The 72,089-nt window shown below is 48.0% G+C and overlaps 1 protein-coding gene across 1 annotated transcript; it reads left to right on the forward strand.

Annotated features, from left to right (window-relative positions):
• The first annotated feature begins 23,907 nt into the window (after positions 1 to 23,907).
• Positions 23,908 to 50,890, forward strand: LOC144823797 (uncharacterized). Its single transcript, XM_078682638.1, is given in 3 exon segments — positions 23,908 to 23,973; positions 42,372 to 45,423; positions 45,425 to 50,890. Coding segments are annotated over 2 exon segments (2,445 nt in total). The 5' UTR covers positions 23,908 to 23,973; positions 42,372 to 43,086; the 3' UTR covers positions 45,533 to 50,890.
• Positions 50,891 to 72,089: the final 21,199 nt, after the last annotated feature.

The raw sequence follows: 72,089 nt of genomic DNA on the forward strand, positions 1-72,089 counted from the left end.
GCCCCAATGAAGCCTCCATTCCGGTAATGGCGCCCATGACATCCCGCAACGAGAGCTCTTCCTCAATCGATGAGTCCTCCGGCATTGTCGTCGAGGGTTTAGATGCTGCGCCCGGCGATCCTTTAGTAAGGGTGTACCGGTCCATAATGTTCGTTTGCAAAGCACTCCCTCGAGCGCCCGGTTTGGTCTTGCGCCTCTCACTCTCTGGCTTGGTGGCCATCTTAGATCCTGGACCCTTGAGGGTCGCCTGTTGTCGGGTGAAAATGGTTACTGCGGTGGCAAAGGCAGGACCAAAAGGGCGAAGGTGGTGCCAGTCTCAGAACTGGAAGCCACGACAGATCGGCATCAGAAGCGGAGAGACCAAAAGTATAGGCACGTCTGGCTTTCTGCGTAGCTGACAAAGTCAGGCTGGTCTCTGGACAGGAATCGAAACCAAAAGCGTTTGCCAAGCCCATGCGAGTCCAGCAATCCGTTGTTGCTCACTTACTGAACGGCCGGCCAGACAAGATAGCTCGGGGCGTCACCTCGGAGCAGGCCAGAAAACTGCGGCGATCTGTAGCTCTGGACCCCGAAGTCCAAATAAGTTGTTTGGAACAGATAAATGATCAGTAGAACTTCGCCAATAAACACCCGTCGTCCAAACCAGGATAAAGTACAGGATAGTCGGTGGAGGTGGCGAGGGTCCGGGAGCCCTGTGCTCACGCGACCATCTTGGGTGCGCGCGAAGCTCCTCCCCCTGTTCACACTCTTGAACAGGGATTGCTGCAGCCTCTGGCACATAACCAAAACCGCTGTTTCTCGGCTCAGCATGATTGAGAAAAACTGTTTTAAGATTTCCCATTCATTTAATTCGTAGATCTAGGGCTGGTGCAGCCTTGTACTCATTTGTTTTTGCCTTAGTACATCGGGTAGTACCGCCCATGACGGCGTGACAGGGGTAGTACGGTTGATACTTCATCTTATTCCTAGATCTAGGGCTGGTGCAGGCCGGTACTCATTTGTTCTTGCCTTAGTATATTGGGTAGTACCGCCCATGATGGCGTTCCATGGGTAGTACGGTTGATACTTCATCTCATTCCTAGATCTAGGGAGGGTGCAGCCTTGTTCTCATTTGTACTTGCCTTAGTACATCGGGTAGTACCGCCCATGACGGCGTGCCATGGGTAGTACGGTTGATACTTCATCTCATTCCTAGATCTGGGGCTGGTGCAGCCTTGTACTCATTTGTTTTTGCCTTAGTACATCGGGTAGTACCGCCCATGACGGCGTGACAGGGGTAGTACGGTTGATACTTCATCTTATTCCTAGATCTAGGGCTGGTGCCTTAGCAGTTTCATCAGCGAATGCATTTCCACGACCAACATCATCAGTCACTTTCTTGTGTGCACTACATTTCACGATCGCTACTTTCAGGGGCAACGTCAGTGATTCAAGAAGCTCATTCACCAACTGACCATGCTGAATCTTGGCTCCATGCGAAGTCAGGAACCCACGTTCTCTCCACAATCGTCCAAAACTGTGAGCCACTCCAAAAGCATACTGGCTGTCGGTATAGACAGTCACTTTCATTCCTTTAGATAACACACATGCTCTCGTCAGTGCCACGAGTTCAGCGGCTTGAGCTGAACCATGTGGTATTCGCGCAGTTTCAATGATTGTGTGCAAAGTTGTGACAGCATATGCTGTAGTCACGTTACCATTTGGGAGTTTAAAGCAGGAACCATCCACCCACAATGTACCATCACATTCAGCAAGAGGAGTGTCGAATAAATCAACTCTCCCTTTCGTCTCTTCCTCTGTTCTGAGGAAACAATTGTGCTGTTCTGAAGCGTCCGATTCCTCTGTAATTGGTAACAATGTGGCTATGTTCAAGGTACTGCACCTTTTTATGTGCACATGGCTTGCTAGTAGCGTCAATTCATAACTGGACAGTCGAGCACTAGTTAAGTGCTGTGTCTTGGTCCTATTTAACAACGTGTCTACTGCATGCGGGACCATCACGATTAGTGTATTATTCATTACTAGACCTGCAGACTGTCGAATAGAAACAGCTGCTGCTGCTGTGGCCCTTAAACAACTTGGCAATGCTCGTGCTACCGGATCCAAAGTTGACGAAAAATAGGCGCATGGCCGCTGTCTATCTCCGTATAACTGAGTCAGCACAGACAATGCACAGCCCTCCTTCTCGTGGACGTATAATGTGAAAGGCTTACTGTAGTTGGGGTTGCCTAACACAGGGGCCGAACATAATGCTGTGCGTAATTCGAGAAAACTTTTCTGACACTCATCAGACCAAGGAATGGGATTGGGTGTATTTGTACACGTTAGTGCCAATAAGGGTTTGGCTAATAACGAAAAATTTGGAATCCACTGTCTACAGTACGATGTGATGCCCAAGAAAGCGCGTACTTCTCTCTGCGTTCTTGGCACATTCAATTTCGCTATTGCCTGAATTCTTTCTGGGGTCAGTTTCCTTCCCTCCTTCGATAAGAGATGACCTAAGTAGGTCACTTCTTGTCGGCAATATTGAAGCTTGGAAAGTGACACCTTGTGATGCAGATCACATAGATGACGCAGTAATGTCAACGTGGCCATTTTACATATTTTCTCAGTATCCGCAGCGATGAGCAAATCGTCCACGTACTGTACGAGAGTGGCACCTTTGGGCAAAACCATTGTGTCAAGCTGGTATTTCAGAGCTTGACTATATATTGAGGGGCTTTCACAGTAGCCTTGAGGAGCGCGTTTAAAGCGGAAACTGCGACCTCCTAAACTAAAGGAAAAAATATCCCTGCTTTCCTCAGCAATCGGGATACTGAAGAAAGCATTCTTCAGATCAATCACCGAAAACCAGGATGCAGATGCTGGAATCATAGTCAATAATGTTGTAATGTCGGGGACAACTGGGAATTGTGGCACCACTATCTTATTTACTTCCCTAAGATCAATCACAAATCTATACACAGGTGGCTGAGAAGGGTCAGTTCGTTTTAAAACAGGCAGAACAGGACTATTGCAAACATTGCCTCGTGTTTCTTCAATTACGTCTTTTTCAATCAACTCGCAAACAATCGCTAGCAAAGCTTTTTCGCCCTCATTGGATATCCTGTATTGGGGAATTCGTGGCATTTTGACATTCGGCTTCAATGTTACAACATACGGTGGAATTTCTAAAAGACCTACATCATTCGGACCAGTAGCCCAAAGAATATCTGGTAGAAGTGCCAATTCTGCTGGAAGTGTATTTCTCGACAAATACATGGGAGAAACCACTTTCTTACCTAAAGTAAGTTGTACTCCTGAGGGAGAACAGTACAAAGTCGCATACAATCTTTTTAGCAAATCCAATCCTAGCAAATTTTCACCACAACCTGTTGTCAAAATAAGGGGTGCTTCGAACTCACAAGGACCAACAGAAAGAGATAAAGGGTCAGAAATTGGATTTCTAACCGGGGCGCCAGAAAAACCTACGGAAACGTTCATTTCGCCAGACAAAGGTGCGCCAGGGAGTTTGGAGTGCATAATAGAACTCTTTGTAGCACCAGTATCCAACAGAAAAGGTTCTGACACACCCGATGTAATCACCTCAACGTAAGGTCCACTCTGATCTACTGGAACTGAAACAACTCCCTCTCCTTGTCTTAGGCTGTCCTAGCAATCATTACTCTCCCACTGCTCATTTTCTGTGTAATACTCGTCAACGTAGTATTGAGCTGTCCTGTCAGATACGTTATTTTGCTGGTCAAACCTGTTCATAGAGTTTTGTGGTGGAAGGGGACGTGTGTCCTGAGGGGCGTTTCCACGCCCTCTACCTCTAGGCGCTTGCTGACTACCACGACCTCTTACGCCAGAAATTCCATTTGCACGTTGTGGTAGGGCAGGACAGTCATATTTGTAATGACCCTCTTGTTTGCAGTATAGACACTGGTTGGGACCTACGGGGTTTTGATTGTAATCGAATCTTTGCAAGTTTCTCTGAGGCTGCTGAAAAGTGTTCTGGTAATGATTCGGACCATTATTATTTTTATTACCACCACCACGTGGCGGATAGGCTTGCTGTAGCAAAACCTTCATTTTGAGTTCTCTAGTTTTCTTCTCTACTTTATCTTTCTCATCTTTGTCTCTATTCTCGTAGTACTGTGCGGTAGCTAATATCTGGGCTGAAGATGAGACTGCCCAAGAACTTTCCGAATCTTTTAATTTCCTACACAAATCTGGAAGTAGATTGTGCACAAATTTATCGACAAACAATCTCTGACCACCTTCTGTGGTCATATCTTGACCGCTATGGTCAATGAATGTTTCTTCAAATCTGGTGAAGAAATCTGACACAGTTTCTTCTTTCTTTTGCTTGCATGCAGATAACTTATCCCAATTTACGCGTATTGCAGGCATTATCGTTTTCATGTAATCTACTATTCTACCAGGTAGTTCCGCTATCAAAGGCTCAGGCTTGGCACCACCAACTTGTCGTGCGTCTGCAGTAGTAATATTAGCCCACGTGTCACCTAATTCCTGGTCATGATCTACATGACGAATTTTTCCCCATAACGGCTGTGGAACAACGTTCCCGAATAACATATCGATATCGGCCAAATTCATTATACATGACCCAGCAGTTTGCGACAATTCTTTATAGTACCCTGCAGGATTTTTACGCGGATCTGGTAGTGTTTGTTTGAGTGCTAAAACTTCAGCTCGCTTCCATGGGACATGTACCCATACGCGGTGAAAGTGCGGCAGGACAGGTGGGACAGCTGTCGCGTCACCCTCTCACCATTGTGGGGGAACTTCTCTCATAGGGTATTGTCGTGCCTTTTTTCTACCAGATGCACTAGATTCCGGTGGTGACCCAGAACTGCTTCCCTTACTTCGATATGAAAATAGCATCTCAACTGCTTTTTCCACATCGGGACCTACAATCATACCCTCTCCAAATTTAAATCGTACACGACACATCTCTTGTGGGATGCATTCTTGATCATTGTCTTCTAAATCTTCGCCAAGCAAGACGCACATCTGTTCGAACACATATCTCTGTGTCGCTGCTTCCCATTGGTGGAAGACTTCCATGACAGACTGTACATCATATTTTGCAGTGTCCAGGACCCATTTCCGAGCTAAACTATTCAGGGAATCTCTCTCTTGATAATCAGGCAGTTGACTTCGCAACTGTCTTCTTCCTATGTTAGGGGTCGTAGCAGGCGACCCAAAAAGAGGTAAAAGAAGATTAGTAACAGTGCTGGCCATTTTCTGCCGAATGGAAGGTGAAACTGAAGGACAAGCAGATGAAAAAACGGGGTGAGGTAAGGCGGGGGTAGAGATGGCAGAAGAGGTATCAGGAATAATGGATGTGGTACTAGGCAAAATCATAGAGGGGGCATTAGGAGATGTAGAAAACACTGTAGGCAAAATCGTAGAAAACACAGGTGAAACAGAAGTGGTCGGTGGGCCTGGAGGAGGCTGCACCGAAGAAGTAGGAGCCAGCTGAAGAGCAGCTGGTGGGTGCTGTGGAAGAGCCAGAGGCGCAGCTTGTGCAACTAAAGGTTGCGGGGGTGCTGTGGCATTCTGCGCATAGGGGGGTGGTGAAGTTAATAATTGCGACATTAATTGGTCTTTTTCACGCTCTTTTGCTGTCCCTTGCTGAAGAGACGGCAAAACTGGATAACATTTATCTATTGCCATTTTACGTTGCCTGTGCAACTGCTCATTTATCTGCTCTTCCTCATTATCTTTAAACTGCACGGCAGCTTGCATTACTGAAAGTCCCCCTTCTCTCTTATTTTTCTTAGCTAATTTAATTTCTTTTTGTTTGGCTTCTTTGCGCCATAAGCGGAAAGAGTCAAACATCGCCGGCCGGGCTTTCTTTTTGAAGAGTTTAACTTCAAGGTTGTCTAAGATTTCAGAATCAAAACTACCATATTGGGGCCATTTTAAAACACCATCTTTCCTAGTGTATTTAATCCATACCTCGTTGTAAACGATGGGGCCTACCCCATGTTTAGCGTATAGCTCGTAAGTCGGAGTTCCAACTGGAGGAACCGGACATGAGTCCTCCAATCGGGAGTCCCTATTGTTACTACCAAGACAAAACCAATTCCCGAGTCTAAGACTAGGCATCCTCGCTCTCTAGTCTAGTTCCAAAACTTCAAAGGATTTATCGATTACGATATTTCTCGTGAAAACACGAGTCCTTCGGTTATGGTGCTTGCAAGAACCAATAAAAACCTTATGTATCTCCAAGATACCACAAAGTGAGTCCAACTAAGGACTGGGAGACGCTCCACTTATACTTAACTGAAAATATCGATGGCTTCACCAGAAGACTCGTCTCAGCGTTTCGCTCTACCGAAAATTTCAAGGGTCCAACATCAGGGCGATAGCCAGGGCAGCAGTCCTTGTAGCCGTCGGGAAGCGGGGAACCTCGCAGTAAAGACCTTCGGACCACGTCGACATGCAGGGGTCGATGAGGTGGTGGGCCCTCCTCCGGAATTTTCACACGAAGCTCCTCACGATCTTCAGGCTGATTGATACCACTGGAATCGCCCCAAACGCTGGGCGCCAAATGAGGTACTGGGTTTTTAAGGACCGGTACAGAACCGGTAACCCAGCGGTGCCAGGGGATCAACACCCAGAGACCTCGGGTTCTCCTGAGTCAGACCTACAGAAACTTCAGAGTCTTCCAGGTGAAGTCAAAGATTAGTTTATTGGCTGCAACCAAGGTGACAGGGTCCTCGAAGTACAATTCGAGTATATTCAGGAGACTGCACACTTTCACGAAGTTAGGCTTCTCTTCTTATACATAATATTCAGCCTTGGGCAAAACATTCCTTGGATTCGTGGTATTTCATTTATGGTTACTGATTACAAAAGAAAAGCAGAGTCATGATGACATGCACATATTTCACGTCGTGCTGCCCATAACAAATCATCCGGCAAGGCCCAACATTTCATCAGATATCGCTGGACCCCTAATAAAAAACGGTCACCTCCCCATCATAAAGCAGGTGAAGAAAAGGAGTGGAGAAAGATGTGAGCGAGATATGGCAGGTGTGCGCGCTGAAATGGTTTTATGGCTGGTTGAGCCTAGATGCTATCTTGCTCGGCCACTGGGAGGGAACTGACCTAACGAGTTTGGCCTGGGGCAATGGTTCTAACTTGTACTGGGGTCAGGGAGAAGTCGATTAAGGAGTATGTGTCCTTGTGGAATCAAATTCAACTGGATTAAGGCCTATGTAAAGGGCAACATGCAGCTAAGGGTTTAGAAGGTAAATGACGATTTCGAGGTGAAATCGTCACTCAAATATGCCGAAAATACATGTACTTGATGTACTCGTCATTCTCGGTCTTTTGATACCAAATTCGTCCTATTTCGACGAAGTTTTTATTCTCGAGTCCAGAACTATTATGGATCCAGATTTTTCAGAACCACATAACATAAGGACCCGTCTGATCTACCGGAACTTCAACTGATTCCTTACCCCATCCTACGCAATCCTATGCATGAGCAGAATCGTACAGATTAGAAGGGACATAATCAGACACCTGACACTGGCCTCGGCGATCAAAGGTATTCTGCCTTTGTTGCGTACGGGGATCTGCATTAGACCTGGGACGATCATTTGCAGCACCACGTGGCGCTGAGTAACTCGAGCTAGGCCCTCCTTGGCCTCGCCCCCGAGCCTCCCGCTGTGCTCGGAGCGCCAAACAATCTCGTGCCCAGTGACCGATCTGTTTGCAATATGCACATTGATTCGGAGCTAGATCCATGTAACCAAGAGAAGCATTTGAAGTTGCTCGTCTATTGCTATCGTAACTCCTATCAGAGCCCCTACCGTAACTTCTGACAGGCGAGCCATACACCTGAGCTAACATGACCTTCGTCTTTAAGTCTTTCGACTTCTTGTCCTCCGTCCCCTTCGCCTCAGTCTCCTGGCGCTCATAATACTGAGCCATCGTCAACACAGAGGCCGGAGAGGACGTAGTCCAAGAACTCTCGCTAGCTTTTAATCGACTCGCTATACTAGGCAACAAGTTCGAAACATACTTATCTACAAACAAGTGTCTGCCAGTATCGTCAGTAAGAGACTGACCACTAAAATCATGGAAGCTTTCCTCGAAACGAGTAAAGAAATCAGAAACTGATTCGTCTAATTTTTGCTTGCACGATGCTAAAACAGTCCAATCAATCTTTTTGGGGGGAATAATCGTTTTAAGTTTAATCAAAATGGCTGCAGGAAGATCTAGTATCAGCCTATGTGGTTTTTGGGCGGGCTCTCTTTCCGTATCTATGCGCTCTATTTCTTTCCATTCAGCTCCAAAAACAGCGCGATCATCAATTTTACGGACGGTCCTCCACATATCTGGGGGTAAAATAAGACCGAAAAACAGATCTATATCACATAAAGTCATAATACAAGAATTTAGGGCACCCTCGACTTCTTCATAAAAGGCGGCTGGATTTTTACGTGGGTCGGGTAACGCATTCTTAAGCGCCATCACATCCGCTCTATTCCAGGGAGTGTAAACCCAATTATAAATAAAATAACCCTTCGCATCAGTAGATGTTTTATCATCACTATCACCCGCCCCTTTAGGAGGAACATACAAAGGCGCGGCTTCCCGCATGGGTTTCATGACAACCGGTATCATCTTATCTGTCACGAAGATAGGGCTTTGTGCCACTCCGGACGAGCCAGTCTGTGGAGCGGCATCCGCAGCCTTTCTCTGGTCCCTCAGTTGCTTCGCCTCATCCCGCAATTTAACCAGCCGTCTAATGAAATCGGGTGCCTGGGAAAAAACAAAAAGACCATCACTTGTTTGCTTATGATCAGCTGCAATATCAGCAGGTTCTAACACATCGGAATATTTCCGATACAATTCAACAATTTCATCAGCAAATGCTGCAGTGAAGTAGAGCTGCTCTTTCTCCGTCCAGCTCTGTATTTTAGCTAGAAGATCGGCAGCAGAATCTGTGCTACGCAATGCTTTACGAGCAGCCTGTCTGATTTCTGCCGCTCGGTCCGCAGGCAATCGGGATCGAGGGTCCCGCGTTTTCTGCCGTTCTGAGTCGGAGTCTTCATCACACCTGGCCGGAGCAGTCGGAGCGGGGTATGGAGGCGGAGGTCGATCTAATAATAAAAAATCATCTTGTGGTTTATTAAGGACAGGATAGAGAGGCTGTCGGACTGGATATTGGCCAGATATCTGTAACCTACGCTCTTTGTCCTCTCGTTCCTGGATTTCTTTCGCTTCCTTTTTACGTAATTCCAGCGCTTTCTCATACACAGTCTTTCGTTGCTCTTTCTCAATCAACGCTTGCTCACGCTTCTCCTGCTGTCGTACTTCTTTCTCCCACATTCGCAAACACTCAAACATATCACGTCTAGATTTTCGCTCAAACAAACATAGTTCCACATATTCAACCTTTCGCGCATCAAACGACCCATACAAAGGCCAACGTAACTCAGGATCCTTTTTAGTGTACTTGTGCCACAATGCGCTGTACATTATGGCAGAAGGACCAAACTTCACATACATATCTCGATTAGGAGTCCCCTCGGGGGGAGCCGGCTGCGATTCCTCAAGTCGTAAACTGGCACCACCAAACAAGCAGCACATCTTTCGAAGTGCGCGACAAACAGGCATTGCTTCAGAGATAGTGCAAAATATACGCTACCATATATAAAAGAGCGCTTAAGGTACTGTCCTAGCACAACGCGCTATACAAAGAACAAAGGGCGGAGAAAACTCCGTGCATTCGCCTGCCTATATGAGTTGCAACACATATATACCAAATCACAATCAAAATCAAATCCAAAATCAAAGTAGACAAGTCTATCCAAATCCAAACACAATGCTCGGGGCAAGCGTTCCTAAAACTGCCTTGCCAAACAGGAGCCTCTGATTGCCAGAACCTACTACAGGCGGCAAGTGCCGCAAGCGACTCTTACCAGTCGTAGGCTGTCCAGATTCCAACTGCCAAGTTCAAAATTCGACCAAACGGTCACTGCACGGCTGACCAGCAGAAGAGGTCTCAGTCGAGGACCGGCGCCACCTGGATGGTCGGATCGGAAAGCAGGGAAGAACACTTCGGATACCAAGACAGGGTCTCATCTGGTAGCGATCGCGACCTCAGCGGAGTTCCGAACCTTCGTCACGACCAATCCTTCGGGCATCCGAGTCGCCGATGAGCCCCACGTACCGGGCGCCAATTTGTCGTGCAGGCCTCAGCCTGGCCCGCTAGTGCTAGGGGTTCGCCCTTCTGCGCACGAAGTCCTTAGACCCAAAGGAAAAGTTGGCACGGAAACTGGAATTGCAAAACACAGAGTTTATTACACCTCATGAGATGGTGCTAAAGTTCAGACAGTACCCTTCGGCACTATGAGAAGTAGCACAAAGGGCTACTGGCCACATGGCCTATTTATACCCACACAGGGGCTCAAAAAGAGGCGGTACAACGCACAAGAGCACATTTTATGTCCATACAAGGCAATATCGAGAAGCAGAACCAATATGTGGGAGGAGTTATCAATCAGGGGTCTCGGCTAACACATTCCACTCTAGGGCTAACATTTAACAGATGTGGACCCTAACGGTCAGCGGCAAACACAGAGATGCTATTATTAGGCTGTTGCTGGGCAGATTCAAGAGGTCGTAAGCAGAGAGGTAGGACAACGCACGTGGCCGCCACGAGGCAATATGTGGCAGACAAAATGGCCGCTATACATACAAAATGGATGCCACTTAAATGTCAAGATAACAGACGGAATTCGATGTCTTTCGCTAACGCTCAACTCAATCGCCGTTATAATACAACAGTGCCATGGGTAGTACGGTTGATACTTCATCTCATTCCTAGATCTAGGGCTGGTGCAGCCTTGTACTCATTTGTTCTTGCCTTAGTACATCGGGTAGTAACGCCCATGACAGCGTACCATGGGTAGTATGGTTGATACTCGTTTTCATTCCTAGATCTGGGGCTGGTGCAGCCTTGTACTCATTTGTACTTTCCTTAGATCATCAGGTAGTACCGCCAATGAGGGCGTGCCTTGCGTAGCAGTATAGATACTTTTCCAGGTGTTGCACGCCCCTGAAGATGGCACCATTCCAAGGGGACGTCTCATCGCCCCCAATGCTGCTCCTCTGGTTGGTGTTGCAAGCGATCCAGAAGACAGTTTTGTTACTTTTTACGGGCACTTTTCCCGTAGTGGCGCTTATAGTCCGTGGACAGATGTCTTCTATGGAACCCTGTGTCTGTGGTACAGGTCCGACTCGACCCGCTCTGCCTGCTTTGTTCTGCAATACATACTGTCTGAGCCACCTATACAGGATACTGTGTGTACTGTGTGTGTGTCCCCTGGGTCGTGATATACTTGGGGCTGAGTCGGAATGGCTGTATCTTTGTAGGAGTGGAAAGCCCAGTACCGGCATCTATAGGATCAAAGTTCACCCATGAATAAAACATTTCAAAGGCATACACTGCATGTGCATGTACAACAAAGGTTACTGCCCCCCGTGCTCAGGGTTGGCTCTGTCTTCACAATGTTGTGTAACTTCTGCCCTGTAATTGACTCCTATCAAACCAGGAGCTCCATGTTTAACCCCTTGGCTGTGGGGTGTTTTCCCCTGCTGTGCGGGTGTGAGGGGGGCCGCGCGTGGCGCCGCTGTGCTGTTGACGAGCTGAGCTTGTCATGAGGCACAGCGGAGCTGCCCTCGTGACGAGCTGAGCTCGTCACACCACACCCATTTTTAGAACGTTCAGCACAGCAGGGAAATTATCCCCGAGCTCAGTTTGTCATGAAGGTAGCTCAACCGTCCCTCATGACGAGCTGAGCTCATCACTAGCACACAAGGGGTTAAAGAACCATTTCAACTAATGAAAGATCCAAGGTGCAAATACCACAGATTTGTTTGGATTAGTAGTTTTGTGCTGAAAAAGTCCCCTAATGTTCATCTCTAGAAAAAAAATCTACCTGAAATGTTTGCTGACTGCTCACATTGACCCCTTAAATGCTGGCCCTTTCTCCCGCCCTCACTCACGTGTTGAGCATTTTCTTTTACGTATTTTGGGTAGTTTGTGCTTAGGGTACATAACTTTTTTCCACAAAATGTACACATGGCAAATTTGGCACCCTCTTATTTCTAACATCCTGGCGATTGTAAAGGTACCCAGGGTTTTTGGATTCCCCTGGAGGGGTCCCAGAAAATAGGCTCCTGAGAACTGTTTTTTTCCCTATAAATGTCATCATCCAACATTTGCTGTGCTAAGGACACCATCTTCCCAGCTTGTAAGGACAAAAACACATTTTTTATAACAGTTTTATCCCATTTTGCCTATTTTTGTGCTCTCAACTTTCCTTCAGTTTTTGGTGTAATCCACTGTGAAACCCCGGGGGGATCCAGGAAAGCTGCAGATTTCTGAAAGTAGACAAAACTCAGAATTAAGAAAGGGGTCATATGTGTACATCCCTCAAGATTTTCCCAAAGATGCGGACTGTTGAAATAACGAAATATTGAAAATGAGTAGGACAAAAATGCCATTTGTGACAACATTTTCATCTGTGAATTTCTGTCACAATGGGCAATTTACAAAACTGTTATTTGTACATCTCTCAATTTGAGGGTGCCCATACTAGAATATGATTCAGAGGACGAGTCTGGCTGGGGTGTTCCGGTTGGTCTGGAGGTTGTGTAGCAAGGTTTTGTTGATTCCGGCATCGAGGGCGTTGGCGTAGTCCAGTCTGCTAGTTATGAGTTATGTTATGTTATGTTATATGGATATTTATTGCGCGCACAGCTACTCGTGAGTATCCTGGCGCGAAGCATAACCACAGAGAAGTCGAGAGCTGAACAGCAGAACATAACAACTTTAATAGGCTACATTAAAAAGATGAGTCTTAAGGAGCTTCTTAAAGCAGCCAAGGTCTCTGGTGTCCCTGAGAGTAAATGGGAGGGAATTCCAGAGGGCAGCGGTTTTGACCGAAAAGGATTGACCGCCCAATGTGGTTCGCCGGAAGCGGGGGACTACCATCCGGCGTTGGGAGGCCGACCTAAGGTGGCGACTTGGGACATGAAAAGTCACTCTTTTCCTGAGATAGGCAGGGCCAGTATCATGAAGGGCTCGATGCGTGAGTACCAGGGCCTTGAATTGAACTCTTTGGGCCACCGGCAGCCAGTGAAGATTGGCCAATTGCGATCTTATGCTATTTCGTCTAGAGATCCCCAGCAAGAGTCTCGCAGCCGCATTCTGGATAAGCTGCAATTTATTTACCAGAAAGGAGGGGGAACCCAGATACAAAGCATTAGCATAATCCAGGCGGGACAGTATGAGGGCTCTAGCGACCGTTTCTTTAGCTGGCTGGGGTAAAAGAGGGAAGAATCTACTCAGAGATCTGAGGGTCCCGAAGCAGGCACCCGTCAGACGCTTGATCTGCTCTGCGAACCTCAGATCTTCGTTGAACCAAATGCCCAGGTTCTTAGCAGGGCCACCTTCAGAGAGGGGACGGGGAAAATCAGGGGGCCAAACCGATTCAGTGAATTGGCTTGGAAATTGACCGTATAGTAAAATCTCTGATTTTCCCTCATTACATTTGAGTTTGGCATGAGCTAACCAGGTGAAGACGGCTGCCAGGCATTTTTGTGCTGCTTCTGTTTCTAGTGTCGAGTTGCCCCATGTGAACAGGAGCTGGGTGTCATCAGCGTAGGCCATAATTTTTGCACCCAGCTCCTCGGCCAGGTAGATCAGCGGGGTCATAGAGATGTTAAAAAGAAGCGGGCTCAATGTAGAGCCCTGTGGGACCCCGGTCTGAACAAGCCTGGCCGAAGAAGAGTACGGGGGCATCCAGACTTGCTGATAGCGGGAGTCCAGAAAAGACTCCAACCAGGACCACACAGCCCCCGTGATGCCAATCTCAGAGAGGCGAGCCAGGAGGAGTTGGTGAGGAACCGTATCAAAGGCGGCAGAGAGGTCCAATAAGATTAGCACCGCTCTGCCACCCTTGTCTGTGCACTCCTTAATGGCTTCCACCAAGGCTGTCTCAGTGCTGAAGGAGGCCCTGAAGCCCGACTGGGCTGGATGAAGTGCACCAGACTCCTCTACCAAGGCGCTCAGCTGCCGGAAAACAACCTTTTCGCAGACTTTCGCCAGTGCCGGGAGCAAGGAGATGGGGCGGTAGTTGGCTGCAGTAGCGGGGTCTGCCGAGGGTTTCTTCAGGAGAGGCAAGAGTTTAGCTTGCTTCCACTGCTTAGGTACCACTGCCGATTGTAAAGACCAATTGATCAAAGTAGTGACCTCAAACCCTACACAGTCTGCTACTCCCGCCAGAACTCTTGCCGGACATGGGTCCGAGGGGGAGCCTGATTTTAAAGATTTCAGAAGTGTTAGGATGTCCAATTGATCTACCATAGTGAATTTGGCAAGGCAGCTACTAGCAGGGGCACTAGATGCCGGCTCCAAGGGGAGTGAGGCAGCGTTACTCAAAGCTAATCCCTCTTCAATAAGCCTGATTTTATTGATAAAGAAGGAAGAAAGCTCCTCACACCATTCGGCAGAAACCGGGATCCTTTTATGCTCCGCTATAGGTGATAGAAAGCTTTGAACAATAGCAAAGATTTCCTTGTCCTTATTATCCGCTTTTAAGATCCTAGCCACAAAGTAGGCACCTTTCGCAGTCTTGACTGCAGTGTAGTACTCTCTTTGGGCTGCACGGAGGTCTGCTTTAGTTTACGGGGAGTATGCAACCCTCCAGAGCCGCTCAAATTTTTTGCAGGACCTTTTTTGTTCTTTTAATGCTGGCGTATACCAAGGTTGGGAAGGTAACACGCGTCGAGAAATATTCCGAGCCGGTTCGGAAATGGACTCAACCCCCCGACTGACCCAGATGTTAAAGAGATCCACTTGGCTCTCTAGGTTGGTGGTCCGGACCATTTGGGAGTGCGTGAGGGCTTCCACCAGTCCAGGAATATTAATTTTTCGTGCTAAGGGGCCTGACTGGGGGGGAAGGTGGTGGAATGGCAGTGCCACATGCCAGGAGAAAATAATGACGGCATGGTCGGACCAGGTAACTGGCTGGGGATCATTGAGGGCCAAGGCAAAGTTGGAGCAAACCAAGTCCAACACATGTCCTTGAGAGTGCGTTGGTTTCGCAACCCACTGAGTTAGGTGCGTTATGGCCAAAAGGTCTTGAAGACCCAATGAGTCCGAAGAGCTAATGGAATCTAAATGAATGTTAAAGTCTCCCAAAAGGAGAAACTTTGGGAAACGTAATGCACGGTCCGTCAAAGTATCTCCCAAGGAGTTCAGGAAGGAGCCAATCGGCCCCGGCGGTCTGTAGATCAAGGTCCCTCCCAGGGTAAAATGGGGAGAGAGAGTAAAGGAGAAGTCAAGGGCTTCACCATCCAGCACGCTCAGAGATTTGTCACAGGAGAAAGCCCATGTTTCTCTGAATATAACAGCAGTGCCGCCCCCTCTACCTGAGGAGCGATCTGCTCTAGCCAGGCGATAACCACTTGGGACTGCCAGTTCAACTACTGGGGCACATGAATCGCTTAGCCACGTTTCTGTGACGAACAGAATGTCTAGATTATTGTCTCTAATGAGCTCGAATACATTCTCAGCATGTTTCACCATAGAACGGGCATTGATGAGAGCTGCCTTGATTGGATGCTCACTCTGGTTTTTGGAAGATGAGTGTGATAGGCGTGAGGGAAGGTGAAAATTACAGACCTTGCAATCCCATATCGTGTCGGAGCTCGGCAAGCACCTCTGCAGCCCCGAATGAGAGCCAGGGTTCAGGGAGATCAAGGTGTCACGACTGTAAAACAGGGGACTCAAGATGTCTGAAGGTGGCAGGGCAGCCGGACCGGCACTGGGCACGGTCCAGGCGCGGACGGGCGCAGACGGGCTTACCTTAGGCGCACCTTCGGCGCGCATTCGGCGCGCCCGCTGCGCCCGCCCGCTGCGCCCCCACCAGCACATGAGGATAACTAGGGAAAATAAGGGTAGCGGGAGGCGCGAGCACCTGTCTCCGCCCTCCGGCTTGCTGGAATGTCCCTGATTGGTCCGCCTACCTCCCCATGAGCTCTCCACTCAATCGGCACCCAGCCGTGGTGGAACGAAGCTCGGGATTCGGCGACCAAAGTATGTGGTGAATCAGAGGAGCAGCCTAACTCGCTGACTTCCTCGTGGATGTGAGCCAGTAAGCAGCGTGTGAGACAAGAAACACAATAATAATCTAAAAATAGGAGGAGCAGCCTAACTCGCTGCAGTCCTCTGTGCAAAGAATAAAATTGTGCAAACAAGCAATAGTAGGTTAAAAATCTTGTCACGCTACAAACATATACATCAAGTTTTAAAAATAGGCTGGAAAAGCTTGCGCTCGCACAGTGGCAGCAGCGACTTCAGAGTGGTAGGCTGCGCACTAAGTGATGATGGCTTGAAATAGCGGGAGGCGCGGGCACCTGTCTCCGCCCTCCGGCTTGCTGGAGTGCATGGGTGACGGTCTTTCTGCATTCTGTGAGGATCCACTTTAAGGTCTTGCAGAGGATGAGGAGGGAGTTGAAGCAGGTGGAGGCGACAGCGTTGATCTGGCAGGTCAAGGTTTGATGTCTATGACGATCCTGAGCTTCTTGGCATGGGTGGTGAGGGTAGATGTTCGTCCTAGGTTTAGTAGCCGTCAGTGTTTTAGACAGTTGATCTTCATCCAGTGGGCAATTCCAGTCACACAGGAATACAACTTTATCCGGGTACTGGGCGTCTTGGCCATGAAAGACAGTTCTGTGTCAGTGTAGGAGAGGACGTTGCTGTTATGAGAGTGAATGATTCTAGCTAGAGGGATCATGTATGCGTTAAAGAGGGTCGGGCTCCGGGAAGATCTGCGTGGAACTAAGCAGACAAGGTCACTGGCATGCAACGTGTACGGTGTCAGGATGACTGACTTGGTTCTTCCAGTCAGGAAGAAGCAGATCCATCGGAGTGCATCTCATTGGATTCTGATCTCCTGGAGGCTTTGGATAAGGATGGGGTGGGAGACTGTCTCAAACTCTACAGAGAGGACCAGGAGAATGAGATCACCATGTCTCTTCTATCCAGAGTCATGCGGATGTCATCCATGGCGGGGATGTGGACAGTTTCCAAGCTGTGGTTAGGGCTCAAACCAGACTGAGTGGTTTTGAGGAGCTGGTGGTCCTTGAGGTATTCAACAAAGTGTCTGTTGACCATTTTCTCCAGGACGTAAACCAGGAATGGTAGCAGGGAGATCAGCCTGTGGTTGACGAGCGTTTATGGGTTTGAGGGGGTTTCTTCAGCAGTGGGAGGACAGTGGTGTCTTTTTCTCAATCAGTTCTTCCTCGGGGTATGTAGTAAGATCGAGAGATACACCCCAGGTGCCACCAACTCTGAATGCTGTATTAGCACAGAGTATTAGAGTGGCCAGGCAAGGGAAAGGGGTTTAGGGGATAGGAACTGCGAGGAGCGAGATTTCAAAAAAAGCATTCATAATATTCAGGTGGAACCTAAGTTTTGAGTTCCCCATAAAACTTCCCACGCTTTCGAAGGATTTGTTTTTTTTACCCTGATTGGTGAACTTAGAACTCTCTCGCTCTCTAGTCTGCTTTTTTAGGTCTCTCCCTCGAGACCTATTGTTGTTGAGATGCCTCTCAAGGGAGACAGACCGGGGCACGCGCAGCGATTCGGGTCTGTGGACGCGCACGTCCAGCCCGGCGCCGTGCACATCTCCTGTCCCATCTGTTGATACGTGGAGCCGGCTATCCGATAGCTTCCACCTTCCCTACAAGAATTCCCCTGTTCACACGCACACACACCGGTGCTGGGGGCGCTTACTTGAGCATGGCCTCTTCTTTCTCCTCCTCCTGCCGGTCCATGACTGCCATGATGATGCTGCGCTCCTCTTCCGTCAGGTAGCTCAGGTCAGGGATCTCGGGGCCGGGCGTGGGCCCTGCACCAGGGGGGCCCCTAGGGACGAAGACATACTGAGCGCGGCTGCCTCCGCCATCCCCCGGTGGGAGTTCTGCTCAGGACGCTGGGCTCCCACTGTGTGGCGTCTCTGCCGGGCTGCCTGTCGCCCCTACGCTCATACTGGCCCGCCAAGCACAGCCTTTCAATGGGATCCACCAGCAGCAGCGTTCCATCCACCCGCCCCGCCGGCTCTGAATCGAGCCCGAGCACGCGCCTTCACCGCGCGTGCCAGTTGACAGAGAGCGCGCGCGCCGTGTAAGGCAGCCACGGAACGCTAGTTTCAGGCTTGTATTTCGTTATTCGTGCCATCTCTTCATTTGCCCTCTCCTCTTTCCCAGAACCCGAGGCCATTTCCTACTAAAATGCCAGTAAGTGGAAATGTAGCTCCGTTTATGTTTACTTACGGCTTTTTGAATGTCAGTCCTAGCAGCTTGTCAAGCACTTCCCCTGAAGCTGCAATAGCTCAGTGAGTTAAACTCTCACTTTTGTGGTCCACTCCCCAATACATTATGAAAACAAATACCAGCATGACAAAGCTAGCATTTCCCCGTTTGTGGTTAGTATACTGAGTGTCATCAAATTGAATAATAGTAAAACCGATTGGTTATAGTGCCTAGAAACGGCATTATTAGATATGTAGAGCTACATAAAAGGAAATTATCCTACAGAATCAAATGAATACTACATCTTGTCTCGGTGCCGTGCCGCGTCAGCTGACAGACCGATAAAAAGTGAACTGTTGGGATAGGTCATTATGCAGATAGCGCGATATCTCTGTCAGCAGATGAGACTCCCTTTTGTGGGCACGCGGAGGGACCTGCTCCGAGGACGCCATATAATGCCCGCCAACGATACGGCCAGATATTGATCAGCGAGGTGATAAGCAAGGATGAGAAAGGCAGAGACGGCATTATTATCCGTGGCCAGGTTTAACGGATTATCTCTGCGCACACAGAGCTCTTCCCCGGCGGACACACATGGCGTATTAATGATGTCTCTGTGTTGTCATGATTGCCTTTCCTGTTCAGGGCCAAATGCCATTTTCGAGATCCCTGTGTTTCTTGGCAACTGCTGCATTCAGTGACAATATACAGATGCTAATGCCTCCGCCATCACGAGAAGTCCCGGCCGGAAATTATGTCTGCGTGTCAATCAGAATATCCGCGCGGCCACTCACGCCCCAGCTAGCCCCTTGAGAGGTAGTCGGGCACATGGGCGAGCAGCTGGTTGGCCACCATGCATCAGTGAGGCTTTACGTAGCACGCAAAGCCGCTGCCACCTCTGAGGAAATCAATACTCATTACAGAGGAATGGGGTCTGCCCTTTGGGGCCCCCACATGGCAGCAGTCGGACTGCGGGTAGGGCTCATGTTGGCCTGGGACTCCCAATGCGTGTGGGAGGGGGGAGAGCCGGTAGCACCGTGGCACACCCACCCTCTCTCCCTAGGGTTTCATGAAGCTAGTGGGGGTTCCACTGTTTGGGGCGCACGCTTAGGGGGCATGATCGTTTCACTGCCCAGTTAGCGCGGGGTAGCAATTGGCTCCCTAGGGGAAGAGGCCATAGGGGGCATCACAGGGGTCCGTTTGGGAGGGCACTAGAACTTTGTTGTTGTTGTTGACTTTGTTTCCTTTTGTTACGTTTATTTTTTTTCTTTAATGTCGCTACTGAGCCTTTGGCGGCAAAACTCTGTCAACGACACAACCATCGCTCCCTCATCTACCCGGCCAGGCAGCTGCTCGTCTCGCTTTATGCAGAAGACATTGCGTTGTACATTTAAAAAGCCCCAAGACAATCTGATGTCCAGGGATAAGAGGATGTGAGGCCTGTCCAGGGGTCAGAGGAGGTGAGGCCTGTCCAGGGGGGCAGAGGAGGAGAGGCCTGTCCAGGAGGCAGAGGAGGTGAGGCCTGTCCAGGGGTGCAGAGGAGGAGAGGCCTGTCCATAGGAGGAGAGGAGGAGAGGCCTGTCCAGGGGGCAGATAAGGAATTCCTGTCCAGGAGTGCAAAGGAGGTGAGGCCTGTCCAGGGGGCAGAGGAGGTGAGGCCTGTCCAGAGGAGGAGAGGAGGAGAGGCCTGTCCAGGGGGCAGATAAGGAATTCCTGTCCAGGAGTGCAGAGGAGGTGAGGCCTGTCTAGGGGGCAGAGGAGGTGAGGCCTGTCTAGGGGGCAGAGGAGGTGAGGCCTGTCTAGGGGGCAGAGGAGGTGAGGCCTGTCCAGGGGTGCAGAGGAGGAGAGGCCTGTCCAGGGGGCAGAGTAGGGGATGTCTGTCCAGGGGGGCAGAGGAGGAGAGACCTGTCCAGGGGTGCAGGGGAGGCGAGACCTGCCCAGGGGTACAGAGGAGGTGAGGCCTGTCCAGGGTAGCAGAGGAGGAGAGGCCTGTCCAGGGGTGCAGAGGAGGAGAGGCCGGTCCAGGGGGTCAGACGAGGAGAGGCCCGTCCACGAGTGCAGAAGAGGAGATGCCTGTCCAGTGGGTCAGACGAGGAGAGGCCTGTCCAGAGGAGCTGAGGCCTGTCCAGGGGTGCTGAGGAGGAGAGGCCTGTCCAGGGCTGCGTGGGATGTTAGGCCTGTCCAGGGGTGCAGAGGAGGTGAGGCCTGTCCAGGAATGCAGAGGAGGTGAGGCCTGTCCAGGGGTTCAGAGGAGAGGAGGCCTGTCCAGGGGAGCAGTGTCTTTCTTCAGGGCCTGTGCATAGCGCCCCGAGACTCAGGGCGGAGTCAGAGGCGCTGGATGGGGTGGAATGAACTCTGGGCTCCTCTGTCCTTAATGAGAATCCTTCACTGAGAGGCCTGTCCAGGGGTGCAGTGGAGGTGAGGCCTGTCCAGGGGTGCAGAGAAGGTGAGGCCTGTCCAGGGGTGCAGAAGAGGTGAGGCCAGGCCAGGGGGCAGAGGAGGCGAGGCCTGTCCAGGGGTTCAGCGGAAGCGAGGCCTGTCAAGGGGTGCAGAGCAGGTGAGGCCTGTCTAGGGGTGCAGAGGAGGAGAGGCCTGTCCAGGGGTGCAGAGCAGGTGAGGCCTGTCTATGGGTGCATGGGAGGTGAGCCTGTCCAAGGGTGCAGAGGAGGTGAGTCCTGTCCAGGGGATGCAGAGGAGGTGAGGCCTTTTCAGGGGGTGCAGAGGAGTTGAGGCCTGTTGTCAAGGGTTGTGTTTACTGACATTGCAGACACTCCTAGGAGCAGAGCGATGAATTTTTCAAATTCCACCCCTGGTTTTCCCACAGCCACCAACTAAAGAGCTAACTAGTGGCCGTGCGAACCCAGCCGGGGGAAAGGGTAATGGGACAGAGAAGAGACTGCCTGACCTTCTGGCTCTTCCACCCTACTTCTTCCTTTCTGCCTTACTCTGTTTTATTCCTTTCTTGCTCCCTCTCTATCTTTAAGCATGAGTGGAACACGCTGTAAAAGAAAAGAATACCATTACTAATTTCCTTCAATTCCTTCTCCACTTTCTTTCTCTCTCTCTCTATTTCCTTATCCAGAGTGCCTATGGCTTTTGCTCCTCTTCTATTCTACAATATAAGTATTTTATTCTTTGGTAACCTGCATTATAAACAACATTTTAGCACCCTTTAACTCTGTGAGTTCATTTATTCTTTTTCACTCCTTCGTTCAGTCACTCTCTGCCTTACTTTCTTATCTTCTGAATTTCTCTTACTTCTCCCTTAGAAACCTTCTGGAGCTTCCGAAGTCAACCAAGCGATGAAGAAATCAGGAACTGAAGTATTCAATGGGCAAGTATTAATTATTCTCCTTATATATATTTTTTATTTACTTTAAATTGGTATTTCTCTCTAGTTCTAAATTGCCTAACTAACCGATGCACCGAAGCGCTCTAACCTGCGCCTAAGCCTGGCACAAAACTGCACTTTTTCTATCTAACTAGACTACAGAAAATCTGTTGGTGAGTGCGTGGATCTAAAAACAACCGGCGCACTTCACAACCTGTCTAGACCTCGTGCCTGTGTCCAGTACAACAGGACTAGACCAGCAACTTCCACCGTGGTCTTCCCTGTTGGTAGTATAGGGGAGAATGCCCGGTTCCGCAGTATAATCACCCGCGACCTTTTGCGAGCGGGTGATCTTTGCAATGCCGGTTCAATGGCAGATACTGCGGGACAAAGAAGAGCTTTGATTCCTTTCAGGAATTATCTTTTGATCTCTGTTAGATCTGGGGGTCTCTGGTTGGCACAGGTAGGTACTTGTGACAAGCAGGGACCCTCTCCTCTAGTCAGGACAAGGGGATTACACTCCTAAAATAACCCCTGCTCACCCTCTAGGTAGTTTGGGACGAGCAGCCAAGGTTTATTTCAGAGGCATTGTAAGTTAAGCAGTTGTGACCACATACAGTAACCCAGTGACAACAATACAAATGGACACCACACAGGATTTATATGAAAAAAAGTAGACTTTATATAGAGTTACTACAAGACCATAAACTACAAAAATACACACTATGATTACTTTAACATGGTAGATTTAAGCTTAGTTTCGTTCAGTTCTTAGATGCGACACTCTGCGTCAATGTACCTTAGGTTGCGTTGCGCTTCCACGACAAGCAATGTCGCAGCGATGGGAAATGCGGCAAAGTTCAGGTGCAAAGAAATAAAGACGTGAAGATCTTCCAGATGCGGCACACTTCTCGGTGATGCAAGAAGATCTCGGTTCGATGCGTGGACTACAGCGGCAACATCCAAGAAGCGACGGCTGCAGCTCCAGCGGTGACGCTCTTCACCCACGATGCGTGGAGCTTCCACACGATGTGACAACTACAGCACCAAGATGCGAAGGCAGCAGCTCTGACCGTGGCGCGCTTCTCGGTGATGCGAGTTGCTCTTGGTCGGTGCAGAGCAATGCGACTGTTCCAGCGGCGACACCCTCCTTCAGAGTTGCGACGGCAGGCACAGCGACGGCGACATGCTCCGACCTTGTTGCGAGATTCTTCTCCTGATGCGGTGCAAAGCGACAACTACAGCGGAGACACCCTCCTTCGGAGTTGCGACGGCAGGCACAGCAACTGCGACACGCTTCTTCTTGTTGAGTCGCGCTTCCAACTCCTTGCGACATGCAGTTCCTCAGAAGGCCCAACACAGCAGCAGGCACTTCCACAAGAACTCTGGGGAGCTGGGGGTGAAGTCTGTTGTCCCTGAGACTTCAGCAGGAGGCAAGCTCTTTTCCAAGCCCTTGGAGATCCTTCACAAGTTGAAAGCAAAGTACACAAAGTTCCTTTCTCCTTCCTTTGGCAGTACGGCAACCACTGCAGGCCAATCCCCCAAGCAGCACTTCAGCTTGGGGATAGTCTGTCCTCAGTTTCTTCAGGTTCCTCTCCTCAGTAAAGGTTTCTTCTTGTAGTCCAAAGTGATCTAATTTCATAGGATCAGGGTCCCAATATTTATACCCCAAAATCCTTTGTTCTCTGAGGGGAGAGGGGCCTTTGCCCAGTCCAAACCAGTTCTGCAACACTCTGTTTACCAGACTTCTCCTTTCCTTTCACAGTGCAGGGCATGTACATCAGACGCCCCACAGGAGGTGGAGCCAGCATTGTGGAAGACAAGTACAGTCCTGGAGCACTTTGTTTACAGGACTCCTTCTCTTCTTTCAGTGTGCAGGGCACAGACATCAGCTGCTCCCCAGGAGGTGGAGCCAGCATTGTGGAAGACAAGTACAGTCCTGGAGCACTTTGTTTACAGGACTCCTTCTCTTCTTTCAGTGTGCAGGGCACAGACATCAGCTGCTCCCCAGGAGGTGGAGCCAGCATTGTGGAAGGCAGGTACAGCCCTATTCAGAGTTTAGGTGCAACTCCTCCCTCCCATCTAGATGCAGATCTCTCTATTCTCTATTTTAGCACCCTTTAACTCTGTGAGTTCATTTATTCTTTTTCACTAATTCGTTCATTCACTCTCTACCTTACTTTCTTATCTTCTGAATTCTTCTTACTTCTCCCTTAGAAACCTTCCGGAGCCTCCGCCGTCAACCAAGCAACAAAGAAATCAGGAACTGAAGTATTCATTGGGTAAGTATTAATTCTTCTCTTTATATTTCTTTTGTCCTATTTACTTTAAATTGTTATTTCTCTCTAGTTCTAAATTACCGAACTAACTAACCGACGCACCGAAGTGCTCTAACCTGCACCTAAGCCTGGCACAAAATTGCACTATTTCTATCTAACTAGACTACAGAGAAAACGTGACTAATCTCTGAAAATCCGTTGGTGAAGTGCCTTGGTTCTGTTCTAAAATCAAACGGTGCACTTCACAGCTGGTCTAGACCTCACGCCTGTGTCTTGGAACTCAGGACTAAACCGGCAAATTCCACCACTGTCCTCCCTGTTGGTAGAACAGGGGAGAATGCCCTGTTCTGTGCTATAATCACCCGCGACCTTTTGCGAGCAGGTGATCTTTGCAATGCCGGTTCAATGGCAGATACTGCGAGACAAAGAAGAGCTTTGATTCCTTTTTCCTGCACCCTGACACCTGTCCAGGGGGTGCAGAAGAGGTGAGGCGTGTACTGTGCTGAGGAGGTGAGACCTGTTCAGGGGATGCAGAGGAGTTGAGGCCTGTCCTGGGCCGGGGTGCCGTGGAGGTGCGCCTATCCAGGAGGTCTATGCCGAGGCATTGAAGGGCGGTGTGTCGCTGGCATCTATAACTGATGCAGTTATATCAGTGCCCCCTAAGCCTGGAAAAGACCCTGTAAGTGCATGTGAAAAACAAGGGCCCCCTGAATAAAGGTAACGATTCCTAGGACAGGGAAATAAACACATTTTGCACATTTGTTAAAGACCCTGTAAGTGTACATCTTATCGCCCTCTGCCACTGCGTAACAGTGATAATAAATTCCTGCCTCAGGTGATGCGACTCGGCTATCCCTCCTACTAGAGAAAATAGTCTCCCCTGTCCAGTTGGGATTTGTCCCACATAAATCCACAGCGGTTCATCTACGGACAGTATTCGCAGTATTCGCAGTGCTGCACCAGGTAAACCCAAACATGAAGTCAGCTGATGCCGATAAGGCGTTTGACTCCCTGGAGTAGCCTTTTATGATCGAGACGTTTAGGCGGATTGATATGTCAGGGAGTTTGACACCCTGCCTATGACATGCGTTTACATAAAAGGGCTCAACTCAGACGCCATTCAGATCGCCTGCGGCACTGGGCTTAGTGTTATCATTTCTGATGTCTTTGTCTCAAAGTGGAGGGTCGCTAATTTGAATCCTGGTTGGTGCACTAGGGAATAGTGACTTGTATATTTTTACAGTGCTGTGACGTCTGCCCATGAGAGACAGCCCTTTGAATAGGAAAGCCAATAGTTTAGAATAGAAGTTGGCACAGAAACTGGAATAGAAAAGACAAGTTTATTAAGACCCCATGGGGTGGTGGTACATTCAGACAATACCCTTCGGCAATGCATGAAGTAGCACACCGAACGGAAAGCACATGGTCCTTTTACACCCACACAGGGGCTCGAAAAATAGGCAGCACAAACACAAGACACATTTATGTACATATAAAGGCATTTTCAGTGCACATTCAACAAGTGGGAGGAGCTAACGATTTGACCAGTTTGGGGTAAACCTCTCTCGACAGTGCTTTATCAGAAACAGATGTGGCTCGACTGAGCATGTGCATATTTCGATCACAAGTTAAAAATAGCTTGTTACTAGGCAGAATATGTGAGCAACCAGCAGAGAGGTAGGACAAGGCACATGGCGAGCACGAGGCAATGTAAGGCATACAAAATGGAGGGTACCAATACAAAATGGCCTCCGAAAACGGGCAACATAACAATGGAAAACACGTTAGCTTTAGCAAATGCTAACCCAATCGCTGTCAATTTACAAGATGTTACATTTTTTGTAACCGCAATCATACTGTAGCTAGTGTTAACCTTTTTTTAAGGTTTCCATGAAAATACTGCATTAAAGAAGTACTGGTAACACTCTCATAGTAATCTTAAAAAGAATTACTCTTTGTCACCGTGAACCTCCAGGTTTGTCGCTCCCTCGGGTGGTCTGCTCCATTGTCCACACTCATCTAGTACAGCTCAGTGATGCCAGCAGAACCGGAACAGCCTGGCTGGGCACACACATCTCAGCTATAAAAGTCCTGCTCGTTGGGTGGCAGGAGCTGCTAGGCAGCAAGTATCCCGAAGTGAGTGTCCATATGCCAGTTTGTGGATCGTATTCGCAACCCAACCCAAACATATCAGCATACTACGATTCTTTGCTGCCACCAAACAAACAAACTGACCCAGGAGTTACAAATTAGCCATGGCGGCTCCAGGCCATTGCTTACATTGATGGCCCCACCCAGGTCTCTGGCCCTCTAGACAGCTATCGAAACAGAGGACATGCCCTTTTGAGAAGCTGGTAACCCCAGTGCTTCTTCGAGCAGTACTTTTATCGTGGCGCTCCATTTTACGCGGCCAACTCTCACCCCAATGGCCTCCTCAAATGGTGCGATTATTGGGTGACATTCGTTCCGCAAATTCCTGAAGCGTGCATAAAGCACAAGCCCGAAACCCATCAGCCTATGTCTTCCAGGATCAACACCTAACGAGAAGAACAAACGCAGAATTCAAATGTTTTGATAGACCAATGTCATAGTCACAGTTTGATGCGCTGTAGTCGTTCACCGTATTAGCAGGTCTTTTGTAATTAGGGGCTCCTACCTGGAGACTGTTGTTATGTGGTTACTATTAATAATGGGTTATTGTCCGTCATTGCGGATACACTGTCTAACTTGATACTTCTGCTTCTCCTTAACCTTTGTGGTGTTCTAAAAATATCAGTAACCTTTATAAGGCAAGTCGGTAAGCTTTATAATGTTGTCTATGAGTTGTCGCTTTATACCCTTCTTGTAATATATGCAAACCAAACTTGAAATAAGTGCACTTTGTTGCGAGAATAGCTATTGTTGCCGCTGATTTCTTTTATTGCAGCACAGCAATGCCTCTATTATAAATCGAACATTGATTATTCGAATACTATTGATTCCATTCCAGAGTGACTTTTGTACCATTAAAGCGATAAATAATACGTTGACCTCATATTTGAGTTGGATCGGTTTATCCTGTTAGAGTCCTGTCCTTCGTCGTCGTTTTCTAGTGAGCGGCATAGGCTCTAGAGGATCACAGGGCTCTCCCCCTCCCTTTGCTTCGACAGGGTTTGCCTTTGAACCCCTGGCTGCTTGGCTACGGTGGGAACCGTCGCTTAAGGGAATCAGGTGGACCCCTGACTTTGAAGACCGCATACGCGGACAATATTTTGCTGTACCTCACCTCCCCACGGAAATCGTTGGGAGTGCTGTTTGATGTCCTCAGTTCGTTTGGCAAAAACTCCGGCCTGGTGATTAATTGGGCTAAATCTAGCATCTTATGTACTCACCGGTGACGTGCCCCCGCTACCGCGCTCGTGCCCGATACAGATAACACAGATCGGATTCAAATATTTATGGATTTTTATATCATTAGACCCCGCGGTACGTTATGAACGCAACCTGCTCCCCCCGCTGCTCCGGCTTAAATCTGATGTAGCGGCCTGGAGTGGCCTGCCGTTGTCTCCGCTCGGAAGTGCGGCCCTTTTGAAGATGATGTCCCTGCCCCGATTCCTATACGCACTTCAGAATACACTCGATCTCGTACCAGCAAGATACTTCCGCGAGGTAGAGAGTCTGCAGAGGCAATTGGTTTGGGGCGGGCGTCCTCGTATCGCTCTAGCAAAATTGACTCTGCCTTGGTACGACGAGGGCATCGCATTGCCGGACATCAGGCGCTACTATTGGGCATCTCAATTGAGCGCAATTAACCATGCCATGTATGGCCCAACGCCAAATCCCGCGTTTGATATGGATAAATGGCAGTTACCAGGAGGGAATTATAACAGGGCAATATATTCTAAATCGACTTGCAAGGTACTGTCAGGGCCCACCGGAGTGGCCGTGCGGGTGTGGAGAAGTGCAAACGCAGCCATGGGATGGCCAGACAGATTGACCAGGGCGACCCCGCTCTATGCGGCTGAGAAACTGGGTTGCCTATGGATGACAAAGGGCTTCGAGAAGTGGGACCTTATCGGTATCAGTACGGTTGGAGATCTATGGGTCAAAGATAGGATCAAGACCTTTGAGGAGTTTCAGTTGGAATATGCACTTAGTAATAGGGAGCATTTTCGCTATATGCAGATCCGACATGCGCTCCACTCAGTCTTCTTGACTGGATCTGTCATTCCGGAATCTTCCCCCCTCGAAGATAGGGTGCTTGATGGCCATATTCCTGATAGCACCATATCTCTAATATACAAAAAACTGATTAACGACCGAACGGATCTGCTTCTGCAGCTCCGTGAGGCGTGGAACGGCGATGGACTGGAATTGGACGATGAAGATTGGCAGGTAGCGGTATTCTCCCCGAAAGAGGTCGCGATCCCGGCTCGTCTCCGGCTGGTGCAACTAAAGATCTTACACCGTATCTATGTAACTGGTCCCCGTCTGATTCGTATGGGTCTCTCTGTGGATGGAGTGTGTAGGCGTGGCTGTGGTGTGCTGGGTACCTTCCTGCATATTATATGGGAGTGCCCGGTTGTGGCTATGTTCTGGAACCGTGTACATGTGATTATGGAAGAAGTCACAGGTGTTGCTTTGCTGCCTGAGGCCCGCCGTTGTCTGCTGAATATATGGGAGCCGAATGACTACACTGTGGCACAGACACAATGGGCTACTCTTGGAAACATGGTGGCTAAAAGAGACATAGCACAGCTATGGGGGTCGCAGCGGGCACCTACGACTTCAGTATGGGAAGAAAATATGGACTGGTGCATGTTCAGGGAAAAAACGGTATATGTTGCACGTGGTAAACTCAAGAAGTGGGGTAGAGTCTGGAACCAATGGAATTCGTATCGTGGGGAGATTTGTGCCCCCCCGTTTGTAGAGGCCCTGGTGATTACCCAATCCCCATGACCTGACGTTCCTACATTATACAACTCTTTGCACTACATGTCCGATTACCCAGGGCCCCCCCCCCCCACTTTTAATTTCATCCTTACTGCGGGATATCTGTTTAATATGACTCTCTCCCATGAAGCGGACGTACACTACACTGCCTCTCGTTTAGTTTTTTATTGTTGTTTTTTATGTTTTACACATAATTAAAATAAGTAAGACCTTCACCTTCGCCTACACCACTAGTCTGCTCCGTTCGAAACGATATGTTGAATTGCTGCTGGGCCCCCGGGCTGTCGGCTGAAAGCTGTGTAAATTTGCAATGTCACTGTTTTCTATTGTTTTAGCGACGGCCGGCCCCTGTAGTTGTAGGCCTGCAAATGTAATACTGCAATTGAAATAAAGAAAAAAACTTCTCGAATTTCCTGATGCACCATCTGAGACTTTTCCTTCAATGCTGTCGACGGTACCAGGACTGTAGATACTCTCCTGGCACAATAGGAACAGCAGGTAGGCCCACAATGTATACATAGACAACAAGTAAAGATGAGACCCGCTATACCTACTAATACCATCAGGATCTTCCATCACCAGGCTGATAGTAGGTCCCAAAACCAACCAGAGAGGGACCTGTATCAGCATGTATCTCTGATGCCAATAGGTGTAACTTCTTTATGGCCAAATTAACTGATGGGGCGGAGTGAGGGATGTATACACAACAGGAGCTGCTGATGACGCTGCAAGCTCCTCCTTGATCTGCTAGGATGACATCTAACACCATAAGGTTTTGAAGCGAGACGCGTCTCGTAGCCTGAAGCTCTACAGTCAGATTGGTCAATACACCAGCAGTGGTATTAATAACTCTTTCAACTACCCTAGATAATCGTCTCACTTCCTTACTAGTTATTATGGGTCCCCATATAGCAAACACTCCCTTTACTATATCAACAAAGTGTTGCTCGGGGTATCAGTTTGATCTACTTCGGACATATCCAATTCTCTTTTCTCTCTTTTCATTAGTGACCCTGGTCCATCTAACCTATGATCCTTATGATAATTCGAAGGAGCTATGTATACAGGTGGGTATAGAAAAGATAAATAACGGCCCATCCATCCCCGGGGAAGCCAAGCATATGCATTCTCTCCACAAACAAAATATACATTAGATGGCGTTATCAATGGCAGTCTACTAAAAGTACGTAGTCGATAGGTATAATTACACTGACTATCCCCTACAGAAATGTGTCCTGTTTCTTGTATACAAAATGCAGAGGTACTATTTAGTATGGGCACCGGAATTGGTTTGTCATCAGTGACATTTCGATCCTGAAAGTGTTGGAAATACTGAGTAAAATTAAACTCAGCAAAGTCCAAAATCTCTGTTCTTAACCAGGTCACATTCTCATATTCAGTATACATGTTCAGACAAGCCTTGGGGTACAAGGACCCCTCCCCATTATTTCCTTGTGGGTCAAAACCTTGGTGTACCTCTATATAGGTCAAAATCATTTCATAGTCCTTCTCGGTATAGCAAGAAGCATCTACAGTGTAATGTAAGTACATCATACTTAACAATTTAAACCAGGCCTTACAACTTCCTAAATAGGATAAAGGCAATGAGATGAAAAGGTTGTGTCGGTGCATTACAGAACACCCCCTAACCCGGGAGCATGGGAGGGGGTCGAATCTATTCTGGCAGGAGTTGAAGTGGCCGACTGAGAAGGTCAAGCTACAGAGGACGAAGGGGAGATCAATGTCATTGGGGACATGACAGAGGTCAATGGATTGTCTGTGAATAATGTTGCTGTAACAGATGCCATAGAGGAGGGAGTAAGAATAGTTCCAGCTGGTACAACAGAGGCAGGGGACACAAGGGCCGTGGCTACCACGACAGGTGCACCGGGGACACTGGCCAAGGGTATTGCAGGGTACACTCGCTGTGGAGCACAGGGGGGTGGAGGGCGTACGTTCAATTAGTCCTATATTTCGTCTTCTGCTTCAGGCCGGGCTGTATAACTTTTATCTGCCTGTTATCAAAACTGTCTATCTTAACATTCAATCTTTTTCTCAGTTTGTTCTTTATCGTACGCTATAGCTTTCTACGTTATGGTCTGTCCATTCTGTATTTTGACCATATTTCTTCTCTAAATCGGCGGCGTTTTGCCTCCCTCTGCCATAACTGCAGAGAATCAAACATTCCCTGTCTACTTCTCTTAGAGAACAACCAGTCCTGTAAATACTGTATTTTCTTTTCATCAAAAGAGCCAGTTAGGGGCCATTGTAATTCTTCATTATCTTTAGTATATCGGTGCCTTAAATTACTAAATAATATGGGCGTAAGACCATGCTTCACATACATATCAAAGTTTGGGCTGCCTTCTGGCGGAGCAGGTTGACTTTCATCTAATTGTGTATTTTTTCGCCGACAACAACATCCAAAACATATTTTACTAAAACACAGCATTTTGAGATGATCGCTCTTCGCGCTCCGTCACACACTATCAGAACATGGCCACGTTTTATTCACTCTCAATCTTCATTCGCTTCACACCAGCCATACAAAAAGTTTTTTTTTTGTTTTTTTTGTTAGCATTTTCAATACCGTATATAACAGTAAACAAACTCAATTTTGCCAGTTAATATACATTTACAATGATGTAACCAAGTGCAGACATTGTGTGATAGTTAGAAATAAAAATCACAGCGTAACGTTGTCATCATCAGGAACACATTACACACTTTCAAAAAGCCGCATTTGTCCGCAGTCCATACTACAGCAGTTCATAAATGCACATAACAAAAGCCTCAGCAGAGTACAGGGTAAAAATTGCAAAAAGTGCAAGCCAACCGCCCATGCCCCACCATGCACATCCCGCCGATCAGGGAGCCCCCACCCACCTCAATACTCTGTACAATGCGGCATGAAGGTAATAAATGACCCGCTCAATCACCAACTCTGCCATCCGGCCCACTATCACATTGATTCTCCCGCTGAAGAAACGGTTCCCAGATATCACGTGGTCTGGAGGTGACCAAAAGGTGCCCAGCTGCGTGTGGCCATACGTGACATCAGCCAGCCAGCTCTTGACTGACGGCGCACTCCGCCTCCCCCAATGCTTTGCCACCTGGCGCTTAGCATACAACAATAGCATAGCGTGTAATTTCCTGAATTTGGGTACAGTTTGTTTCACATATCCCAAGATCGCTAACTTAGGGGACGGGGCATCAGCGCGCCCCACAATCTTGTTAATGGACTCAAACACCGATGACCAATAGTCCACCAGTTTGTTACATGACCATGCCATGTGCAAAAACATAGCGGGGGAGTGCCTACATCTCCAGCAACGATCATCCTCCCGAAGTCCCATTCTGTGTAAACTGACCGGAGTCCTATAGAAGCGGTGCAGATATTTGAAATGTATCAAACGCAGCCTGTAATTAGGGGACAGTTCAGTGAGTTGCCCACAACAAAAGGACCACTGCTCCTCAGTGAGCGGGAAGTCTAGCTCAACGTTTCATTTTTGCAGGGCTGTGATCTGTACTATGGGTGCACTGTTCTGCATTTGCCTGTATATTCTAGTTATCAATTTACGTGGAGAGGGGGAGCTCACTATCATTTCTAGCGCTTGAATTGCTGGAGGAACCCGCAGAAATTCACTGCTCAACACTCGGCAGGCCGATTTTAGTCTATGATACAGAAACTGGTCTGAAAAAGGAACCTCACGTCCCTCCTCAGCCACAGGGGGAACATAAACTCATCATTGGGAAACAAATCAGCAAACGTGTGGAGGCCCAGCTTTTGCTACACAGACTTACCCATGCCTCCCTCAATGCAGGGCAATAGGGGATTCTGTACCAAGGACAACGATGGTGCATACAGTAGCGGCACACCTGCCCTTTTCCTCAGCTCGTCCCATGCCCACTTTAACGTCTCAGCTGTGTCAACCTCCCCCCGGGGACGCCTTGCCTTCGCACAGACTGCCACCTAGAGCCGGATTGGTGCCACGTTGTCCTGCTCTACAGCTATATGTGGTTGGAAAGGGGTGGGGTGCACCCAAAAATGTAAAAACTGAGCCTGAGCGCATAGTGCATATAGGTGCATGTCCGGGGCCCCCAAACCACCCTGTCGCAAAGGCAGCGATAGCACATCCCATGCTGCCCTGGCCTTCCCACCTGCCCACACTAGTGTGACAAGCTGCGATTTCAGCATAGCAAAAAAATGGGACGCCAGGGGGATTGGGACATTTACAAAAATGGAACAGAAATTTGGGTAACACGACCATTTTTACCAAGGCAATCCTCCCAGTAAGAGACAGGGGTAACCCCGCCCACAACTTCACTTTACCTTCGAGCCAAGTCATAGCACGCCCATAATTCATATTCCAGATTTCTTGAAAATTCCTGCTTATCCAGATCCCCAAGTATTTCACCTCGTCTTCCTCCCACCTCAAGGGGAACTCAGAGACAACTGCAGGGGTGCTGTCTGTCAGTGGGAACACACCTGACTTGGACCAATTTATGCAGATACCTGCCAGTCCTCCAAACCGGATAAACTCATGCAGAACCGGATCCAAATTGACCTCAGGATCCACAAGATACAGGGTCACATCATCAGCATATAGTGATATTAACAGGCTTTGGGAGGTAAAACCAATTCCTCGCGCAGTGTGGTGTTGCCGTATACGGGCTGCCAGGGGTTCCATTGCTATAGCAAATAGCAGTGGGGACAGAGGACATCCCTGCCGCGTGCCCCGCGAGATGGGGAAGGGATCAGAAGTCATCCCTTAACTTGTATCCTGGCACTAGGGGCCATGTATAACAGGCGAATCTTACTTCTGAAAAGCGGGCTAAATCCCATATTAGAAAGGATCGTAAACAGATATGACCATTCTAGGGTGTCGAACGCTTTCGTGGCGTGTAAAAACACCACAGCTGCATGTACACTCGGGTGTAGATAGTGTAATGTAGAGATAATGGTACGTAAATTATGCGACGTTGCTCGTCCTGGGATGAACCCCGATTGATCGGGGCGAGCTATGAGGGGCAACAAGGGCTGCAAGCGGTTAGCCAACAACTTGGCAAAAATTTTGGCATCAACATTAATCAACGAGAGGGGTCTGGAAGAGTCTAGTTCGTCCTCTGCTTTGCCTGGTTTAGGCAATGTGATGATTAGGGCTTCTCTCATTGACTCAGGCAGCTTTCCCACCTCTAACGCTTCTTCGTACACCGCCAGCAGTCTGGGTGCAAGTACCTTCGCATAGGTTTTGTAAAAGGCAATAGTCAGTCCATCAAGGCCTGGCGCCTTATTTTGGGGCATACTTTTTATTACTATTGCTACGTCTTCAGTTGTGATCGGGAGGTCCATATATTTCCTATATGTAACATTAAACCAAGCTATCTCTATACATTCAAGAAAGGACCCCAACCCCTCCGAGCAGTCACTTAAGGTGGCAGTATATAAGTGAGAGTAGAGAACATTCTCAATATCTCATCTTGCCCCCTCACCACATTACCGGACATGTCCTTTATCTTGTGTATGTGTGTCGCCAACCGGGAAGGCCTGATCATGTTTGCCAACGTGCGCCCAGGTCTGTCCCCCTCACCATACCTCCCCGCCTCTGCATATTTCCCTAAAAACGTAACCTCGCACTGTGCCTCCTCTGCATAATCTAACAGTTTAGCCTTCAACAGCCCGAGACATTACAGTCCTCCTCGGCAAAATACTGCGTTTTAAGTTTCTTAATGTCAGCTTCCAAGGAAGCCAGGGAGCCCCTTATTGCTTTAAGCACCCCTGCCTGTCTTGAAATGCACTGCCCCCCTTATAACCACTTTAAAGGCCTCCCACAGCCCACTTTCAGTATCGACTGACCCTGTGTTGTTCTGAAAATAATCTGCAATGTCATTACCTATCTCTGCCTTAAAGGCCTCGTCAAGTAGGGCATGTGGCGGTAGTTTCCAAGCAAATGCGCGCTTATACATAGTGGGCAGCATCAGCCGCAGCAGGCACGGGGCATGATCAGACAGGGAACGGGGCAAATGCTTGACTTCAACTGTGCAGGCAGCCATGTGCCGGGACAGCAGCCAATAGTTAAGACGAGACCAGGCCTTGTGGTGTTCCACCGGAGGTCTTGGGCCCAGCGACCTGTGCGCCCTCTCCACCACGACCACACCGCGGAGAGGTGTGGGTCAAACAACTCATGGAGGATGTCCGTGATGTACGTCTCCATCGTGGTGATAGTGGTCATCTCCGGTATTCCCGTGATGCGTAGGTTATTGCGCCTCGACCTGGCTTCCAAGTCCTCATTTTTGGCGCGTATGATGCCCAGGAGCTTATCCATTTGGAGCAGTTGCTCCTTCGTTTCAACTTGGAATTCGTGACATTCTGTGTGACGGTTCTCAAGCACATCCAAACGCGTCTCGTGTGGTAACCTGCGTTTTTACCGCATCAAGTTGGGATGTCAGTTGTCAAGTTTGGCATCTATGTTGCGGAGACTTGTGCGCATGTCTAACATAAGTGTCCGGAGGTCCGGACTCTGGTCATCCGTATCCTGTTCTCCGGATCCATTGGCCTGCGTTTCCGACTCCGCGGCACCCTGCTTGGCGGCACGTCTGTTCTCAAAGGTGAGTTTCGGCTGCTTGGCGTCCTGGCGCCCCATGATGCACGTGTCGCAGGGCGCTAGACCTGGGTGGTCACACAGCCCTGCACTAGTAAAGCTGAGGGCATATAAAGAGCACACTAGTGGACTGCACCCCAGGTAGCCGATAGATCCCACACCAGAAATCTCAGGGGAGCATAGCCGAGGGGCGCACTCTCCGCCGCCACCTGCCACGCGTCTCACAGAGGCGGACCACCTCAGACAACCCCGGCTGCGGCAGCAGGGGCAATATCTCCGCTCGCTAGTGCACCTGTGTGTCCAGAGAGCGCAATCAGCGGACCTTCAGGGCCTTTCCATGGTGCATGCTGCCCCCGAGGCACAGCGCCTCCATCTTGTTCAGTGCGCAATGTGGCTTATGGTGGCAAAATAGCAAGGACAGCACCTCTGGCGCCTAGCAGTTTTCCCCGTTTGCTATGGTGATGTCAGGGGTAAAGAAAGGATGCAGTCAACCCGCCTGACCTTCTCAGAGTTCTCCAGGAGCGAGTGCCCAGCCGCCCTCCTCAATCAGCAATCCACCACAAAAGGAGCAACTCAAAATGGAGGCCGCAGTGATCCCCTTTCAGCCGCAGATGGTGGAAGATCACCCTGGTGCTACAAACGTCCCCGGTGCGCAGGAGAGCCCACAGCACCAACAGTCATGCAGCGCCACCTCCAGGTGCAGGAGAACCGGCCCTCCAGCCGCCAAAACTCGATCCGGCCGCACCGTCGCAGCAGATCAGGGGCCTATGAGGCAGCGGGCTCAAGTGAGACGAGCAGCCGACCTCCGAACTCCGCACTTGACCGCGGGCAGCCCGGCACTCAGTCTCCTCCGATGTCAGCCCCTCGGCACTCCGGGACTCAGGATTTCGCCAAGTTGATTCCGACTCACTTCACTACCTCAGCTTGAGGTTTGGGTTGCCCGAGGGCACTCCCAAATGCAGGATAATAATAGAATAAGATTCTGACCGGCGGAGCTCGCTCAAGAAACGGCCATTCCGCTGCACTGCAGGCCACGCCCCCGCCATACACGCAAGTTTAAGCACATAATCTGTCACAAACAAGAAAGGACTGCATTGGTGTTTCTCTCCTTTTTCAATTCAGAATCAATGTTAAACTGCCAAAGAACGGAGCCCGTCGGCTCCCGTTCATAAAGAAGTTGCGACCCTCCAGCCACCGTACCAAACAGAAACAAAGAAGCCAGGCAGTCCAAAGACTACCAAGAGGTCATCAGACAGGAATTAACCACAGACCGGCCTACAGACCATCCCATAGGTCTCCCTGGTTCACATTCAGGACTGTTCTGACTGAGCCCGCTGCCTTAGCGTCGCTTCAGATGTGTCCAGAAGTCACCCAGTTACCTCCACAGGCTGTTCCGAAGACAGTCCGGCCGGGTGCGCATTAGAAATGCCACACCAAGGCGTCAGATTGAAACCTCTATTATTCACAAACAAGTCCGCAGAGCATCTGCCCGTGCAGCCTCACTGCTGCCCCGTCAGATCTCCAAAACTCCTTGTGGTACGCCGACCACCAACCTACCAAAATCAAATTATTTCAAAATATCGCTCAAGAGCATGATCCATAAACAACAAATCAATACACTCACCTGGTGCAAAAAAAATAGGATTGTGAGTTCTCCACTGCCCACTCCTGAATATCAACTCGGATCAATTCCTTGGTTTCACCCGTAGGACTCCGGCGAGGGGTCACTAGCAGCAGGGAGCTCTCTGTTCCCGAGAGCGGAGTTCAGCCAAGAAATTTTAGTCAGTCCGCCCCCCGACCAAAGCGTTCCTCCTAATGTCCTTATTTTACCCTGTGTTACGGGAGGACGACCCCAAACGCGGAGTCCCGGCAGAGTCGCCAACTGAAGTACTGGAAAAATATCGAACAAGGCCACACTTACCAATAGCCAATATATATTAACTCAATAACCAGTCAGTAGGCAGTGAAGAAAAGTCAATCGTATATTATCAAATACACTCTGCGCAGAGGAGCCCCCTCGTCCACACCCAGTCAGTGCGCTGAGAAGACTCCTGATTTACACATGAGACCAATCCTTTATACAAAACATACATTACATGAAATAACCATATTTGGCATTCTACCAATAGGTACGAGATCTCAAGGAAGGGCCATATATGGCACACAAAGCCATCTTAGAAGTCTGTTTCTACTATTATAAGGAAGGTCAGAAAGAGTAACTCCCTTTCGTCTCGGTACATAGGAGTAACAGCCCGGCGCCGGCAAGAATGTGCTTATCGTCTCTAAAGCCAGATGCGACCTTGGGCCTTAGAGAAGGAAAACAGTCATGAATTCAGCTGTCCTGTAACTCAACTAATTAGGACCTGACCGGTGTATAGGGAGATCCACACGTGATCGCTACCCAGGCCCGAGTCGACAGATTCAAAATGGAGTCTGTGCGGCTTCTCTAACTATGGTGCAACTTCTTCCTTTTGTAAGGTTGACTGCTTGTTTGTGAATTATGGTTTGTCGCGTCAGGGTATGAAGCCCTCCCTGTCCACGATCAGTCGGTGGATTAAGGAAGCCATTCTTTTGGCTTATGCTTCGGTCTCTGTGGTTCCATCTCTTCCTGTTCAGGGTCGTTCCACCAGGTCTGTTGCTGTATCCTGGGCTTCTTTCAAAGGGGTGTCTATGGAGGATGTTTGCAGGGCTGCTACGTGGTCTTCTCCGCATACCTTCATGTCCCATTACCGCCTCCAGATTGGGGGTGGGGGTTCTGTTTCATTTGCCTCTTCTGTTTTGACTGCTGGGGTGCCTTAAGAGGTTGTCCATTTTTTGGGTTGTTGTGCCTCTGTATATTAAAATATGTTTCGCTGCACTGATGATGTGGTCTGTTTTCCTTACATGAAGCTGATTGCTTTGGTATCGGCTCATATGTATATTACTGTGGCGAGGAAGACAGGACGAGGAGGTAATGCCCCGGTTACTTACCGGTAATCTTCATTACTCCGAGTCCATGTCTTCCTCGCCACAGTATAGTTTCCCTTCCCTCCCGGCCCTGGTGGTGGCTTCATGTCTGCGGCTTGGTTTTTCAGGCTGGGCTGGTTGATCTGTATCCTTTTATGTGATTGGATGAAGCCTCTGGGGCCATATTGGAGGAGGGAGGGGAGACTAGAGCGCTGCTCTTTTAATTTACTTGGAGTTCTGTGTGGAGCCGGAGGCAGCTACATCATGCTAACAAATATAGTGTTAGATACTCCGGCAAAAGGAATTCTGTCTTTCAAGGGCGATGCTGCTTTCTGCCACTCTAATTGATATTCTAATCGAATGGCAGCTTCATCAACGAGAATGGCAGGTTTTAACATTCGAGTGGTCGTGACCTGCCGTGACCTCCCGCAATGTGAAATCTCACCATGAGGAGGTCTAGCGCATTATATTTTCTCACAAACGCTCGCCACCTTACCGTTGGCAAACCGCTTGAGAAAAGAACTCTGCATGAAGTCTGCATGCATGAAGTCACCCAGTTATCTCCACAGGCTTTTCCGAAGACAGTGCGGCCGGGTGCGCATTAGAAATGCCACACCAAGGCATCAGATTGAAATCTCTATTATTCACAAACAAGTTCGCGGAGCATCTTCCCATGCAGCCTCAATGCTGCCCCGTCAGATCTCCAAAACTCCTTGTGGTACGCCGACCACCAACCTACCAAAATCAAATTATTTCAAAATATCGCTCAAGAGCATGATCCATAAACAACAAATCAATACACTCACCTGGTGCAAAAAAAATAGGATTGTGAGTTCTCCACTGCCCACTCCTGAATATCAACTCGGATCAATTCCTTGGTTTCACCCGTAGGACTCCGGCGAGGGGTCACTAGCAACAGGGAGCTCTCTGTTCCCGAGAGCAGAGTTCAGCCAAGAAATTTTAGTCAGTCCGCCCCCCGACCAAAGCGTTCCTCCTAATGTCCTTATTTTACCCTGTGTTACGGGAGGACGACCCCAAACGCGGAGTCCCGGCAGAGTCGCCAACTGAAGTACTGGAAAAATATCGAACAAGGCCACACTTACCAATAGCCAATATATATTAACTCAATAACCAGTCAGTAGGCAGTGAAGAAAAGTAAATCGTATATTATCAAATAAACTCTGCGCAGAGGAGCCCCCTCGTCCACACCCAGTCAGTGCGCTGAGAAGACTCCTGATTTACACATGAGACCAATCCTTTATACAAAACATACATTACATGAAATAACCATATTTGGCATTCTACCAATAGGTACGAGATCTCAAGGAAGGGCCATATATGGCACACAAAGCCATCTTAGATGTCTGTTTCTACTATTATAAGGAAGGTCAGAAAGGGTAACTCCCTTTCGTCTCGGTACATAGGAGTAACAGCCCGGCGCCGGCAAGAATGTGCTTATCGTCTCTAAAGCCAGATGCGACCTTGGGCCTTAGAGAAGGAAAACAGTCATGAATTCAGCTGTCCTGTAACTCAACTAATTAGGACCTGACCGGTGTATAGGGAGAACCACACGTGATCGCTACCCAGGCCCGAGTCGACAGATTCAAAATGGAGTCTGTGCGGCTTCTCTAACTATGGTGCAACTCCACCTATTTACAAGGAACGTAAACTACCTTTAATTACTAACATAAAATGCTGCGTAACTGAGGATATACATCTATGCAGCTACATCATGCTAACAAATATAGTGTTAGATTCTCCAGCAAAAGAAATTCTGTCTCTCAAGGGCGATGCTGCTTTCTGCCACTCTAATTGATATTCTAATCGAATGGCAGCTTCATCAACGAGAATGGCATATTTTAACACTCGAGTGGTCGTGACCTGCCGTGACCTCCCGCAATGTGAAATCTCACCAGGTGGAGGTCTAGCGCGTTATATTTTTTCAAAAACGCTCGCCACCTTACAGTTGGCGAACCGCTTGAGAAAAGAACTCTGCATGGAGTTGGGCAAAACTTCGCGAGCTCAACCGGCAGAGCGGAATTCTTCACCCAACCCTAGTTTTGAGGCAATAATCTGTTGGATAAACTCCTAACTAGGCCCTTTGTCTGCAATAAGTGCTGTAGAAGAAGTGAGATCCATGACCTTGTGAGTATGAGGCAGTTATCTGACTTCTGATGAATGCCACAGAGTGAGTGCGCAGCCAGAGGGCAGTAGAGGGACCGAAAGACAGGAAATGAGGTAAACTTGAATATGAGAAATATGGAAATGTAGAAATGCTGCATCACCTGTGGATAACTGACACCTCCTCCCGCTTTTCCAAATGCCCATCAGTCGCAAAGTGGCATCCGGGGCCCCAAACGGACAACATCATGCCAGATGCCATGTAATGTTGGAAAAGGGGGGAGAAGAGTAATGGGCACACATCTGCTGCGGGGATATGTCAGGTAAATTATTGGTTGTGATGGATTCTCTATAAATAGTAAATGACTGATCTAATTGAATATTAAATTATATAAATCAATGTTTGTTTACCTTATCAGCGCTTATCATGTAAAGGACGGGCCTTACAGTGAACCCCTCGCTCTGTTTGACACAAAAGCCCCAGAAGGAGCTGCATCTTACAGAACTTTATCTACTTTAGGAAGAACTAAAGACTTGCTTTTTAAAGTTGTCTTCCATGGCCAGAACCGGGGGCTGTAAGCTGCACTAGTTTCAGGGAGATGGACAGATGTTATGGCAATAGGAAACCCCCCTCAAACCACAATAATGTTCCAATCTTCCAGGTTAGAAGAAACCAGAAATGCTTGATCCAAGGGAGCTGTTGAAAGTGTCAAAGGTGACTTATGAACAGCGAGTAAAGACAGGAGTTGGCATTTGAGAAGATCTTAAGTGAATAGGAAAGGAGCGAGAAGAAGTGTGTGAATGGAGTTGCTTCTGTTGTACACTTTGCAAAGAGTTACTAGACATTTTTAACCCCGCCTCATCCATCTCTTTTTCTAAACTCTATTGTTGTTTAAATGAAATCTTGACTGTGCGTCTATCTTAAGCTATACCTCAAGCACTTGGGTGCTCTGTCAGCGCCCTTACTTTGCTAAGTTACTTTGTGAACACTGGTAAATCACCTCCTTTTCAGACATTAATAAGATATCACCTGATCAACAGAACTTTTAGTTAAATATCTGTGTATGATGAAATATTCCTTGCTAACTTTCAAAAGTGATAAAGAAGAAGGGGGAGATTTACTAAGGTTTTGCACTGTGTTTGTGTCACAAAAGTGGCACAAAATGGTGCAAAATCTTTTTTTCCTAATTTACTTTCCAGCGCTAAACTTGTTTAGCACTGGAAATAACGTTAAAGTAATGTGACACTGTCCATAGCATTGTTTTGCATTACTTTGAGCCATGGGGGCGTGCCAAGGGTGGTGCATGGGCGTTCCCGTGCAACCACAAATTAGATGCAAGGAAGGAGAAATGCTTTCATTTCTCCTTCCTTTTCTGACTTTGCATGTGTGCTGCACCTTGCAAAACGTATACAAAATGGTAAAAGCTTTCCCTCGTGTCGAGGCATAGTAATTTGTACAGGAAGGGTGTCCTTCCTGTACAAAACCCATGCTGGACTCACAGACACACACACCCTAGCGCTCTGGTGCTAAGGTGTATGCTTGATGCAGGCCTGCTGTAAACAGTGCCTGTGCACGGGAAAGGAAAGGAGAGATCCATATCTCTGAAAATATGGTGCTCTCCTGCTCCCTCCCTGTCGCGCATCGCAGCCTCCCCAGGGGCGGGGGGGTTAGGCTGCGCTGCATTGAGTGGAGATTTGGTAAATCTCCCCTGAAATGTCTTTTACAACCAGTTAAACATTGTGAATTCTCATTCCATTATATTTCAATTTAGTAATTTTAAATATCTTTACATCCAACAGAAAACAACCCTTGACTGTATGAAATGACCATCAATAATGAAGCGAATGCTGTAAATCTTCAATAATGGCATAAATATTGAGCTACAGTATTCAGGAAAACATCAGCGCAGTCGGCGACAGAGGAACCTGCACACAAACTGACAGATCCCGGATGAAGCATCAAGGGCAGTTCAGTGATTGTAAGAGTCTGAGCTGTGCACCTCCACGCCACAAGACGAAGAAATGACCTTAGGAAAATTAAGGCAACAACAATAACAAACCACCTCCTGTATAAACAAGTGTCCAACACCAGATTTGATCATGGGATCGGTATGATGTGATTACCACAGTGTTCTGTTTTGTCAAATGACGACAAGCCATCATTCCGTGCTCTAGGAGAATTGTAAACTCTTTCTGGCCAAACCACAGCAACCAGAGAAAAGCACAACAGAGCGGAGCCAGACAACTGACGGGTAAATGAAAGAGGAGTTCTATCTACAATACAATAGACTGTCCTAATTTGCACCGGCCAGAAGGAAGATACACCTTTACCCGCAAGCGTGCATTGCCATAAAACAATCTAAATGCACAATCACCTACAAAGACACATTCTATATATTAGGAGTGTGGCAAATATTTGGTGGCTATCGCATGTTATTGTTAAAGCAGAAATCAAACGTGCAAAATACTGCACACATATAAAGTGTGTGAGAAAAACACAAGTGCTTTATCAGCCATGTCGGCCCATCAGGAAATGCAGTCATGGGGTGTAGACAAATATATACCCGACCCAGAGACACTAACCAAGAAAGAAGAATCATACACATGCAGCAAGAGCTTTAGTTTGTCATCACTACGCAAGCTTCGTCAGCACATGTACACAGGACAAAAACCATTCAAGTGCCGTGAATGTGCAAAGAGCTTTGGTCAGTTATCAATCCTACAGAAACATCAGTGTACACACACGGGGCGGAAGCCATATCATTGCAGTGAATGTGCAAAGTGCTTTAGCCAGATATCAGACCTCCAAAAACACCAGCGAATACACACAGGGGAAAAACCATTCAAGTGCAACGAATGTGGGAAGAGCTTTAGTCACTTATCAAACCTCCAACAACATCAGCGAATACACACAGGGGAAAAACCATTCAAGTGCAGTGAATGTGCAAAATGCTTTAGTCACTTATCAAGCCTCCAAGGACATCAGCAAATACACACAGGGGAAAAACCATTCAAGTGCAATGAATGTGGGAAGAGCTTTAGTCACTTATCAAACCTCCAACGACATCAGCGAATACACACAGGGGAAAAACCATTCAAGTGCAGTGAATGTGCAAAGTGCTTTAGTCACTTATCAAGCCTCCAACGACATCAGCGAATACACACAGGGGAAAAACCATTCAAGTGCAGTGAATGTGTAAAGAGCTTTAGACGGTTATTAGCCCTAAAAAGTCATCAGCGAACTCACACAGGAATAAAACCATTCAAGTGCAGTGAATGTGCAAAGTGCTTTAGTCACTTATCAAACCTCAAACTACATTATCGAATACACACAGGGGAAAAACCATTCAAGTGCAGTGAATGTGTAAAATGCTTTAGTCACTTATCAAGCCTCCAAGGACATCAGCGAATACACACAGGGGAAAAACCATTCAAGTGCAATGAATGTGGGAAGAGCTTTAGTCACTTATCAAACCTCCAACAACATCAGCGAATACACACAGGGGAAAAACCATTCAAGTGCAGTGAATGTGCAAAGTGCTTTAGTCACTTATTAAGCCTCCAACGACATCAGCAAATACACACAGGGGAAAAACCATTCAAGTGCAGTGAATGTGCAAAGTGCTTTAGTGACTTATCAAACCTCCAAAGACATCAGCAAATACACACAGGAGAAAAACCATTCAAGTGCAGTGAATGTGCAAAGTGCTTTAGTGACTTATCAAACCTCCAAATACATCAGCAAATACACACAGGAGAAAAACCATTCAAGTGCAGTGAATGTGCAAAGTGCTTTAGTCAGTTATCACAGCTTCAAAGTCATAATCGAACACACACAGAGAAAAAAGCATTCAAGTGCAGTGAATGTGCAAAGTGCTTTAGTCACTTATCAAACCTCAAAATACATCAGCGAACACACACAAGGGAAAAACCCTATCATTGTAGTGAATGTGACAGTAGGTTTTGCGACTCTTCAACATTAAGGCGTCATCAACTAATACACACAGGAGAAAAACCATTTAAGTGCAGTGAATGTGCAAAGTGCTTTAGTCGGTTATCACACCTTCTACGTCATAATCGAACACACACGGGGGAAAAACCATTCAAGTGCAATGAATGTGACAGTAGTCTTTGCAGCTCTTCAGCATTAAGGTATCATCAGCGAATACACACAGGGGACAAACCATTCAAGTGCAGTGAATGTGTAAAGAGCTTTAGACAGTTATTAGCCCTAAAAAGTCATCAGCGAACTCACACAGGAATAAAACCATTCAAGTGCAGTGAATGTGCAAAGTGCTTTATTCACTTATCAAGCCTCCAAGGACATCAGCGAATACACACAGGGGAAAAACCATTCAAGTGCAGTGAATGTGCAAAATGCTTTAGTCACTTATCAAGCCTCCAAGGACATCAGCGAATACACACAGGGGAAAAACCATTCAAGTGCAGTGAATGTGCAAAGTGCTTTAGTCACTTATCAAGCCTCCTACGACATCAGCGAATACACACAGGGGAAAAACCATTCAAGTGCAGTGAATGTGCAAAGTGCTTTAGTCGGTTATCACAGCTTCAAAGTCATAATCGAACACACACAGGGAAAAAAGCATTCAAGTGCAGTGAATGTGCAAAGTGCTTTAGTCACTTATCAAACCTCCAACAACATCAGCGAATACACACAGGGGAAAATCCATTCAAGTGCAGTGAATGTGCAAAGTGCTTTAGTCACTTATCAAGCCTCCAACGACATCAGCGAATACACACAGGGGAAAAACCATTCAAGTGCAGTGAATGTGCAAAGTGCTTTAGTCGGTTATCACAGCTTCAAAGTCATAATCGAACACACACAGGGGAAAAAAGCATTCAAGTGCAGTGAATGTGCAAAGTGCTTTAGTCACTTATCAAACCTCCAACAACATCATCGAATACACACAGGGGAAAAACCATTCCAGTGCAGTGTGTAGAACCGGCTTTTCAAAGACACCCCCCCCCCACACTAGGAGAGTCAAAGCTAGCGGTGCAGGGGACACCTTAAAATCTACGGGTCCTTCTTGCATAAATCATACATTACCAAAGAGACCAGGACAACCAGCCGTGGAGGGAAGCAAGTAATTTATTAGCTCGAGCTAAGGACAGAGTTCCCAGAATGGTACAAAGACAATTCTACGGAGACTGCTGATTTACTCCACAGTATTACACATATTTATAGCACTAGCCACGCCCATTTACACAATACAAGTTCTGTTATTTCGGTAAGTTCCTCTTTTGGCAAGTTTTCCGTCAGACTCGTGTGGTGCAATCGGGCCGGGGGACATCTGTCTCTGTTTGCACAATGTCCTCAGCCTCGTCCTACCTTGCCCAACCGGCGTGATCATGTGGCACGGCCTTGTGCTCTCTTGTCCACATGGTGTGGTCACAGTGAACAGCCTCGTGCTTCCTCTATCAGTTGGTGTGGTCACAGGGCACAACCTCGTGCTTCCTCTATCAGTTGGTGTGGTCACAGGGCAGCTGGTCGTGACAGGCTGAGTTACCAACAATGGACAGGATGTGGCTGAGTCTCTGGCACAACTGGGGGGGGTGAGGCACACAGGCAGCTTCTCGGAATCGGGTCGACCACAAGGACAGGGAGTGTCACAGACGTCTTCCCCCTCAGGATCAGGGTGATGCTGAAAAAGGTCCACCTCCTGATTTCCCCACTCTCTGACTGTTATACCAACACAGAGGGTAAAGGTAATCAAGCGAGAGAAAAGGTAAGGGAAGGGACAGCAACGGAAAGGGACAGCTGAAATGACAAAAAGAGAGAAAGGTTATAGCATACAATCCTGACTACTCTCATTAATTCTCGCTAGTAGCCTATACCTACCCCATAAATCAGGAGGGGAATCTTCCTCTCTAATAGCAGATATTTCTCCACTGTATAATAGCTGCCTGAAAGATAAGTCCAGAATTAGTTCCAACAACAATCATACACTCAACCATGTGAGAACAGTAACACAAAAACAAACCTACCCGTTTATCTTTCCCTTAAACAATAAACAGAAAAGAACTCTCTCCAGTAACCCAGATGCTGTACTCCTCCAGAAGAAAGAAGACTCCTGCAGTGCGCGGGTAAACAAAGTTTCTGGGAGGACACAGTCACTTCATACGAACATCCAAGGTACGAAACAAACAGAACTACTAGTATTCCAGCTGGGCCCAACTAAACGGAACACTCTAAAATATACTAACAAGATAAGCAGGATACAGTTCCAACCTCTACCGAGGCTTACCAAATTGTAGTTTTCCAAAACGAACTATGATTTCCGCAAGCCTTTCCTGTTTGCTGTTTTGTTCATGTGTATATGCCTGCGATGAATCCCAACGTATTCCTTCTTTGCAGCCGCCGCAAGCGAAAAGGAGAAATGCGTACCACAGCCGCTGAAATCAATGCGTGTTACTTGTGTCCAAGCTATGTCACAGCCGAGACTCAGGAAACGCCCAAACCTTCTCCACTGCAGCCGCAAGCAGAAAGGAAACCCAATTGATAGCAAAGGACGTAGAAGAGCTCCTCCGACTTCTCAGAGCTCCTAGAGAACGCGTCTCAGCCGAGAACGCGGAAAGTCCTTCCCCGCTGCAGCCGCAAGCGGGAAGGACGGAAACGAAGGTGAACTCCTCCTGGAGTCGAAGAAGAACCCTTCGTAAATCACAAACACCGGTAAACACCAGCGTTCTCCCAGACACGAAAGTCCAAACACTCGTTCCTCAAACAGGAATGAACACCAACAAGCTAGGTTCAGAAGAGTAATCACATACAGTGCCCCCTGGTGTTGCGCTGGCGTATATGTCCTAGACTCCTCCCACTATGAAGTCCTTCTGGGAGTTGTAGTCAGGTAGGCGCCATTTGATAAATCATGACAGGGAGGGTTGGGCAAGTTTTGACAGGGACGTGGAAAGCAATACTTCACCAGGTTGCAGAGAGCATGGCAACACAAAATGGAGTCATGTGGGTCATTTTAAAATGCAGTTCAACAAGTGAATGTGCAAAGTGCTTTAGTCAGTTATCACACCTCCAAAAACATCAACAAACAAACACAGGGGAAAAACCATTCAAGTGCAGTGAATGTGCAAAGTGCTTTAGTCGGTTATCACACCTTTAAAGACATCAGCGAACACACACATGGGAAAACCATTCAAGTGCAGTGAATGTGCAAAGTGCTTTAGTTGGTTCTCACTCCTCCAAAGACATCAGCGAACACACACAGGGAAAAAAACATTCAAGTGCAGTGAATGTGCAAAGTGCTTTAGTCGGTTGTCACACCTTCAAAGACATCAGCGAACACACCCACGGGAAAAACCATTCAAGTGCAGTGAATGTGCAAAGTGCTTTAGTCGGTTATCGCACCTTTAAAGACATCAGCGAACACACACATGGAAAAACCATTCAAGTGCAGTGAATGTGCAAAGTGCTTTAGTCGGTTATCACACCTTCAAAGACATCAGCGAACACACACAGGGGAAAAACCATTCAAGTGCAATTAATGTGTAAAAAGCTTTAGTCAGTTATCAGACCTACAAAGTCATCAGCGAACACACACGCTGTAAAAACTCTATCATTTTAGTGAATGTGACAGTAGTTTTCGCTTCTTTTCAGCATTAAGGTATCACCAGCGAACACACACAGGGGAAAAACTATGTGATTGCTGTGAATGTTTGAAGATCTTTGGTCAGTTATCAACCCTACGACAACATCAACAAACACACACAGGGGGAAAGCCACTCAAGTGCAATGAATGTGGGACGAGCTTCAGTAAGTCATCACAACTACAAAATCATCAGTGAACACACACGGGAAAAAAAACATTCAACTGCGGTGAATGTGTGAAGAGCTTTAGTCGATTATCAAACCTCCAAACACATCAGCGAACACACATGGGGGAAAACCCTATCATTGCAGTGAATGTGACAGTACTTTTTGCTTCTCTTCAGTATTAAGGTATCATCAGGGAACTCACACAGGAGAAAAACCATTTATTTATTTATTTTTATTTTATTTATTATTAAATTTATATTGCGCACAGCTACCCGCAATGGGTTTCCCGGCGCCAGGGACAGACTAAAGAAAAACACAAGCAATTGCTGAGAGAAAAAAAGAAAGAAGAACAGAACAGGAGAACTTAAAACAGAAAAGTCTTCAATTTTTTTACGAAAAGCCAGAAGAAAAAAACCACTCAATTGTAATGAATGTGGGAAGAGCTTTAGTCAACGATTAGAGCTACAAAGTCATCAGCGAACACACAGGGGGAAAACATAGAAGGGCACTGAAAGTGAGAAGGGCTTTTGTCAATTTTCAATCCCACACAGCCCTCAGTGAATACACTTCATTTAACTCACATGGAAATAATCCTAGAGATGCAGAGATTCTGGAAAGAACTTAAGAACATCAAAATAATATTGACCCATCTGAGGACATAGACAAGAGCTGAACAGTCCAGTTATGGTGAGAGGAATGAATTACGTAAAAAGATAAAATTCAAATTATGTTGGACATTGAAATACCAGATGATAGAAGATCCGAATAGCAGTAAAGATGAAAAACAGATAACAGTATTTGAAGAATTATAAAAGTGTTTGTTTCGAGTGATTGTTCACTTCCGTACACATAGCAAAGTGACATTAGTGGAGAAGTGTGACTCAATGGTTAGAGCGGCAGACCATGATGCAGAGGTCTAGCCCGGGACCAGGGTTCAATTCCCCGCCTAGGCGGGTCTTGGCCTCAAAAATTCCACGGACCTGATAATTCTCGCCTCGGTGCCTATTCTAATCATGGAGTCCCACTCTGCAACTCTGGGCAATAGCTTGCCAATCTCCACAACGTCCCCCACAACGCTAACGATGCCTGGCCTTCACCCTGGGGGTGTCCAGGAGTGGACGCCTCAAAGGGAAAGCCAGGACGGGTTCCACAGCGGTATTCGTACAAGCGCCTTGAGACCCTTGCGGGTGAGTAGTGCGCTATACAAGTATCAATTTACATTTTTATTTACAATTTTATGTACCAGGATACACAGTGGAAGACAAGCACAATGTGGATTAAAAGAAAATAAACATTCTTGATTTTTATTTGGTGAAGAAGAGATACCAAGAAAAACATTCAATCGCCCCTGACCACACTACCAGTAAAAGCAACACTGAACAATACTGGGACTAACAGCGGTATTTTCAGCTAACTTGCCGGATTAGTGATAAAACCTATAAAACCAACACACCCAGAGTGGACATGTTGTCAGGGTTCTGGAGATGGAAGCTTCATTGTTAAAATGCATGTATTACTATTAACAAATGCCACTGCACTATATGTAATGAAATAAAGTGACGCACAGGTGTTCAAGAAATAACATATTTTTAGATATAAAAAAGCATATACCTTGTTTTTAAGTAACGTTTGCTGCATCTTTTACAAACTGTTATTGGTTGATGGATCAGCTCGTGCCTCGGGCCTTATAACTAAGTACGACCCGTGGCTCCTCTCTGACTTTGCTCTCCCTATTCATTTTGTGACTTGCCAAACTCTACTTTTTACCAGAATTGTGCCTTTGTAAGCAGTAGACTCTGTTTGAAGAATGTGGTGAAATAGCGAAATCCCACACGAAAAGCATATCTGTGCCAGGACAACCCGTTGCACTCCCAGCAACTCGTCTTCCACACTTGATGGTCCCTTGTCCTCAAATGTTCTGAAGGATTTGTCGTATGAATGCCAGAAGTGGCAGTGACATTCATGAAGCTAAAGCTAACAGGAGTGTGAGGGAGATAGAGAGGGGGAGAGATAAAGAGAGCGAGAGAGACAAAGAAAGAGGGAGAAATGGAAGGAGGGGTAATGGCACGTTATTTGTACTCGCCTAAAAATAGAAGAAGCAGCTGAATACATGTCAAAGTGTGACATCACCAGAGAAACAGGCTGAACACCTGTGAATTTATATGTTTATTTTTAATACCTATAGACATGAGTCATGCCAATAAACAGGGCACAAGTATGGAAAATAGTGAAGGAGCCCATTATCATATGCAAATCACAGTGACGTCACATGTAGTGACATCACAAGAAGTGATGTCAGGCCCTTATAATTTTCACGTGAAAGGTTGACGGCCTGTTTTAAAAACAAGAAACATAAAATAATGTAAAAATATGTTTTTGGTTTCAGTTTTTATGCATCATGTGTTTTTCCCACTATTAGTTTGTAACTAAACTCGGAAATGACTTAAAGTGTAAATCTTTTTAAACAGATATGTGGAACTTGGAAATTAAATTTTTAAACAGTTTTCAGCGAATAAATAAAATGTGCTTTTAATTTGCGTTTGTTTCCTGACATTATTGTTTATCCAGCCCTAAGCCCCAAAGTGTTTCACATTTACAATGTATTAAGCAATAGAAGGGCTAATTTTGTCAAGTACTCTGTTCCTCTCTTGCGCCACTCACACAAACAAACACTCAGAGGCCTGTGTCTGCAGTGCTGGGGCACAAAATAACAATTACCAGTTGCAGGCTAAGGAGCTAGGTGCAACGGAGTCCCGTTTCTAGATAATAGTAGGGTGACCCCTTCAAACTGTGACTACCCTCCGACTTGTGCCGTGCTGGTAAAGCAATCGTGAATTTGAGTAATTTATGATGAAATGAGAGAAAGATAAGAAGAGAGCGAGTTGCAGGATATATTAAAGAAAATGAAAAAAAGAGACAAGACTTTACCCTGTTCTGTGTACTAGCACTTTACGTAAACAAGTTGTGCTGTGCGTTGTGAACAGGCTGTCACCCCCTTTGTATGCAAATGAGGTTCTGTGATCAGGCTCCCATCTTTTCTAGCGCGGATGATAATGTGAGCACTGTAAGGTAATCACAAACTAGGGCTTTATTGAGAAACAATCGGCTTCCAGGTCACACAGCTGTGGTTATGTAGTTCTTTATTCGTTTTTTTTTTATTTACTTTAATTTGCAGCAATTCTGTAAGTTACTTTTTCTCAGTATATTGCTTTATATCGCTCTTTGCACTCCATCAGTTAAACGTGAGGTTCGATGTAGGATTTGTTGTTAGTGTCCCTAGACCATGTCCCAATCCGTTTGTCCTTGATTTGTCGGCATGGGTTTTGTCTACACACTGGCCTAAGACGGGCCTTCTCAGGGTAGAAGGTGCTGTAATAGGAATAATAAATCAGACATATATGAAATTGTATGTAAGCAAATGTGTGCCTTTCAGTTATCAGGCACCACCAGACTCACATCTATACATGTAATTGAGCACCAGACTAAAGTGACTCCTCACTGTATAAATATATGCCATCAGTAATCGGGCTGATGGTTCTACTGATGCTCACAGCAAATACAGTTTCTGGCATTGTGCGCATTGGCCTACATTTTAATTGCTGAAGTTTCATGCAGTTCTGCTGATGCGCACAACTTATAAGGTTTGTGGATATTGTGCACTGTAAGCAGATCACTGAAGATCACCCTTAAGTAGTAACTAGGTCACAACATAGCAGGTACATCATGCAAAATGTCACTGCCCCTCCCTTCTTGTTGACATCTCTAAAAGTTCCTCCTCTCTCATGGAAGAAGGTTTCCACACATTATGCTCGTGTCTGTGGCATTTCCTTAAGTGCAGAGAGTAAAGCCTCATGGTTAATGCATTGTTTGGGCTCTGAGGGACAAGAATTCTTTGAACACCTTCCTGAACTCTCTGATAGTGACTCTGACACTCTCGATGAATACGAGATCTGCTTCAAAAAGTTGGACTTGCACTACCTTCCCAAAGTGAGTACAGTCCTTGAACGATATCACTTCGGGAGAAGGATGCAAAGGCAGGATGAGCCGGTTGAACAGTACATGACTACCTTGAGCAAATTGGCTTCCACATGCAATGTTGGCACAGCTTTAAAGGAGCGGTTAAGAGATCAGTTCATGTTGGGATGCACCCTCAACAAAACGAGAGACGCCCTAAGGCAAAAAAATACACGCCACCGCTTCAAGAAGTGCTGACCATAGCCAAAAGTCACGAGCATTTAAAAGTGTGTGTTGATATTATACACAAAGACAGTTCAGGTGATAAAAAGGAGAACATTAATGTCAAGGTGCTGGTGGATAGATTAGTTGAACCCACAATTAGCACTATTTCAAAGCTCTTTAACAAAGAATTTTCAGGGGAAGTGCGTCAGGTGTGGCAACTCTGTCCATATGGCCAACTTTAACCTGTTGCGTACGTCAGACAGCCCCCGGCCATTCAACGTCACAGTGGGCATGTGTGGAGGATGGTCAGGGGCCTTCCGAACCGCGCCCACTAATTAATATGTCCACAACATGGTGAAATTTGCGCCGTGTTCAACATGTTAAAGACTGCCCGGGCTGGAAGGCCTTGTGCAAAACTTGTGAGAGAAAAGTTCACGTCTCAAAATGCTGCAGAACGGGCCACGAGCATAAAAAAGTCAGGGAAGTTGATCTTTATGAAGAAGAATTGGAAGGAATCAATACTTTCCCAGTCACAGGGAATGCTAGTGATGGCCCTCAGTAGCTAGTTTTGATCAATGATGCTCTTCGACTCTGGGGCCAAGATAACTCTAGTCCCAAAAACATTTTATGAGAGTAATCTGCTGTTGAAGCCTGACATTAGACCAAAAGGTTAAGGTGGGGTGACTATTGAGTTGCTGGGTAATTTCTGGGGCACGAATGACTTCAAAAAGGGAGAGTGGTGCCTGGTAACATCTATGTCTTGATGAAAGGGGACCCGCTCATAAGTTTGTTCCATCAACGTGATCTACATATCTGCCTTGATCCCAATGAGATCTGTCTGCCTAAAAGAATTACCACCAGTTAAGGTTGTTACTACTGCTGATCGAGACTGGATCAAGGAATTCCCTGAGGTCTCTGCTGATGAACTGGTTTGTCTCAAAAACTATGTACATTGGATGAATGTATAATCTAACGCTGTTCCAAAAACTGTTAAAGTCAGGAATACACCTCTGTAAGTAAGGGAGAGAATCTTTCAAGAAGTTGAAGCAATGGAGTGGGTCTTATGTGTCTCCCCAGTGAAGGGAAGGCCGTGGATGTTGGAATTGGCTCTCACTGCCAGAGCTAGAAGTTCTATGCTTAGGGCAAAAAGCAGAGGCGATAGGGGACACCCCTGCCTAGTGCCCCGTGAGTGCGCAAAGAAGGAAGACAAGTGCCCATTTACCGCTACTCTTGACCTGGGGGAACGGTAGTTTGCCCGGATCATTGTCAAAAATTTAGCGGAGAAGCCGAAGGCGGTCAACGTCTGGAATAAAAAACCCCAGTCCACCCTATCAAACGACTTCTCGGCATCAAGCCTCACCAAAACAGCCGTGATTTTGAACTTGTTGGCCTTTTCAATCAGGTGCATCAACCGCCTCATGTTGTCGTGGGATTGTCGCCCTTTAAGGAACCCTGATTGGTCCGGATGTATGAGTGCCGGCATCAGGTCATTGAGCCGTTGAGCAATGATGGAGGAGTATAGTTTCGCATCTAGGTTTAGGCAGGCAATCGGCCTATAAATGGCACACTTACTAGGGTCTTTCCCGTGTTTGGGTATGATAGATATTAGAGCTTCAGCCATCATTCCCGAGGTCTCGCCCTCGTCCGCCATGCTGTTGAACAACCGGACTAAGTACGGGCTGAGTTCAGAGGCAAAGGTTTTTATAGAAAATGGCTGTGTACCCATCTGCCCCTAGAGCCTTATGGGGTTTCAAGGCCGTAATGGCAGCCAGTACCTCTTCTCTAGTGAATGGAGCAGAGAGCATTTCATTCCACTGTGCTGACACCTGGGGCAGGGCTAATGTCTGTAAGTACTCTTTTTGCGCTGCCGCATCAAGGGGGTCTCCCGAATAAAGGTTCTTGTAGAAGGTGCCAAAGAGCTCAGCTTTTGCCTTATCTTGGTGTGTCAGTACCCCCTGAGTGTCCTGGATCTGCCCAATGTATTCCCGCTCCCTCTTATCCCGGAGCTTCCTGGCGAGGTGCTTCCCTACCTTGTTACCCTGGGAGTAGGAAAGACGTCTTAATTTTAGCAGTGTATATTCTGCCCTGTTGTTGTAATGTGCCCGGAGTTTACCCCTAACAGCCGTTAGCTGCCGCAAAGCTTGTCTGGAGGGGTTAGTTTTGTGTGCTGTCTCTAAAGTGGAGAGCTCCTCCTCTAATTGCTCCCTTTCCCGACTGCGCTGTCTATTAAGAGCAGCATTCAGGGCCATGCACTGTCCACGAACACAAGCCTTAACGGCGTCCCATGTGGTGAAGACCAACGTGTCCCCCGGGTCATTAAGTGCGAAAAACTCAGATATAGCTCCCCTCAGATTGTTACAGGAGGTTTTATCCTGAACCAGGGACGCCGGGAAATACCATCTAGGGTTGGTCTTACCCTTCACGCCCCAAATGAAGGCACACTGCAAGCAACCTATGGTCAGAAACGGACAGTGGGAAGATCTTGGCCTCGCGAAGGTTGCCTCGGAGGGACTGGCTCAGGAAGAAATGGTCAAGTCGGGAATAAGAGCGATGAACATGGGAGAAGAAAGTGTAGTCTCTAGATTTGGGGTATAGGGACCGCCACGCATCAAAAAGGCCCATGTCTAAAATCTTTTGTTGCGTATCAGAGGAGAACGAGCCCATGTCGGATCTCTGTGCGTGAGTGCTATCTTGGTCTTTCTGCCACACCATATTGAAGTCCCCCATGATGATCAATTGCCCTCCCGCAAAATCTGACTTTCCCCAAGAGGATTTGGAGGAAGCCATTCTGGCCAGTGTTATGAGCATATATTACGATAAAGGTGCATAGTCTGCCCCGCAGGAGACCCTTCACCATGACCCAGCGCCCTTCTTTATCACTCTGTACTCCCATGGCCTGAAAGTGCAAGGCCGAACGGAACACAAGGGCCACTCCTCTCTGCTTCGTGGAGGCGGATGACCTATAAATAAGTGGGAACTGTTTGTGCTTAAGGCGTGAGTCTTCTGATTTAGTCAGATGGGTCTCCTGTAGGCCAACTACATCTAACTGATGGTCGATAATATATTTCCAAACCTTTTGGCGCTTCTGGGGAGAATTCAGACCCTTAACATTCCACGTCCCCAGAGTAATTGGCATCATTTATAGGACAAACGACACTGCTTCGCCGGTGGTACCCACCCCAACCGTCCATACTTAGCTACCAAGTGACGGACTCTCCCACCCTCTATCCCCCCCCTCTACCAATTGTGTCATGGCTCCATCCTAACAAGCCAGATCCACCCCCTTCTGTGCAGGCCAGCCCCCCTCCAAACTCCCCCTCCACAGGCCCACCATGCATGCGAGGACCCCACAACCGGCTCCTTACCGTGAATGATCAATCCCTTGCTACCACCACTGCCCCCCCTTCCCCACTACCCCTCCCCCACCAAAAACCCAGACCCTCCACCACCCCCACCTACCCCTACACCCCCCAGGACTGAAGCAGAGCCCCCCAGAACCCCCCCCCCCAAACCCCCAACAGTCGTGTCATAACAGCACAAAAGAAAAACACCTACAAATGATAAATTGAGCCCTAGGGGCAGGGGAACATGGCACCAACTAGTCACACGTTCAACTCCTGGTACAGGACTCAGTCGTAACCATGACAAAGAGGAACTAGTCATTACTTTCCTCAGAGCGACCCCTCCGACGCCAGTTATTGGCCCTGTTGATGCCTGGTAGAGAGCCCATACCTCAGGTGCCTGCTGAAGCGTCTGTTACCTGGGCCACCGAGGCCACCGCTGCTCCACGTTCCATCAGACTCTCTGTCAAGTTGGGTTTCACCTTAGGGGCAGGTTTGCCCACCTTCTGCCATTCGGCGGACCTCCTCCGCTGCCTGCTAGGAGAGCCTTCGTTTTCGGATGGGGAGGCCGGTCGTTCCAGCCCCAAGATGGCCCAGGCTGTTTCCAGTGATCGTACTTGGATGAGCTTGGCCTTCCACTTGAAGAATAGCCGGAATGGGTGACCCCAGGAATAAGGAACGTTCTGCTCTCTAAGATAGTTGGTGACTGGTTTGAATTCCCTGCATTTCATCAGTGTAGAGGCTGCAAGATCTTGGAAGAGCAAGGGGTGATGGTCTCAGAACTGAAGAGGGACCAAGTCCCTAGCTTTCCGTAAGATCCGTTCTTTGAGCTGGAAATCATGGACACATACCAATATGTCCGGAGGAGGGGCCTTAGGTCCCCGCGGGAGCCCCACCCGATGCACTCGGTCCATTTGAATCTCCCTCACGTCCTCTTCGTTAAGGATGTGTAGGAAGAGGGACCCTACATATTCCCGCAAATCCGTACCCTCTCCATTCCAAGGCACCGCCCTGATCCGAATATTGCTGCGGCGGTACCTATTCTTCAAGTCCTCGGCGTGGGCCTGTAGGTCTAAATTCTGTTCAGTGAGGCGGATCACGTCTTGCTGGAGGTGGTGGATGTCCTCCGCCGTGCTCAGATTGTGCTCCTCTAGGGTTGCGACCCGCTCTCCCACACCGTCAACATCGCGTCGGACCTCGCGAAGGTCAGATGCAAGCTGGGAGCGCAGATCCGCGGTGTCCTCTTTAATCGCAGAGAACCGCTCAATCATGAAAGCCTTCGTCGCTTGGACCTCCGCATCGTCCTTCCGCGGGGATTTGTCAGAGGCCTGCACGGTGGTTTGCGCTGCTATCTTCGGGGACCCTTCCTTCACTGTCCTGTCTTTCCTGGTCCTGGACGTCGCCATCGCCATGCCCTGTAGGGTCCACAAGCACTCCGGGATAGCAGCAGGGACTACTACCACTCTCAGATTCTTAATAGGCACTTCTCTCGCTGAACTCCCAGGTCCTGGCCTGTGCTTGCCGGCATTACGCTCCGCCGCAATGCTAGCCCTTCCTCTGTCTACCTCGGCTCAGTGCCGAGCTGTCTGGCGCCACTTCTAGTATCTTTCTCCACCAGTCTTAGCCCCGTACGGTGCGTGGGTCCATCATAGATCACCTCATAGCTACAGGGGCCTACGTGCTCCCCGCCTTCACTCTCCACAGGGGCTCACTCCACCGTTGCTGCTCCTCAGGAGTCTGCGGGCCGCGAGCGCCAACACCCCTATGTCCCAGAGCCTCCAGGCACTCACAATTCGCGTGGGACAGGCCAGACCTGGTATGCCGGCCCAGCGCATCACAGTCTGTTCCTCTGTGCACTTCGCTCCGGGACAGCCCGCAGGATCAACCTGTGCCAGCCCCTGTTAGTGCAATTCCGGGCCCGCCTCTGCTGTCATGAAGGGTCAGACACCGTTGGGGCCCCCTTAATCGTCCTGGTGTAGCTGTCACTATGGGGCCCCCTGGTACTCACAGGACCTGTGGTACTGAAAAATTCTGGACCCGTGTTATAAACATCGTCGTACCTTGACGATTTTGGTATCGACAGACCGGAAATGACGAGTACGCCACATACGCGCATTTTCGGTGTATCCGAGCATTGGGATCACCCTTAAACCAGAGTTTACGTTTCGAACCCTCGGGTTCCATTTTGTGAACGGCAGCCATTTTGTGATTGCCCTCACATAGCCAAATAAGTAAAGGCCAAACCCGAGTCCGAAGGACACGTACACCCTTGCTGACTCCTCTGTGACCTGGGCAAGCTGACTCCACTGCCCGGAGCCAAACCTGTTCGGCCAGCTCCTTCCCAGTGGCCGAGCGAGATCAGTATCAAGGCACAACATGTCATAAACCTTTCATCGCGCACAAACCATGCCCAATCACACACACACCTGTCCCTGTTTCCTTCTTTATGACTCGTTTTACAAGGAGGAGGTTCCCGGTTTTATTGGGGGTCCGCAGATATCTGATGGAAATACTGGACCTTGCCGGGTAATTGATCATGGGTTGGAATTACTGAAATGTGGGCTTGTCATCATGACTCTGCTTTTCTTTTGTAGTGAAAATATTCGAATGGTCTAACTGTAAAACAAGGAATTTGTGCCTAAAGCATAATATTTTTTATAAAAAGAGAAGACTGGATTGAATGTTTGAGCAGTCTCCTGAGAACCTACATGCTGTTGTACTTCTAAGATATCTGTTACTGGTTGCAGTCAATAAATACGATCTTTGACTTCACCTAGAAGACTCTATGTTTCTGTAGTCCGAAACAGGAAGGACTCGAGGTCTTCGGGTGTGGTCCCCTGGCACCGCTGGGTTCCGAAAAACCCAGTACCTCAGTTGGCGCCCAACGTGGGGCGATTTCAGCTGTACCGGTCCAAGCCAGAGGTTCGTGAGGAGCTTCGTGTGAAAATTCTGGAGGAAGGCTGCCACTTCATCGACCCCTCCATGTCGACGTGGTCCGAAAGTCTTTGCTGCAAGGTTCCCCGCGTCCCGACGGCTACGAAGGACTGCTGCCCTGACTATCGCCCTGTTTTGGACCCTTGATGATTGGTAGAGCGAAACAATAGACGAGTCTTCTGGTGACGTCATCGATACCTTAGTTAAGTATAAGTGGAGCGTCTCCCAGTCCTTAGTTTGATTCTTAGTTTTTGGTATCCTTTCGAGGATAGGTTTTGTTTGGAACTTGCAAGCGCCAAAACCGAGGGACTCGTGTATTCATGAGACTATCACACTCGATAATCCTTCGAAGTTTGAAGCTAGACTAGAGAGCGAAGATGCCTGGTTTTAGCAAACTTGGAAATGTGTTTTGTCTTGGTTGTAGTAAGGATTCCCGATTGGAGGACTCGTGTCCGGTTCCTCCGATTGGAACTCCAACTTATGAATTATATGTGAAGCATGGGGTAGGTCCCATCGCATATAACGAAGTATGGATCCGATACACCAGAGACGATGGTGTTTTAAAGTGGCCCCAATATGGTAGTTTCGACACAGAAATTTTATACAATCTAGAGGTTAAACTTTTTAAAAAGAAAGCCCGGCCGGCAATGTTTGACTCCTTTCGCCTATGGCGCAAAGAAGCCAAACAGAAAGAAATGAAATTAGCGAAGAAAAATAAACGAGGTATGTCAATGGTACAAGCTGCCGTTGTGTTCAGGGATAATGAGGAAGAGCAAGAGAATGAACAAATGCTTAGAAGTAGGAAGTTAGCAGTAGATAAGTGCTACCCAGTTTTGCCACGTAAAGGACAAAAATCAAAGGAAGAACTAGACAAAGATCCTTCAATGTCTCATCTATTGAGCTCACCACCTCCTTATGCACAGAGTGCTACAGCACCTCAGAAACCTTTGGTTGCGCAACAACCGATTGTTGGACCACACGTTCTACCACAACCACCAGCTCCTCTTCAGCTGGTTCCTACTCCTCCGACGCAGCCCCCTCAAGGGCCGCCGCCTTTGCTACCTACTCCACCTGTGCTGCTCTACGACTTTGCCTATTACATCGACTATTTCTGCTACTGCCTCCACCTCTGCCTTACCTCAACATGTCTTTTCTCCTGTCCTTCCGTCAACTTCTCCTTCCGTTCGACAAAGGATGGCAAACACTGTTACTAATCTTTTCTCACCTTTCTTCGGGTTGCCTAATACGACCCCTAACACGGAACGAAGACAGTTGCGGAGTCAACTGCCCGACTATCGAGAGAGAGAATTACTGAATCAGTTAGCACATAAATGGGTTGTCAACAGTGTAAGATATGATGTACAGTCTATCGTGGAAGTCTTCCGTCAATGGGAAGCATCGAAGCAGAGATATGTTTTTGAGCAATTGTGTGTTTATCTCTGGGAAGATTTGGAGGGAAACGATCTGGAATACGACCTGCCTGAGTTGTGCCGTGTGCGGTTCGAGTTCGCGGAGGGCATGATCGTAGGTGACGATGTTGAGAGAGCGGTTGCGACATTGTTGTCATATTGGAGTAAGGGGGGCACCTCTCGGTCACTATTTGAGCGTGACGCATCCGGTAGGAAAAAGGCAAGACAGTATCCCATGAGAGAAGTTCCCCCAGTTTGGAGGGAAGGGAACGCAAATACTAATCCAGCCATACCGCCACATTTTCAACGTGTGTGGGTACACGTTCCTTGGAAGCGAGCTGAAGTCTTGGCCCTTAAACAGACGTTGCCTGACCCCGTTAAAATCCTGCAGGGTATTACAAGGAATTATCACAGACTGTAAGCTCATGCATTATGAACTTAGCCGATATAGACATGTTGTTCGGGAATGTTGTTCCACAGCCTTTATGGGCAAAGATTCGCCACGCCGATCATGATCAGGAGTTAGGTGATACATGAGTTAATATTGCTGCTACAGATAACAGACAAGTTGGTGGTGCTAAACCCGAGCCTTTAATAGCAGAACTCCCTGGTAGAATAATTACATATATGAAGACATTAATGTCTGAGTTGCGTGTCAATTGGGATAAGTTGTCTGCGTGTAAGCAGAAGAAAGACGAAATGGTGTCCGACTTTTTCACGCGGTTTGAAGAGACTTTCGCAGATCATAGCGGTCAGGATATGGCTACCAAGGGTGGCCAGAGATTGTTCGTCGATAAATTTGTGCACAATTTGCTTCCCGAGTTGTGTGCTAAGTTGAAGGATTCTGAGAGTGCTTGGGCTGTGTCAACGTCAGCACAGATTTTAGCTACAGCCCAGTACTACGAAAATAGGCGCAAAGATGAGTTAGAGAAAGCGGATAAAAAGACTAAGGAATTAAAACCTAAGATTCTCCTACAGCAAGCTTATCTACCCCGTACTAATAGTCAGCGCGAATATCAGCAGCCTCAGCAGTATTCGGGAAACTCACAAAGAAATGAGTTCTCTCAAAAACGTTTACCGTACGGTCCTAATCAATGTGCGTATTGCAAAGAAGAGGGTCATTTTAAGAGTAGTTGTCCGGTTTTATTGCAGTGTACAAATGGGTCTGGTGCGAGAGGCCGTGGTGCTCAACAAACGCCTAGAGGTAGGGGAAGAGGTGCGTTCCCGCAAAACGCACAATCTTTTCTGCCCCAGAATTCAATGAATAGTTTTGATCAACAGAATAACGCATCTGGTAGGACAACTCAGTACTATGCCGATGACTACTATGCAGAAGACGAGAATATGGAAGGTAATGATTGCTAGGACAGCCATGGACAAAGAGAGGGAGTTGTTTCAGTTCCAGTAGATCAGAGTGGACCTTATGTCGAGGTGATTACATCAGGTGTGTCAGAGCCTTTTCTGTTGGATACTGGTGCTACAAAGAGTTCGATTATGCACTCAAAACTCCCTGGCGCACCTTTGTCTGGCGAAAGAAAATGTTTCAGTAGGCTTTTCCGGCGCCCCAGTTAGAAATCCGATCTCTAGTCCTATGTCTCTTTCTGTTGGACCTTGCGAATTGGAAGCACCCCTCATTCTGACGACAGGTTGTGGTGAAAATTTGTTAGGATTGGATTTGTTGAAAAGATTGTATGCAACATTGTATTGTTCTCCTTCGGAAGTACAACTTACATTGGGTAAGAAAGTGATCTGTCCGATGTATTTGTCAAAGGATAAACTTCAGGCAGAACTAGTTTCCCTTCCAGATATTCTTTGGGCTACTGGTCCTAATGATGTAGGTATTTTGGAAATTCCACCATATGTTGTGACATTGAAAGCCAATGTTAAAATGCCGCGCATTCCCCAGTACAAGATCTCTAGCGAGGGCGAAAAGGCGCTGCTAGCGATCGTTTACGATCTGATTGAAAAAGATGTAATTGAGGAGACAAGAGGTAACGTTTGTAATAGTCCTGTTCTGCCTGTTTTGAAGCGAACTGACCCTTCCCAGCCACCTGTGTACAGATTCGTGATTGATCTTAGAGAGGTGAATAAAATAGTTGTGCCACAGTTTCCAGTTGTCCCTGATATCACTGCCCTATTGACTATGATTCCAGCTTCAGCCACTTGGTTCTCGGTGATTGACTTGAATAATGCTTTCTTCAGCATCCCGATTGCCGAGGAGAGCAGGGATATTTTTGGTTTCAGTTTAGGAGGCTGAAGTTTCCGCTTCAAACGCGCTCCTCAAGGCTACTGTGAAAGCCCATCGATATACAGTCAGGCCTTAAAAACACAGCTTGATACAATTGTTTTACCTGATGGCGCTACTCTTATTCAGTACGTTGATGACTTGCTAATCGCTGCAGATACTGAGGAGGACTGTAAAGAAGCTACCTTGTTGTTGTTGCGTCATTTGTCTGATTTGCATCACAAAGTGTCCCTTTCGAAGTTACAATATTGTCGACAAGATGTAACCTACTTAGGTCACCTCTTATCGAAGGAGGGAAGGAAACTGACCCCAGAAAGAATTCAGGCAATTGCGAAATTGAGTGTGCCAAAAACACAGAGAGAAGTGCGCGCCTTCTTGGGCATTACATCATTTTGCAGACAATGGATACCGAATTTTTCCTTGCTGGCCAAACCTTTGGTGGCATTAACTTGTAAAGACACGCCGAATCCAATTCCGTGGTCTAAAGAATGTCAGATGAGTTTTTCCGAATTGCGTGATGCATTGTGTTTGGCTCCTGTGTTGGGTACCCCCGACTACAGTAAGCCCTTTACGTTGTATGCCCACGAGAGAGAAGGATGTGCATTGTCAGTGTTGACACAGATGTTTGGGGACAAGCAGCGTCCATGTGCGTACTTTTCGTCGACCTTGGATCCAGTAGCTAGAGCATTGCCGAGTTGTCTGAGAGCCACAGCAGCAGCAGCTATTTCTATTCGACAGTCTGCTGGTTTAGTGATGAATAACGAGTTAGTGGTAATGGTCCCACATGCGGTGGACATTTTGTTAAACAGGACTAAGACACAGCACTTAACTAGTGCTCGATTGTCAGGTTATGAGTGAACTCTCTTAGCGAGTCACGTGCACATTAAGAGGTGCAATACTCTGAACCCAGCCACGTTGTTGCCGATTCCAATCGAGTCAGGAGATGTTGAAGAGCAACATGACTGTTTCTTTAGGACAGAAGAAGAAACGAAAGGAAGAGTAGACCTTAGAGACTCTCCTCTTACTGAATGTGACGGTACTTTGTGGGTTGATGGTTCTTGCTTCAAGTAGTCGAATGGTGATACAACTGCGGCATATGCTGTTACGACTTTACACACGATTGTTGAAACTGCACGCATCCCACACAACTCAGCACAAGCAGCAGAATTGATTGCACTTACGAGAGCGTGTGTGTTGGCGAAAGGAAGACGAGTAAATGTGTACACTGACAGTCAGTACGCCTTCGGTGTTGCTCACAGCTTTGGACGATTGTGGCGTGAACGTGGGTTCCTGACTTCGCATGGTGCAAAGATCCAGCATGGTCAGCTGGTGAATGAGCTTCTTGAGTCACTGACCTCGCCATCACAGGTTGCGATCGTGAAATGCAGTGCGCACAAAAAGATCACAGATGATGTTGATCGCGGAAATGCGTTTGCGGATGAAGTTGCGAAAGATACCGCAAGGAATGTGATGAGTCGAATGTATGTTGCAGGTCCTGCAAGGTGGATTGGTGACGTCGGAATGTGCGAAGATACAATAGAAAGCGTGAAGTCCATCCAAACTGAAGCTACAGAGAAAGAGTTGAGTGTGTGGAGAGAGAGGACGGGTACATTGGATGCGAATGGTTGTTGGGTTGAATTATCAGAACATCAGTGTTGGTTGTTACCCGATGCGTATGTGCCTGCAGTGGTTACAATGGCTCATGGGATGGCTCACATCAGTGTGAAAGGGATTTGCAAGTTGTTGGCTCCAGTATGGCAAAACGCTAGAATTCCTAAGTGTGCAGAGAACGTAGTCAAGAACTGCATGGTGTGTCTGAAGTACAATCCTGGTAGGGGAACCCCAACTCCAGCTGGTCATTTTGCTCCTCCTACGTATCCTTTCGAGGTTTTGCAGCTAGATTTCATCCACATGGAAAGGTGCAACAATTTGAAATACGTACTCGTTGTTGTTTGTGCCTTTTCAAAATGGGTAGAAGCGTATCCGTTAAAGGACAACACTGCCCTATCCACAGCTAAAGCCCTCGTCAAAGAATTCTTCCCCAGATTCGGAATGCCGAGAATGGTCTGGAGTGATAATGGGAGTGAATTTGTGGGTCGAGTGATGAAGAAAGTATGCGAAGGGCTAGGCGTACACCAGAAGTTCCACGCTGCAAATCACCCCCAATCAGCTGGACTAGTAGAATGCTACAACGGCACACTAAAGCTTAAGTTAGCTAAGATCCAAGCGAGCACTGGTCTTAAATGGCCTGATGCTCTGCCTTTGGCACTCCTGTCAACAAGAATGACTGTGCACTCTAGAGTGGGACTTAGTCCGCACGAAATAGTGTTCGGCCGCCCGGCCAACATATGGGGAGTGCCAAGGCCCACTAAGTTCAGCGAGATCGAACACCCTGTACTGCTCGATTACCTGTATGAATTGACGACTAAATTGCGTGTTTTACACCAACAGGTACATGATGCTCTGCCTCCGGTCTCTGAAGCTCCAGGACACCCTATCGATCCTGACTCCTGGGTATTGGTCAGAAATTTCCAGCGAACAAAGAATGACCAGCCCCAGTGGACCGGCCCTCATCTAGTCCTTCTCTCAATGAGATCAGCTGTTCGAGTGGAAGGGAAAAAGCATTGGATCCACGGCGTACACTGTAAGAGGGTCCCTTTGCCTCTGCCGTACGACCGGAGGGTCCAGGAGGGGATCGCTGACTCTGAAACTGAGACTATACCTCGCTTTCTGCCTTTTAGCGATACACACGTGAAAGGAACAAACTCTGAGAACGAAAGCGATAGCATTTTGCAAGCAGCTGTGCCACCGTCAATTCGATTGGACACTACCGAACCTAAACTTTTATTCCAAGGCCAAACAGCACCTGGAAAGACACGCTATAATTTGAGGCCGAGAACTAGGACTATGGACAAATAAACTCTTTTTCTTCTATTCTTTTGAAAGTACAGCTCTCTCTCCTCTGAGAAATTTGCTTATTTTTGTTTTTTCGAACCGCCATCCGGGTTCAGCTGCTAGGGTCGCGGCTGCCCAAAGTCTTTGGGGTGCAGCCGAAGACGTTAGGTCGACGGTTCTGGTTGGTCTAAGGGAGTTGCCCTGGACTGACAGAAGCATCCCTTAGCAGAATCACCCTACCGCCGCGGGCAGCAATTGTAGAGGGTGGAGTTTTTCAAGATGGAGAGACCTGCCAAAGAGATGAACTTTAAAACCAGAATGTGTACATTAATGACAAAAGCACGATTTTTGATATTATGTATTTCCATGTTGCTTAGCGCTATGTTGTTTTTAATAGGCTATGTTTTATTCACCTTTCAAGTGACGTTTGCACCCACTACACAGCCCTTACCTCTTTCTACTGTTTCTTCACATTCTTTTTACCCTCTGCCTGGACACGAGTCCGCTAGGAGATCAGAATTTGCCAATAACTCATTCATTCAGCTTTTACACCAACTAGTGGTGAACACAACTAACTGTTGGGTGTGTGGTCTTATGCCACATACTACCGATAAGGGTATTCCGTACCTGGTCCTACCATTCAGCTACTATGGTTCTCTATGGGCGTTTCAGACGATGTTCATGTATGTATGTATATATAAAATATTTTATAACGCGCTCTGCTACTACAGAGTATCCTGGCGCGATATGTGAACTAAAACAGAGCCAAACCAGAGGGAAAAGAAAAGCAACTAGATACTGAGTTTGAAAAGGTAGGTTTTTAACCCCTTCTTAAATTCTGTCAAAGTGGCTGATGCTCGCAAAGAGAGCGGCAGGGCGTTCCAAGATCGGGCTGCTTGAACAGAAATAGACTGGTCACCCAATCTCACATATCTGATTTTAGGCGTGAACATCAGAAGGAGATTAGCTGATCGGAGTGCACGGCGAGGGGTATAGAAAGTGAACCTCTTGTGCAAATATTGTGGGCCTTGTTGGTGCAAGGCACGAAAGGCCAGGACCAGAGATTTGAATACAATACGATGGGCCACTGGAAGCCAATGGAGCTTTCGAAGATGAACAGAAGCGCTAGTTCTTCTCGGAAGATGGAATAGGAGTCGAACCGCCGCATTCTGAATAATCTGCATTCGGTTGATGAGATATTTTGGGAGACCGCTAAAGAGGGCATTGGCGTAATCCAGCCTTGATAGGATCAGAGCACGCAGAACCGTCTCTTTTGCTTCCCTCTGGAGCAATGGAAGGAACCTTTTTAGTGACTTGAGGGTCGAAAAACAGGTCGCCGTAAGTTTTTTTAGGTGGACTTCAAACTTAAGATCCAGTCCAAACCAGACCCCCAAGTTTTTGGCCGGGCCTCCAAAAGAGCTGGGACAAGCAAAATCAGGCGGCCAAATAAGATCCTTAAAATTGGCCGGAAAGTTGCCATAAAATAGCAGCTCTGTCTTGTCCTCGTTGCATTTAAGTTGGGCTGACAGGAGCCACCGGAAGACGTTGGATAGACAGGAGCAAACGACACTGGTATCCAAGCAATTCTTAGGCCAGGTAAACAACAGCTGTGTGTCGTCAGCATACGCCATTATTTTGGCTCCCCACTGTTCAGCCAGATGGATCAGCGGGGTCATGTAGACGTTGAACAACAGGGGGCTCAACGTCGACCCCTGGGGGACCCCTGTGCTGAGCTTCTTGGGAGACGAGGTGAAGGGAGGCATCCAAACTTGCTGCGTCCGTTCCGACAGAAACGAGGACAGCCAAGTCAGAGCCGCGCCTGACAGTCCCACCTCTGCCAACCGATTCAGCAGCAGAGCATGGGGTACCGTATCGAAGGCGGCAGATAGGTCCAGCAAAACCAGGACCGCTCTGCCGCCTCCGTCCAGACACTCCCTGATGGCCTCCGAAACTTCCACCAGAGCCGTCTCGGTGCTGAAAGCCGCCCTGAAACCCGATTGAGCCGGGTGCAGGGCCTGAGAGGACTCAATAAAATTATTCAGCTGCCTAAAGACAACCTTTTCACAGACCTTCGCCAGTGCCGGGAGCAGCGATATCGGACGATAACTGGATGTGGCTGAAGGGTCCAGGCCAGGCTTCTTGAGGAGGGGAAGCAATTTCGCCTGTTTCCAGCAAGGAGGCACAGAGGCAGAGGCCAGTGACAGATTGACCACCTGAGTGACCTCCTGGTATACCAAGCTCGCAGCTCCCCCCAGAACCCTAGCGGGGCACGGGTCAGAAGGAGAACCCGACTTTAGCGACTCCAAAATGGCCAACACGTCCGCTTGCAAGGCTGGCTCAAAGGTGGAAAATTGGCTGGTGGATTGCTTCCCCCCAGAACTGGCGAAGGGTGACAAGGGCTGAAGAAGACCACAGGAATTTTGGAGCTCCTCTTGGATTTTGATGATTTTATTATCAAAAAAACAGGACAGTTCTTCACACCAGAGATCAGAAGCCGGAAGAACTGGGAGGGCAGCACAGGGAGAGAGGAAACTCTGAACAATGGCAAAGACTTCTTTGCCATTGTTATCCGCCTTCTCAATCCTTTCCGAGAAGTACCTACTTTTGGCAGCTTTAATTTCCGCATAGTAAACCTTCTGCGCCCTCCGCAGATCGCTCTTCAGATCAGGGCAGAACTCACGGCGCCAGGCTCGCTCCAGTTTTTTACAGCCGGATTTAAGTTCCCTGAGAGCGTGGGAGAACCAGGGTTTAGAGGGCGATGACCTAACCCGTTTGCTGCCACCTTTATTGGCGGGCACAACGGCGCTCTGTTTAACCCAAGCATTGAATAAATCCACTGCAGACTCTAGGTTGGACGGCAACGTTGGCCGGTTAGCCAGAAGCGAATCTGAAAAAGTGGTTACATTTATTCTCTGGGCGTGAGCTCGAGGGGCCGGCAAATCCCTCGGCACTTTAGACCCCAAAGACCAGGTGAACAAAATTAAGGCATGGTCCGACCAGGTGACCCTCATAGGGGGAGACATAGTGATCTCAAAGTTAGAGCAGACCAGATCTAACCAGTGGCCAGCCTTCATATATGCCATCGAACCATATCCCCTACGTTCTACAAAAAGTAACTCGAGCAACAAAGCGTTAATAGTGGGAATCACCAATATGAGCAGGGACATCGACTCGTATAGAACGATTCCCAGAGATGAGTCGCAAGCATACACTAGGTGGAACATAACAGGATATAGAGTCGCTCTGAGTGAGAATGAGCAAGCGAAGAGGTCCTCCCCGATTTGGATTGTACCCCATCAGGGGCACCTATGTCTGCAAGCTAATGGCAAAAATCCAAGAGCTCAATTAGGGAAAAGTGTCTGCACTGAAACATATGTTTTTACGTCCCAGACTTCTCCTTCGTTCCTAGCAGCTAAGGGTACCTATTTCATCTGCCAGGATAGAGCCTATACATGGTTGCCCCCTGACTTCTCGGGCACATGTTTTGTTTCGTTCCTGTTGCCTCCCACCTACACGGCCGCAGCAGACTACCATAGGACAAGGATAGTTAGAGGGGTCGTGAGTAAAGACGACACTGCCGGACAAGAGTTTGGAGATTTCGTAAAAGGTTTTCTGCCGTTTTGGGGGCCTATGGTGAACAGCAGGAACATAAGGCAATTGACAAGGGTGGTTGAATCTACTGTGATTGAAACAGCTGGTGCCCTTAGTAACTTGACTGCCGAGCTCGATTCGGATCATCTTATGACCCTTCAGAACAGGGTCGCATTAGACGTCATACTTGCAGACCGAGGTGGGGTATGTAAAGTGATCCAATCTAGTTGCTGCGTCTTCATCCCAGACAACGCCCCAACAGTATACCAGGCCATCTTCAAACTGCATAAAATCTCCGAATTCATTCACGTGGATAAAGGAGACTGGTCACTGATGGGGTGGGTCTGGGAACTGATATCCTCCTGGGGATGGAAGATTCTGATAGTCATTGGGATGATCTTAGCCATTCTTTTCCTGTTCTGTCTGTGTGTACAGTGTGCTCCTGCAATATGTGGCCTCTGTGCTGCATCATGTGTAAGGAAACCTGTATCAAGAGATGAACTAAGTAACAGGATGATGCTACAGCAACAGCTCAGTGACTTTATGAATAGAGAGCTGGTCTCAGATTAGCATGAGTATAGGTTATTGCCTATGTAAGGGCAAAAGGAGGGTCTGTGGTACTGAAAAATTCTGGACCCGTGTTATAAACATCGTCGTACCTTGACGATTTTGGTATCGATAGACCGGAAATGACGAGTACGCTACATACGCGCATTTTCGGTGTATCCGAGCATTGGGATCACCCTTAAACCAGAGTTTCCGTTTCGAACCCTCGGGTTCCATTTTGTGAACGGCAGCCATTTTGTGATTGCCCTCACATAGCCAAATAAGTAAAGGCCAAACCCGAGTCCGAAGGACACGTACACCCTTGCTGACTCCTCTGTGACCTGGGCAAGCTGACTCCACTGCCCGGAGCCAAACCTGTTCGGCCAGCTCCTTCCCAGTGGCCGAACGAGATCAGTATCAAGGCACAACATGTCATAAACCTTTCATCGCGCACAAACCATGCCCAATCACACACACACCGGTCCCTGTTTCCTTCTTTATGACTCGTTTTACAAGGAGGAGGTTCCCGGTTTTATTGGGGGTCCGCCGATATCTGATGGAAATACTGGACCTTGCCGGGTAATTGATCATGGGTTGGAATTACTGAAATGTGGGCTTGTCATCATGACTCTGCTTTTCTTTTGTAGTGAAAATATGCGAATGGTCTAACTGTAAAACAAGGAATTTGTGCCTAAAGCATAATATTTTGTATAAAAAGAGAAGGCTGGATTGAATGTTTGAGCAGTCTCCTGAGAACCTACATGCCGTTGTACTTCTAGGATATCTGTTACTGGTTGCAGCCAATAAATACGATCTTTGACTTCACCTAGAAGACTCTATATTTCTGTAGTCCGAAACAGGAAGGACTCGAGGTCTTCGGGTGTGGTCCCCTGGCACTGCTGGGTTCCGAAAAACCCAGTACCTCAGACCGCAGGTCTATCAGGGTATCCAGGCCTCTGCTACGGAAGCGCGCTGCACTTCAGGACTCTCTCGCCGCCACTCCCACCGCTAGGCCCCGTTCCGGCCTACCTCACCAGCGCGACCTGCCCTGCCTGCACGCCGTCGGGAGTGTGCCTCCTCCTCCGCTTCACTTCCAGAGCTCGGTGCTGTGACTTGTGGGCTGTAGCATGTCACCCAGGGCCTACACGCCCCCCGCTCGGCGCATCAGTCGTTCTGGGGCTGAGGCCCAATTGCAGACCCCAGGCCCCTCCACTCACTGTTCCTGAAGGCACTGCGAGGGCGAGCCCCTTGTGCGGTCTGCGGTGAGGCCCGTTCTGTTCCTCTGCTCCCGCTAAGCCTTGCTTGCTCTCCTCCGGGTCCGCGCAGGCCCCTCTCAATGGCGGCTGCCTTCCGGCCGATGCCGCCGGCAGCTCTCGGCAGCTCTGGCCCGCGCTCCCTCAAGCTCTGCTACCGCTTCCACACAGCGCCTTACTCTCTGGGGCACCGCTGTGCAAGCCCCGATGAGTGGGATGGCGGCGAACTCGTCTCAGCTGCGCTCCCAATTCGATCGCTCCTCCACGGGGCCGCGCAGCCTCCTCGCTCCGCTGGTCACGAGGCACTCTGGCCCACCTAGGCCGCACGCCACTGCACTCCCGCAGTCCGGGCCCAGCGGATTATGTAGGGCTCCAGCTAGTGCCCGACGGCTCCCCGCTGCTCAGCACCGTCAGTAAACGTGCAGATGGGCACCAGACAGGGCTATAATCAATGCTTTACAAAGAAAGGTGCCGGAGGACTGAAAGTGCGTCCTACTCCGGCGCCTTCATTGGCCACGCCCCCCGAAGGGAAGTACATTTGTTTGATCCAGGTGCTGTGAGGAAAAGTTTGAGTACATTAAGAAACATCTGAACCCCACAAAGGTATCTTATCTCATGACTAATGCCAGCTCGAAGAGGTTAGGAGCAGTTATTTTGCAGAAGGTTGATGTGGAGGTTAAAACAATGCTTTTCTTCTCTAGGCCTATGGGGGGTGCTGAATGCAACTTTTCTGTTGTGGAAAAAGAAGCTCTGGGTGTTTTCTGGGTGGTGCGCAAGCTGAGAAAGGTTTTGTGGGGAAGAAGGTTCAGAATTCTTACTGCCCACAAACCTCTTAGTGAGGCCTTCTCCAAGAACGTCATTGACTTTGTCTCCCATGGGATACGGAAGTGGGTTGTAGCTCCACAGTTCTGGCAGACTATCTGTCAAGACTCAGGGTGTGGAGTGTGAAACGACAGATGATGTTGAGTTGTTTGGAGGTGAAGAACTGGAGGAAGAAATGAATGTGTGTGATTAGTGAAGGGTTGATTTTCTAGAGAGAGTGGAGGGAACATCACCGATTTAGACTTGCGGAAAGTCCTAACCATGGTCACAGGTGGTTGGCGTGAGAAGAAGGACTGTGAAGAGGTCCTCGAAGGCTTTAGGCGAGTGAGGGAAGTACTGGCATTGGAGGATGGTCTCCTCGTGCGTGGAAGTAATTTGGTTGTACCCCTTGCACTAAGGGATAAGCTAGTAAACAGTTCTCTCACCTCGCACATGGGCATTGCCATGACAAAGAAAAGGATCAGGTAAGCATATTGGTGGGCTGCCATGGATGTACATGTAGAGAGGTTGGTGCGTG

The sequence above is a fragment of the Lissotriton helveticus genome, chromosome 3_1, assembly GCF_964261635.1.
Source record: "Lissotriton helveticus chromosome 3_1, aLisHel1.1, whole genome shotgun sequence".
Lineage (NCBI taxonomy): Eukaryota > Metazoa > Chordata > Amphibia > Caudata > Salamandridae > Lissotriton > Lissotriton helveticus.